Source organism: Pelophylax lessonae, assembly GCF_965119305.1.
Source record: "Pelophylax lessonae genome assembly, chromosome: 8".
In the NCBI taxonomy this organism is placed as follows: domain Eukaryota; kingdom Metazoa; phylum Chordata; class Amphibia; order Anura; family Ranidae; genus Pelophylax; species Pelophylax lessonae.
Window position 1 is genome coordinate 276,769,588 of NC_138775.1, and position 72,089 is coordinate 276,841,676.

A 72,089-nucleotide genomic window follows, 5' to 3' on the forward strand; every position below is an offset into this window, starting at 1 on the left:
CCTGGAGTCAGGACCGCAAGGTAGGTATGTCCCCCCCGGGGGCGAGCACGGGAGCCAACCAAAAACAAAGCGGTTATTCAAACAGGTCTAGGTCTAAGAGAATATATAAAGAAAGTAAGTATAGACACATAAATAGTATTGTTCCCAATGGGGATTATTTAAGCAAGGAATTTAATCAAATGTGAATGGGTATACGGTTGTTAAACCAACCATGTGTATAATATAAACATTAATCAAGAGCCTTACCTAAGTCGCTTGGAATGATCTCTTGAGGGCAGGGATCGGGGTAGTGGAGACCAAGTTCCCAGAGGAGGAACCAAAGCGGTCCGTAACACGGCCAAATAGGGAAGGTGCCAGAATGGCGTCCTCCGTGGCTACAAGATAAATTAAATAGTAAGGGGTAATAGGAGATGGCTAATGATTAGCACATAGGTTACATATAAATGAAAGGAAGGGGGGGGGGCCTTGCCTTTATATGTTTTGCAGAATACATAGGCTGCCATATATCTGGCACCTTCCCTATTTGGCCGTGTTACGGACCGCTTTGGTTCCTCCTCTGGGAACTTGGTCTCCACTACCCCGATCCCTGCCCTCAAGAGATCATTCCAAGCGACTTAGGTAAGGCTCTTGATTAATGTTTATATTATACACATGGTTGGTTTAACAACCGTATACCCATTCACATTTGATTAAATTCCTTGCTTAAATAATCCCCATTGGGAACAATACTATTTATGTGTCTATACTTACTTTCTTTATATATTCTCTTAGACCTAGACCTGTTTGAATAACCGCTTTGTTTTTGGTTGGCTCCCGTGCTCGCCCCCGGGGGGGACATACCTACCTTGCGGTCCTGACTCCAGGCTTGCGGTGCAGATAATTGCCTTCTTCTCAGGTGTGATATATATCCAGACTCTCTCTCCATGACCAACTAGTTTGTAATGCATTTTCTCATTGTAAATGTTATAAAATATATATGCAAGTTATGATATGTATATGATTCTATGTACTGTGATTTACATGTCACTTACACTGTTCTTTCTTTCTAGTTATTGTATTGATGTTTGTGCAATCCCTCAACTGCCCCTGAGGAAGCGGCTTTTGCCGCGAAACATGTCGGGCTACAGTTCTGGGCATCACTCATCTCTACACAGACGCTAACCAGGACATTCTTCTGGCTGGTAATAGGGTCTACAAACTGCTATGAAAAGACCCCTGTGTAGAATACAATGTACTGTATTTATGCAATTGTAATGTCAACACGCATATGATTTTATAAACCAATTTCTGCTGTAATACTGATTTCTCTGTCGAAATACAGTTTACATCTTTTAATTATTTGTTTTCTCAATAAAAATTACATATTTTTTATATTACATGCTTCTAATACATTGTTTCATGTTGGCACCCTGTTAAAAAGTCCCCTACATACGCCCCTCCCAATTCCTTTTCCTTCTACGCATTATTTGGGACGTGGTGCCTTTTCTTCCTTTCTTTATGCAATCTTTAAATTTGGGTCTGTTCCTTTATTTGTAGGGACCTTAAATAGAGAGGATCAAAGTAATTAGTACAGGTTTCTTTACTTAACAAGCACTGCAGCAGCTGCAGGGAATGAATTACACAGGCATGAGAGGAAAATGAAGGAGAGGGGAGGAGATCGGCTCTCACATAAACTAAGGCCCTATTCACACATACGGTTCAGTTCATCAGTTCAGTCACGTCAAAATGTATCAGTTTTTCATCCGTTTTTTTTTTTTTTACATACACTACCAATGCAAAAACGGATAAAAAACGGACCTTTTCTCCGTTTACATCCGTTTTTCGTCCGATCCGTTTTTTTAACGGAAGAAAAATAGGGCATTCATCCATTCAAAAAAACAGATATTGATGGAAGCGGATGAAAATGGATGTAAATGGATGATCATCCGTTGTCATCCATTTTTCCATAGGAATGCATTGATGTCGGTTTTTCATCCGTCAAAGGATGGATTTAAAATGGACAAACGGTCCGTATGTGTGAAAGGGGCCTAATGAAGAGACGGGCAGAGAGGGAGGGGAGAGGCAGAGACGCTGAGGAGATAGGTGAATGATAGAAGCACGTAAACTGACCACGCTATCAGAGATCAGCAGCCATGGTAGACGTGGTCAGTTTACAGAGACAGGAGCAGTTTGGATCAGCCAGGTATTGTAAAACATAGAAAGGGCCAATGGACATGGTAAAAGCACTGTGATACATCTCATGCCTAAGGCTGGCCATACATGGGTCAAATTTCGAAAGAATTTTCTTTTTAGAATCTTATCTAAGAATTTTTGTTTGAATTTTGCACCATTAGTGGGTCTCAGCAACGGCCGATTTTCATGCGGTCATCTAATTTGAGTGATCGGGCATGTTGAAAATTTTTGAAAAACAAACGATTTTCTAATTATTGATGGGCGAATCGTGCGAAAAATATTATCGAAAAAGAAATGCACGATTGCAAGAAAAGAAAATTCCTGGAAAGAAAATTATTTTCTGTTGCAATATGAGATTAAATTGAAGGCTCATTTTGGTCGAATTTCAAAATCAATGGTGAAACCATCGAATCACAAAATTTCTGATTTTCGAAAGAATATTCTTTCGAAATTCAACTCATGTATGGCCAGCCTTAAGGAGACACAAGCATTTTTTTTTTTTTTTTCTTTAATGCAAGGAATGGCTTTAGAACCACTATAACTTTTTAGCGAATTGCTAAGTATTATCTGTTACTAATTGACACTTTGGTGTCTTCTTTATGGGAAAGTTTACATAGTGCTAGTACTAATGTGCATAGTGCACATTTTTGTTAGTTCTTGAGCACCATGCACATTAGCATCTTCAAACTAACATGCTAAAAAAAAATAAATACAATGCTCCAGCGGTAAAGATCCGAAGGGTATCCAATATATGAACAGTAATTTTACAACGGCGGCCCTCCTCAGACAGGGGAATCTTGACAGAAACTGTAAACACAAGCAGGAGGGCGCAAAAGCCTAGTGCATTACCTAACAAGCTCTATTAAAATTCACACTCCAAGAATCTCTTACAAAAATATTGTGAACCAAGCATTTTGTATCACATAAATCCAAGCCAGCTCAGGGGTGACGTCACACTGACAAATCGTCACGCAGATGGATAAGCTTACAAGTTTTGGGGAATGTACCCCCTTCCTCAGAGCTATAACCATCCTAGACCCACATTGTCCTTTTTATCCCAAAATGGGAATAGCTCTGAGGAAGGGGGTACATCCCCTGAAACGTGTAAGCTTATCCATCTGCGTGAAGGTTTGGACAACTGTGACGTCGCCCCTGTGCTGGATCAGATTTATATGATACAATTCACTTGATTCGCAACCCTTTTGTATGCTTTTTGGAGTGTGAATTTTAATAAGGCGTGTTAGGTAATGCACTAGACATTTGCGCCCTCCTGTTTATGTTTACATTAGCACCTTCCCCTAAAGAAGACAAGTGTTGAAACATAGGAACGGTCACATGTGTAGCTCAGTGGGAATGAGACTTGGCAACTGAGATAGACTTGGCGGTTGAAGCTGGGCCTGGTCTTCTGTGGCCAAATGCTCATTTAATACAGCCACCTTGGAGGCGGCTAATAAGGTGCTTCTCCGTTGGTATTGATTCCCTGCCTGCATTGTACATGCCAAGCCATCCTACAGTGACCGCTATTTCCGGGGCTGTGGCCATCGGGTGACATTGTTCACACATGGTGGACGTGCCCTAGAATAATTAGTTTCTGGTCCTGTGTTTTTGGCCTCCTCTTCACTTTATTCTACCTCCCCATACAAAGAGAAGCCAAGTTTGCCCTACTAGATTGCCCAATTCCAGGCCTGTTCGCCTACCAGCAGAAGCTCAATTCCTATCTATTTTTATCAGCCAAAAGAACGATTGCCCAAGCTTGGAAGAAACCATCTGTCCCCTTCAATGGGATAAAAGATCACATGACTGCATTTGATGCTTAATGAACAGATGTCTAGAATCTGAAACTATACTCATGCAGGGCCATCTTACTGAATGGGCAGGGGCCCCACTTGCTGGGAGGGCCCCACCTGCCCAGCGACCTAGCCCCAGCCAAGCATTAGTTCTGATTCCCGTGTGCATACCGCTGCCGAACTTAGCAGGTAGCAATGCCTGTCGGCCCTGTGCTGCTGTCAGGCGACTTGGGCCATGGAGGGGGAGCCCATAACTGCAGGAATGCCTGTCTGCCTCCATGGGAACAGGCACACACAGGACAGTCGAGTCTGACTCCCGTCCGTGTGTGTTCACCGGTCCCAGCCGCCGAACTTGGAAGCTGTCATTAGCCTGGCACTGCTGTACCAATAAATATCGCCTAATCAATAACTTGCATTTTTATTCTTGTGGGTGATTGTTTAGGCAGGGCCCCAGTGCACTGCATTGCCCGGGGGCCTATAATGCTCTTAAGATGGCACTGTACTCATGCTAAGTTCTTGAAAGAACTATATGTCCCATGAGGCTGACATTCATAAACATGACTAGGCATGATGGGAATTGTAGTTCCTGAACAACTGGAGGGCCATAGTTTGGAGACCCCTGGCCTAGTGGATACCCTGTTGTAGGGAACCTCCCTAGGACTCCTTGGCCCTCATGGCGTTTTGAAAAGGTCTATCTTCTGTTGTTAAATCAGTTCTCAGTTACATACTGCTGCATTTTGTCTATCTTTGTAAGCTAACCTTTGTTATCACTGTGAACGCTAGCCCCTGCATGGGCGGAACAATAGCAAGTTAGCTACTTGTTCAACTGAGTAAAAATTATTGAAAGAGAAACATAGGAATGGGTATTGGAAGCACCAACTTGACTTTTTTTTTTTTTGCTGTACCATTACTAGATAATAAATAAAGAACAGTGCAAACGATAATATAGAGAGATTATGAAAATGGATTTTTTTGATTTACCATAACAAATCCATTTCTCTGATGCTCATTGAAGGACACAGCTCCTGATATTCATAACCATTGGATTATACTTCCCCCTACAGGAGTAGGACACTAGGCAGAAAAAAATTCTGGCTACACCCATGGGCAGTCCCAGGGGGTATATCCTCTCTCTGCTATAGCCACCTGGTTTTGTAACAAGCAGTGTCAGGCAAATATTAACTCTGTGTCCGTCAATGAATATATGAGAAATGGATTTTACTGTCAAAAATCCCATTTTCTCTTTCGTTCATTGACGGACACAGCTCCTGGTATTCAAAACCATTGAAACGTCCCAAAGAAGTGGTAAACATGAGGGGTGGGAACAACCAAAAAAATTCCCCAAGGCTAAACAATAGCCAACCAGGCAACAGGGGCTCAACCAAACAACTGGAGCCCACCTGAAAAAAACAATACACCCTCAAAGAGGATCAGGTCCCCTTAAACAGCAGCCTGCAAAACCTTGCAGCCAAAGGAAGCATCCCCAGATGCCAACACATCCACTTTATAAAGCTTTGTAAAAGTGTGCACCGATGACCAGGTGGCCACCTGGCAAACCTGCGTCACTGACACCTGATGACAGAAAGCCCAGGAGGCACTAAGCACCCTAGTAGAGTGCGACTTGACAGGGAAAGAAGGAACCTGATCCCTGATGCAATAGGCCTGAACCACTTTCTTTCTGATCCATATGGAAATGGTCGCAGAGGAAGCGGACAACCCTTTTCGAGGTCCATCCGTGAGCACAAATAGAGAGTCTGACTTCCCGAAAGACTCTGTAGCTGCTAGGTACACCCTAATTGCTCAGACCACATCCAAGGCATGTTTAGGCCTGGGACACAGGGAAGGCAACACAATGTCTTCATGCAAAGGAAAGTCAGAGACCACCTTTGGAAGGAACGACCGACAGGGGTGAAGAACTACCTTATCCCTGTGAATCACTAGGCAAGGTGAAAGACAGAATAACACCGCCAGTTCCGACAACCTGCGCGTAGAAGTAATAGCCGCTAAAAAGGCCCCATTCTGGGACAATGTAAGCAGGGGAATCTCTCGAATATTTTCAAAAGGAGGCTTCTGCAGAGCTAAAAGCACCAAATTAAGATCCCAAGGCGGCAATGGAGTCCGCACTGGAGGAACCAAATGTCAGACACCCTGAAGAAAGGTACGCACCAGGGCATGTGTGACCAAATTTCGTTGGAAGTAGACAGCCAATGCCGACACGTGGCCCTTGATGGTACTCAGGGCCAATTTCTTTTCAACCCCCCGTTGAAGGAAGGTTAAGATCTGAGCCACCGAGAAGGAGCGAGGAGGAAGCTTCCAAGGAACATCGGCGGAAAGGTGGAGGAGCGCAAGGTCTTTAACATCCACCAGCTCTGTGATGTCATCATGGAGGAGTGGAAGAGGACTCCAGTGGCAACCTGTGAAGCTTTGGTGAACTCCATGCCCAAAAGGGTTAGGGCAGCGCTGGAAAATAATGGTGGCCGCACAAAATATTGCCAATTTTGGCCCAATTTGGACAATTCCACTTGGGGTGTACTCACTTTTGTTGCCAGTGGTTTAGACATTAATGGCTGTGTGTTGAGTTATTTTGAGGGGACAGAAAATTTACACTGTTATACAAGCTGTACACTCACTACTTTACATTGTAGCAAAGTGTCATTTCTTCAGTGTTGTCACATGAAAAGGTATATTAAAATATTTCCAAAAATGTGAGGGGTGTACTCACTTTTGTGAGATACTGTATATAGAGAGATTTGCTTCGTACAGAAGCAGACACAAATGGGATGTGAATAAATTTGGGATGGAATATAATTGGGTTATATGGAATAAAGAGTTTATGGTCATGTGGGTTAGCTGCAATAGTGGGATAACTAGATAGGATCGTGAGGAGCGTCACATTCATAATAGTGAAATAATATTACTCCCGTACTAAGACATTTTTATATTGGGCCAATTATGTGTAGAAAATTGATCAATTTCACAGCACCATCAAGTACTGTAATGAAATTACCGAAAGAGAGGAGTCTATTGCGCTCTGGAGAGTATTTCTGATCTCTCTTTACACTCTGTAGGGACGCGGTGAAGCTAAACACTTTCTAATAACAGAGTATAAGCTTCACACTGCTGAGACATATAATTTACTGTCTACAGATACGGAAATATTTCACTTACAGGAAAATAAATTAATCCAACCAAATTAGCACTGAGTTTAACAAATTTGCTCAGGGAAGGTAAAAACAAAAAAAAAGGCAATAATTGTTGGTAACAAATCCTACAGAGAAGGAAGGTTTTTTTACATAGAGATTAAATTATTTACTTCCAGGGACAATTATTGGGAGCGAAACTCACCTGTTTCTTGGCTCTGGTGTACATTCTTCACATATTCTTATTGTATACTTTAGTGAGAACTGTTACAATGAATATATGTAGAATGCATGCCAAAGATGGGAAACCAAAAGCTTGGCTCGTATCAATGTCCTGGTGGTCACCAAAACACAAAGTGAGGGGTTATCTCCCCCATAGGGACATAAACAAACACCTGCCCTTATTCTAGCCAAAAATAGCAACAATTTTTGGCTGGAGTTCCATTTTTAAGTACACTGGCCAGGTAGAATGTTGGACATTCCCAACTATTACCCTTAACCACTTGCTGACCGCTCACAGTGACACTACTGCGGCAGGTCGGCTCCCCTGGGTCCAGCGACGTAGACATACGTTGCTGGACTCCTAGTGATCTCAGAGGCTTGCACGGGCCGCCGGAGGCTTGCTCCCGCTGTGTTTAGACACAGCGGGAGTCGGGCCGGAGGAGGAGAGGCGGCGATCGCCTCCTCTCTTCCCCGATCGTCGGGGAAAGGGTGAGAAGATCCACCTGCTTGTGTAAACAAAGCAGGCGGATCTTCTCTGTGACAGACAGGAGGAGATCACAGGATTCAACATAGCTGAACCTACAATCTCTGTCTCTGTCACAGAACCCCCCTCCCCCCACACACGTCAGTAAGCATGAGGCATACATTTAACCCTTTTAATCACCAACAGTACTAAAGTGGAGTTCCGGCCTATTTTGCAACTTTAGTAGTTCCTGGAATGCTCGCTATGCTGATCAACAATTGGGCATTTTCAACTTTTTTCGGGGGTCCCTTATTTTCAGGGCATTTTTGATTGTACTTCCTCCTTCTCCCCCCTCTGTGGCCACGGCCACCGACATCACTTCCGCCTTTGCATTGCATCCTGGGAGCTGTTTGTCATCACTCCCAGGAGGCTGAAATCAGGAAGAACTCCCAGAACACTCCCTGGAATCAGGAAGAAGGACACAGCAGATTACACTGCGGCTTCAGATGCCCACATCTAAGATGGCCGCACCCAGACAGCGTTTTTAAAAGTAAGATTTTGACTAGAATCCAATACCATACACCTTGTAAATATGAGAATAGCGGTTCTGTAAAGGGCGATGGATTAGTATTAAAGGGGTATTTTTAGTGAAAAAAGGTATTTGAGGCCTGAACTCCGCTTTAACCCCTTTCCTGCCAGTGTCATTCTTACAGTAACAGTGCATATTTTTAGCACTGATTACTGTAGTAATGTCACTGGTCCCCCCATAAGTGTCAAAAATGTCAGTTAGGGGTCCGATCTGTCCGCCGCAATGTCGCAGTCTGGCAAAAAAAAAAAAAAAAAAAAAATCGCAGATCGCCGCAATTACTAGTAAAAAAAAAACAATAAAAACAACATACATTTTTACCGTAGCTAGTAAAACGCAATATCTTTTGCGCAAACCTATCATAAATGCACCTATTGCGATTTTTTTTTTTTACCAAAAATATGTAGCAGAAAACAAATTGGCCTAAAATGTTAAAAATAAAATAATTTATACATTTTTTTGGGAATGTTATATAGCAGAATGTGAAAAATATATATTTGTTTCAAAATTGTCACTATTTTTTTGTTTATAGCGCAAAAATTAAAAATCGCACAGGTGATCAAATACCACCAAAAGAAAGCTCTATTTATGGGGAAAGAAGGACGTAAATTTAGTTTGGGTACAGCGTCGCACAACCGCGCAATTGTCCGTTAAAGTAACACAGTGCCAAATCGGAAAATATGGCCTGGTCAGGAATGTTGTAAAAGATTCCGGTCTTAAAGTGGATAAAAATACGCTCATTGAGAATTTTTTTGTCAAAGACATGTAGCTAAATACATTTTAGCCTAAATATATGACAAAAATTGAATATATTGGATATTTTTTAACAGTCAAATTAGAAAATGTCAATTGTTCGAAGTGAGTATGGCCCCTTTTTACTAAAACAGCCCTGACCCATTAAGGCATGGACACCAAAGTAACATCCATATGAATGGCAGGACCCGAGGTTTCCGAGGAGAACATTGCCCAAGGTATTGCGACTTGCCTTCTTATACTGCATCCTAGTGCATCCTAGTGCCATCTGTTCCCCAGGTAAGTGATGCACTTGCACCTGGCCATCCACTTGATGTAAAAGTGATTTATCAGACCAGGCCACCTTCTTCCATTGCTCCGTAGTCCAGTTCTGATGTTCATGTGACCATTGTAGAAGCTTTTGGCTGTGGACACGGGTCACCATGGGCTTCACAGCCCCATACACAACAAACTGCGATGCCCATTTTTTTCTGCTTTCACCACATCAACTTCAGGGACAACATGTTCACTTGCTGCCTAATATATACCACCAATTTTCAGATGCCGTTGTAACAAGATATTCCCTTTGCCTGTCTAACCCTATTTAACCACTTAAGTCCCGGAGGATTTGGCTGCTCAAAGACCAGGCCCTATTTTGCGATCCCGGCACTGCGTGACTTTAATGGACAATTGCGCGGTCGTGCGACGCTGTACCCAAATAAAATTGATGTCCTTTTTTCCCCACAAATAGAGCTTTCTTTTGGTGGTATTTGATCACCTGTGCGATTTTTATTTTTTGTGCTATAAACAAAAAAAGAGCGACAATTTAAAAAAAAAAATAACAATATTTTTCAAATTTTTTTATACGAGATAAAAAAAAAAATAAAAAAAAATGTAAAAATCAACATTTTTTAACATTTTAAGCCAATTTCTTTTCTGCTACATATTTTTGGTAAAAAAAAAAAATCGCAATAAGCGTATTTTGATTGGTTTGCGCAAAAGTTATTGCGTTTACTAACTACGGGAAAGATTTATGTCATTTTTGTTTTAACTAGTAATTGCGGCGATCTGCGATTTTTTTTTTTGCGGGACTGCGACATTGCGGCGGACAGATCGAACCCCTGACTGACATTTTTGACACTTGGGAGTACCAGTGACATTACTACAGTAATCAGTGCTATAAATATGCACTGTTACTGTAAAAATGACACTGGCAGGGTTAACTTTATTGGTGATCAAGGGGTTAAGTGTGTCCCTAGGGGCGTGATTCCAACTGTTAGGGGGCGTGGCTTGTGAAGTAATCACAGAGACATGTGATCCTACATAGCAGGATCATATAACCTCTGTCATTACTTCAGGGAGAACGATAGACAGCTGTGTTTACATCAAGCCGCCTGCCTTCTCCCTCTCCTGTGGGAGATCGCGAGTGGCCGGCAGACATCAGAGCCGCCTGTCACACGCGCTAGCTAGGCAGGGAGCGAGCGGGGGCGAGAGCGCGCCGCCGCCGGCGCGCGTTTGCCCCCTACTGGCTTGTGGGCGAGCAACGTACCCATATGTCACTTTGCCCAGGAGAGGCTGACTGCCGCAGTATATGGTCGTGCGGCAGTCGGCAAGTGGTTAACTGGCAGCCAAACTTTCCAATTTTCACTGACTTTGCAAGATGGTGAGCCATTCTAAGGCTCCTTTCACATGGGCTTTCCAATGTCAGTTTTTCAGGCGGACCTGATCGGAGGCTCCATGCACCTATATGGGGCAGCAGATGTCAGCGGAGATATGTTTGCTGACACCCGCTGTTATCCGATCCTGTCCGTGAAATCCAAACGGATGGAAACCCTATTTTCCATCCGTCTGGAGGATCGGCTCGGATGAGAACGGACAGGCGGTCTGCTTTCATCCGATCTCCCATAGAGGAGAGCGGGGATCTGACAGGTCCGTCTCTGCAAAGTAAGCGGAGATGGAGCTGTCATCCGCCTGCTCAGTGGGGGAATCGATCCCCGCTGAGCAAAACGGACACTAATATAACTGAAACCCTCCGACAGCAGGTTGTCCAGATGAAGGCCAAAGAAATGACCCTTTCAGCCACAGCAAATAAAGTTTGTCATTCCAAATCTGTGATTTCTAGTATAGTGCATCTTTACAACGTCACAAACTAATTCAAGTCCCTCAAGAAGGCTGGTCATACACAAAAGACAAATGCAGGAGAGGACAGGATAATGCAGAGAATCTCAATGGGCAATCGGTTCAACACTGCAGCTGCGATTGCTCGCCAGTTCAGCAGAAGCACATTTGTAAAGTCAGGCACTGATGTGGACGAGAAGGCCTGGCTCACAATCTCTGTTCTAAAGCCCCGTACACACGATAAGAAAATCGGAAGTAAAATTTAGTCCGACGAACGATCTGCCGATTTTCGGATCGTTAGTATGGTGCTTTCGACAGCCGATTACAAATTTTCAGACGACAAAAACTGGATGTGCAGGCTATACAATTTTTATCGTATGTCAACACAACGTCCCGATTTTCGTTTAATTAGTACAGTTTTCGTCTGAAAAACATTGTAAGAGCAAGACTGCACATGCTCAGAAATGAAAGAATACATACAACACAATTCAACACATGACGCTTCTGAAGTTGAATTCTGTCGTATGAGAATTTTCATAAGAAAGTAACCTCTTCACTCTCCATATGAGACCAGCATGTAACAAAAAACGGATGAGAATTAGTCCGATAATCTGATCGTGTGTACGAGGCTTAATTCATACCACAGGTGTTCTATCGGGTTGAGGTGCAGGCCAGTTCAAGTTCCTCCACCCCAAACTCGCTCATCCATGTCTTTATGGACCTTGCTTTGTGCACTGGTCCAAATCATTTGGTGGAGGGGGGATTATGGTGTGGGGGGGGGTTTCAGGGGTTGGGCTTGGCCCCTTAGCTCCAGTGAAGGGAACTCTTAAGAGCCCATTCAGACTAGCGGGACACGACTTTGGGGGGCGACCTGTGAAGTTGCGTGCACCGTGACTTGCAGACACTTCACATAATGGAAGTCTATGCAAGTCGCCCCAAAGTAGTACAGGACCCTTTTTCTAAGTCGGAGCGACTTGTGTAGCTCCTATTAGAACGGGTACTGTGCTAATCAATGGACCGCGACCGAGCGCGACTTGTCAGGCTGACAAGTCGCGCTAATGTGAATGGGCTCTAAAGCAGCTGTACACTGAAAAAAAAAAAAAAAAAAAAAAAAAAAAAAAAAACAAACCCTGCAAGACAAAGGCATAATGAGCTAGTATGCATCGCATACTAGCTCATTATGAAATACCTTAAAACAAAGCCCCGACACGGACCCCCGGACACCGCTGTGGGAGCTGAAATGCTCTCTCAGCGTCTCTTCTGGGTTCGGCGGCTCCAGCGCTGCGAGTGGCCGGAGCCGCAATGACATCACTTTTATGGCAAGAGCCTGGCATGGAACTCTGAAGGTCTGCCGGACCTTCAGAGCCCATGCCCCACTAGTGTCAGCGGCTGCATGCAGGGCAAATATCTCCTAAACCATGCATGTTTAGGAGATATTAATTGTACCTATAGGTAAGCCTTATTATAGGCCTTATTACAGGGGTCTTCAAACTATGGCCCTCCAGTTGTTCAGGAACTACAATTCCCATCATGCCTAGTCATGTCTGTGAATGTCAGAGTTTTATAATGCCTCATGGGATCTGTAGTTCTACAACAGCTGGAGGGCCGTAGTTTGAGGATCCCTGCCTTATTATAACCTTACCTGTAGGTAAAAGTCACAAAAATGAGTATACTACCGCTCTAATGCATCAGCATGGAGTTTGTATTTTAAAAAAGTGTGGAGAGCCACTTTAACATTATCAATACGTCAGGTAAATTTCAGTTTTTTTTTTTTTTTTTTTAATACATTCCATCAGTCAAGGCATAAAGTTCAGAAAAGTTCACATCACACATTAACAAGAATTAAAAATTAAAAATAAGAAAACCTTTATTTATCTTTTTTTCAATGAGAAGAGGCACAAACTTCAACATCTTGACATGTCATCGAATAAACATAGGAGTTCCGGGGGTCCCTGATGTTCTTCGTCAAAACATATCACACTTTATAAAATGGATTTAAAGTGCTGGTATGTGATACTAGAAAACATGATTACAAAACCAGATCCACACAAGGCATACAATACGGCTATCCGCTGAGAGAACAATGAGTGTCAGAGATGATATCTATCACCAGGGCAGGAAAACTCTTATATGTGGATCAACAATTCATTTACATGAAACAAAAACAGGCGATTTGGGCAGCGATGTTTAAGGAGGTTTTCTTTTTTATATAAAAATTAAACTTTTTCTTTCAGGTACAATCAAACCTTTGCAAGGCCTCTACAATGTGCACCAGATTCTCGTCTTTGGGCCTTGTTCACAGGGGATTCATCTTATATAAGAGATATACAGCAACTTTGTGAAGTTTGGTTTTTAGAAAGCTTCGGCTCCAGTTTGTTTGATGTCAAACCAAGATTTTAATGGGATTTCTAGCTACTTTAAAACTGCTTCAGCAACTCTTGGAAACGGATTAAAGCGAACCTTGTTGTGCAATGCGAGGTCCGCTGATACTGTCCGGACCCCTCCCCATCTATAAATCAGTGGTAGAAAGTAGGTCACAAAGGTATCTGTAAAGAATAAGAAGTTACATTTATACTTGCCTAAGTGCCGGTTCACACTGTTCCGACTTGTCAGGCGACTTGGTCGCCTGACAAGTCGTGATCCATTCTGTGCAATGGAACCGTTCTAATAGGAGCGACTCAAGTCGCTCCGACTTAGAAAAAGGTTCCTGCACTACTTTTGGCCAAAGTCGGAGCGACTTGCATTGACTTCCATTATGTGAAGTCAGTGCAAGCCGCGCCGATGTCGCGGTGCACGGCGACTTCATTAAGTCACCCCGAAGTCGTGTCGCCATAGTGTGAACCGACTTTAAGGCCCCTTTCACACGGAGCGGACCGGATTGCAATCCGCTCCGGCACTTTTTTTTTTTCACGGACACGGATGACATTTGTGTCATCTGGTCCGTATATCCGCATATCATCCCATCCGTTTGCAGATGATATACGGACATAATGTTAGTCTATGGGATTGCGGATGTCAGCAGATGACATTCGATTTTACAAGGCAGGGGCAGCAGTGCCTTAGATCGCACACTGCAGATATATAGCTACAAGTCAGGGGCAGCAGTGCCTTAGATCTCACACTGCAGATATATAGCTACAAGTCAGGGGCAGCAGTGCCTTAGATCTCACACTGCAGATATATAGCTACAAGTCAGGGGCAGCAATGCCTTAGATCTCACACTGCAGATATACAGTTACAAGTCAGGGGCAGCAGTGCCTTAGATCTCACACTGTAGATATAGAGCTACAAGTCAGGGGTAGCAGTGCCTTAGATCTCACACTGTAGATATAGAGCTACAAGTCAGGGGTAGCAGTGCCTTAGATCTCACACTGCAGATATACAGGCTGTAGGCACAGGAGTGCCTCAGTACACTCACATATTAGGAGGAACTCTTATTTTTCAGGAGAAATTCCAGACAGTAGCATTTTTTAAAGGTATTGCTTAAACACAGTTAACATTTCCTATAAAACATTGCTAATCTTGACTCTCTGAGGTTACTTCCGCTTTCTAACGTGTTCCCCTGAACATAAAACTATACAAGGCTTCCCTATTAAAACCATTAATATGTAGAATTGGAGGTTCTCATTAATATAACAACCAGTGAATGACACAATGGACCTCATTTAGTCAAATAAACAAAGAGGACCCAGATTCTCCTGGTTCAGTTGGGCAGAATGAAAGAGGAATCAGCTTGGTTGCCATGGGTAGCACAGACCGTCTGAGACGGTTATAAACCCAGACACTTTCAGAAGGTCAGTGTTTAATCAAATACCAAGAAAAAAAAAAAATAATAATATTTTCCCTAAAAACTGTAATTGAAGAATGCAGTTATTGACGTAGCGCCAAATCATAGCTCAGGGTAGCTTCCTGCATTCATTCATGAGTGGATCCTGATTGGATAAAGAGACATTATTTTACAAGCCCACTTCCTGACCCGCTTATGGGCTATACACACTATACAATTTTCTGAAGACTTTTTCCTTTAGATTTACCAAAACCATATAATATGAGGACAAACCTAAACACTTTCGATTTGTATGCAATCTGGCAGGCCCTTGCACTACATAGAAAAGGTAAATCTGAAGGAAATCGAACCACAAAAGTTGGATAGTGTGTATCCAGCTTTACATACACCTTCCATGCTCCCCCTGTGCTCTTTCCTATGGGAGTTGCACCCTGTGTAAAGTCTGTGTCAGAGCTTAGAGAGTTGGTGTCGATGCAGTACTTCAGCCTAAGCAGCCTGGCAACTGGCTGCTCAGCCTGGAGCACTGCATCCTGGAAGGAGGTCACATAGGGGTTCATTCACTAAAACTAGAGAGGGCAAAATTAGTCCCAGTTCTGCAGAGAAACCAATTAGTTTCTAACCTCAGCTTGTTTTAATTAAGCTTTAGGCCCCATGCACACAGGGCATTAAAAAAAAAAACGAGCTGCAGAGCCACCAACACCAGGAAAAAGCAGCTGTAAAAACGTGCTTTTATCATCCGGATACGACTTCCATTCAAATCAATGGGCTCCCATTGGGAACCATTGATTTTCGCATTAAAAAAGAAAAAAAAAAAAAAAGTATAATGTGGCTGAACGCTCTATAAGCAACGTTAAGCAGCCTTTAGCAGCGTCAGACGTTTTTACAGCTCTGATGCTGGTCCTCAGAACACTCTGGTCCTGGGTTTTTTTGCAGCTTAAAAACACCTATGCCACTTACAGCTGCAAAACATCTGTGTGCGCATGAGGCCATAAGATAGCATGGAGAGGCGTTTTAAAGCTGCAAAAAAAAAAAATGTCTGATGCTCCTAAAAGCGGCTTCAAAAACGCCCTGTGTGCATGAGGCCTTAGAAATAAAACCTGGAAGCTGATTGATTTCTCTGCAGAATTGTGACTAATTTTGCCCTCTCTAGCTTTAGTAAATAAACCCCCAGAATGTGTTTAGAAGCATCGGTTATTTACTAGAGGTGCAGTGAATGGAAATTTTGGTGCAGAAACAGAAACTTCAAAATGCACTTGGTATAAACTGAAAATGACAGTTTTTTTTTTTTTAAAGATAAATATATATTTTTACATATAATTGTACTATTTTCAACTTTATAATTAAATATAATGAATTTAAATTAATTTGAATTTATTGTCGGCCATTATCGGCACCTTTAGTGCAAGAAAAATACATCACTTAAAAATGTCTCCACACTGGTCCATTGCGGTGTTAAAAATCCTGCTTGCTGCATTTATGGTCAATTAAAAAAAACAAACACCTCCTACATGAAATGCATTGAAAATGCAGCAAGAACGCATCAATAATGCACCAGTTACGTTTGTAATGTAGTTTTTGAGTCACATGACCTATGAAAAATACACTATAAGCATAGCAAAATTGGGGTAAAATCGTGGGCATTTTTGGCGCCAATATTGGTGCCTTTTCTCTATCGGCAAAATGCCAAACAACACTTTTTTCGTCCGATATGTTTTGGCCACCCAAATTTCAGCATAGAAAAATTTTGGTAATATCGTGTGCATTTTTGGCGCCATTATTGGCACTTTTTCTTTATCGGCAAAATGCCAAAAAAAAAAACACTATTTTCGGCCGATTTGTTTTGGCCACCCAAATTTCAGTGCATTAGTATTTACGAACCAAAACCATACATGGTTCGAATTTTCGAAATAATATTCTTTCGAAAATCTTATCTAACAATCTTCGTTTTGAATTTCGCACCATTAGTGGGCCGCAGCAACGGCCGATTTTCGTGCGGTCATTGAGTTCGAGTAATCAAGCATGTTGGAAATGTTTTGAAAAACAAACGATTTTTTAATCAATGATGGGAGAATCGTGCAAGAAATATAAATCAAAAAAGAAATGGGCGAGATTGCAAGAAAAGAAAATTCCTGGAAAGAAAAGAAGATTTCTGGGCCACGAAAATTATTTTCTGTAGCAATAAAAGGTGAAATTGAAGGCTTGGTCGGTCGAATTTCAAAATCAATGGTGGCACCATCGAATCATAAAACGCACAAAATTTCGAAATTGCGAAAGAATGTTCTTTCTAAATTCGACACATGTATGATCAGTCTTAAGCCTCGTACACACGCAACGATTGTTGGCTGACCGATCGGCCGTCTTTTGTCCAGTGTTGTTTGGAATGTGCCTAGACTGCACACAAATTTTCTCGGCCAACAACAACCAACTTCAGAAGTGATGTCATGTGATGGTTTACTTTCCGTGTGTTTTTTCTTCTCTGAGCATGCCCAGTCTTGCTCATCAGATTTTTGTCTGCCAAAATCTGTACTGACTGACGAACAATCGGCCGTTCTGTTGACGGCCAACAAAAATTTTATAGCATGCACACCAGATTTTGTTCGGCCGAAAAGTCGCAGTCGGTTGTCGGAAGCATCATACTAACAAGCCGACAATTGTCCGATCGGACGTTGGCCGAAAATTCACGGCCAACAATCGTTGCGTGTGTACGGGCCTTTAGGGAGTGAAGCAAAGGGTATAGGTGGGAGAGGAGGTGGACTAATGAGAGAGAATGTCACGTTGCTTTGAAGTGGCAAAATGACCGGGTCTCTTCAAGGTGCATCTATCATGAGATCATTAAGGGCACCCCTCACTGCTAACCTCGGAAAATGCCAACATGCTATAAATTAGTGTTAGAAAATGTCAGTGACTCTTAAATGGCCCCCCTATTTCTCTGATGGGGGGAATTAATATGGAATAATGGATGAGGGGCATACCTTTACTAGAAGCAAAGACAATATATGCATACCCCACACTCCCAGGGCACCAATGTGGAGAGTCAGAACAAGGCACTACCATGTACACCCACACCACACGCCGCCTCCTGGCACATGGCAGCTTTAGTGTTTTTTGTATATCCTAAAGGGCCCCTTTAATTTAGGGGTAGACAATTTAAAGTGAAATTCCTTCCAAACATTTTTTATTTTTTTTTTTAATTTTTGGGTAGCCTAGGAAACCTGACAGAGGTGTGTGTCTTGGAAAGATTTCCCTTCCATTCCTGTAAAAATCACAGGGTGAGAAGTGAAGGAATATCTCCTGAATGGGTATACAAACTACAATAAAAACCTGATAGAAGTACTAAGTCTTCATCCCCCTATCCAAAGCTAAGGAACGGTTTTGGCTGTAGTTCTATTTTTATGCTAAAGTCCAGAAAGATATAAAAAAAATACAAATTATTGGCGTTCTGTATTCAAGAATATATAATTACATGCAATTATGGCTCTCCTGGCTCCTCCCTCTTGCCCCCACAGCAAGCAGCTTGCTATAGGGGCACCCAATCAGAGCCGCTGTGTGTGTGTGTGTCCATTCAGACATGGAGCCACAGCCCTGCCTCCTTTGTCTCCTCATTGGCTCACTGAGTTTGAGCCAATGGCGCCCACTGCTGTCCCAGCCAATGAGGAGGGAGTCCCGGAACAGTCGAGTCTCTTGTGCAACACTGCTGGATCGGGATGGGGCTCAGGAAAGCATTAGGAGGGCTGAGGGGAGCTGTACACAGGTTTGTTATCTCAATGCATAGAATGCATTAAGATAAAAACCTTTCTGCCTTTAGAACCACTTTAAAAACAAACAAAATTCTTCGACCGACAATTGATTATTTTTGAGAATGTTCTGAGAATTTTCAGTTGAAATTCTATCCATCCGTGGCCAGCTTCAGACTGCAGATATGCAGCTATAAGTATGTAGGAACAGGAGTGCCTGGGTACTGTCACATACCAGGAAGTGCTCTGTTATTTTTCAGAAGGAATTCCAGGTAAAATGCAGATTTCCAGGGTACTGTTTAGATACAATTAGTTACAATTTAGGTACAATTAGTTATTCCCTATGGCTCCATTCACATATAGGCGTTTTGGATCGCTGCCGCGATTCTGCCTGTGATCCCAAACCATTGCAAGTCACGGGACGCCCATGCAATTCCCTTAACTTGCAATGGCACCCCAAATGCGGTGCGATTTTGCCACGATTGTCGCCCGACGAATCGTGGTAAAATTGCGCAAACAGAATCGCGGGACACCTGTTGCCCAAAAGTACAAGAACTTATTTTGGGCGACAGGGATCCCGCCATTCTTTTTGCGTGATTTTATTGCGACTCATCGGGTGACAATAATGCGTCGCGTTTGGGGTGCCATTGCAAGTCATGGGAATCGCATGGGCATCCCGCGACTTGCAATGCTTCAGGATAGCGGGCAGAATTGCGGCAATTCTGCCTGTGACCTGAAGCGCCTATATGTGAATGAAGCCAATAACAAAGCAAATCCTCACTTTTTGAGTTCAGTTGCACTTTAACTGTAGCAGAGAAAACTCAGGTCTCCTATCCTACCAGACAGGGCTGTGCTGTGCAAATCTCCGAGCCAACAGGCCAGAAATACAAAGCCTGTAACAGGTAAGAGCGCTCCCTTATAATCACACAAAAAAACGTGAACTGATGGTCATCATCCATAAATGAATACTGAGCAAAAACATGCATAGAAAAGTAGGATTTTAAGGGCCAAAAGGAGGGATGATCACAATTGTAAAAAATAATTCATTTTATTACAACCATATAGCTTAAAAAACATTTTCACAAGACATAAATTTATCATAATAAAAAATTCCAAATGGGACTATTCTAAATACAAAATACAGAAAATGTCCCTGATAACAGAATGTGTAGGTCCTCAGAGCCGACACGTTTCGCCACAAGCTTCTTCAGGGCTAAACAGACCTTACAGACATTATCTGACCACTAGATGCGCCAGGCATATTCCCCTCCAGGGCAGGCGCCAGGACTATACAAGCAGGAACGACCATTAAGGTCAGTAGGGAAGTGCTTCTGAGCCCACCTTCTAGAGGAGACAGCAAACCCAGCATGTGCGGTGGATATGTTTCACCATCTATTCTCAAATGATATAGTGACCATGCCTGGAACAACCAGGGGCGACAGAGCACATGCGATCAGGGTGGAGAAGGGGTCTCGAGATTCGAGGCTGTACCAGGAGCCAGGATAACCGAGTAGGATTAATTGCCTGTCTGGGGGTCCACATTAGCGAATGATGGGATGGTCACTATATAATTTGAGAATAGATGGTGAAACTTATCCACCGCACATGCTGGGTTTGCTGTCTCCTCCTCAATTGTGATCAGCCCTCCTTTTGGCCTTAAAATCCTACTTTCCCATGTATGTTTATGCTCAGCTCCCTTATTAGTTTGTTTTTTTTCAGTCTATATAGCCGTTTGAATGGAGTTCAGCTTCAAAGTAGAATTCGTGAGTCAGTCAGTCAGCCTGATCTAGGAGCCAGAAGGCCATTCTGAGAGAACAAAATAAAAAGCTTTAGGACCCATTTACTTCTTTGTGGTATATTTTATGTTGTGTGATAGCATGCATTCCGTTAAAGTGGTTGTAAACCCACTTTAAAGACTTTAACCTATAGGTAAGCCTATATTAACCACTTGCCGACCGCTCACTCGAGCTCTATTGCGGCAAAGTGGTTCGATTCCGTCCAGCGACGTAGACCTACGTCACTGGACTCCTCCCCTTCTGGGCGGCGCACGCGCGCCCCCAGAGGCTCGCTCCCGCTGTATTCAGTCACATTGGGAGTCGGGCCAGGGGAGGAGCAGCGGCGATCGCCGCTGCTCTTCCCCGATCGTCGGGAAATCGAGTTTGGAGATCCGCCCGCTTGTGTAAACAAAGCGGGCGGATCTCCTAAGTGACAGACTGCAGGGTTCAGCATAGCTGAACATGCGATCTGTCCCTGTGTCACTCAGTCACCTCCCCCCACACACGTCAGTAAGCACCAGGCATACATTAACCCCTCCCTCTCCAATAAAATTAACCCCTTCCCTGCCAGTGTCATTTTTACAGTAACAGTGCATATTTATAGCACGGATTACTGTAGTAATGTCACTGGTCCCCCCAAAAGTGTCAAAAATGTCAGTCAAGGGTCCGATCTGTCCGCCGCAATGCCGCAAAAAAAGTTGCAGATCGCCGCCATTACTCGTTAAAAAAAAAAAAAAAACACCAAAAATTACAGAAATATTTCCCGTAGTAAACGCAATAACTTTTGCGCAAACCAATCAAAATACGCTTATTGTGATTTTTTTTTACCAAACATAGGTAGCAGAAAACAAATTGGCCAAAAATTAAAAAAAAATTGGATTTTTACATTTTTTTTGGGGAGCATTTCATATAAAAAAAATGTGAAAAATATTGTTATTTTTTCAAAATTTACGCTATTTTTTTGTTTATAGCGCAAAAAGTAAAAATCGCACAGGTGATCAAATATCACCAAAAGAAAGCTCTGTTTGTGGGAAAAAAAGGACGTCAAATTCGTTTAGGTACAGCGTCGCACGACCGCACAATTGTCCGTTAAAGTCGCACAGTGCCGTATCACAAAAAGTGGCCTGGACGTAAGACAGCAAAATCCTCCGGTGGTAAAGTGGTTAAGGCTTACCTATAGGTGCTATAAATATCTCCTAAACTTGCACAGTTTAGGAGATATTTACAGTGCATGCAGCTGATGACGTCACCGGCGCATCTAAAGGAACTGCCACCTGTGCCGTTCCTTCAGAGCCCAGTGCCGTGAACGGCGGCACCCGCGCGCACATGCGCGGGAGTAATGTAATCGCACCTCCGGCCAATCAGATGGCCGGAGGACGCGAACCAGGACGGCCGGACATGTCGGCCATCCTGTCGCTTGCTGGGCGGCACTGTGGGGGCTTCGTTTTAAGGCAAGCATTTCAAAATGAGCTAGTATGCGATGCATACTAGCTCATTATGCCTTTGTCTTTTTTTCATTTTTTTGGGGGGAGTTTACTTCCTCTTTAAGGCAGTCCATTGAAAAGAATGAAGCTGCCAACACACCCTAACAAGCAAAAAAATGGACACGATTTTTTGTAATGCACAGCAATGCACACTGCAGGTGTGTTACCTTAGCGGAATGGGGTGGATGTTGCGTGTGTTATTGCACATGTTACCATTAAAAAGTTAATGTAAATGGGCCTCAGAAGAGTTAGGCAACAGCTATAACTTCATAGATCTGCTGGTTTGAGCTTTCCTACTTGTGAAGTGGGAATGTGTTACTTATTTACGAACGTTCCTAAACATCTCTTTTTTATTTGAAGGGTTACAATCCTTTAAAAAGTGCACAAGTATAAAATAAATATTAAGAGAAAAATCAGAGACTGCAACATCTAAGCGTTGGAGATATAAAAGATTCCTTTCAACTAGAAGCAGCTCTGGAAAGCATGTGTGGGACACGTGTGGTTCTCAAAGTGCGTTTATCATGGCAGAAAAAAAAAAAAGTCACAGAGCTAAACAAAAAACGTGGAAATGAAAAGAGCCATTCCTGCGTAGTTTTACAACCTTTCACACGTTTCATAAACTTGATATACAAGAGATTAGGCCCTGATTACTATACACGGGATGTATATACATACACAGGATCAGCCTGAAGCTGTCTGTACAATAAAAGGGAGGGCAGCTGGCATTTTACCACTGCTCCCAACTAAAGTCGTCCCCTCTTCCAAAGACGATGAAAAATCCAAGGATTGTGAAAAAGATCACGGCATTTCCGGCGAGGACCAGGCCACAGGCTCCCCAAAAGATCTGCAAAAACAAAGAAAGATTTTTTTCTTAAAAGGTAAACTCGAGACAGACATAAAAGATACAAATAAATGCAGTTCTGTAATCACTGATCAATCATTAAAGTGGTAATAAATCCTGAAGGTTTATTACCTTACCTTCATGCATTCTATGCATAAAGTTAAAAGACCTTCAGTGTGCAGTGCCCCCCCCCCCCCCCCCGCAGCCCCCAATCCATCCATATGCATGAGAACAGCTGCTCCTCCAGGTCTCTGCCTACTCATTGGCTGAGACAGCAGCAGGAGCCATTGGCTCTCACCGCTGTCAATCACAACCAATAAGGAGGGAGAGAGACGTGTCTTATGGACACACAAGCAGGGCTCGAGAGTGAGCACGCACAAGTGCACCCATAGCAAGTGGCTTGCTATGAGGGCATTCAGCAAGGCGGGAGAAACCCAAAGCACCAGCGGGGAACTCGAGAAGAAGAGGATCGGGGCTGCTCTGTGCAAATCCCTTGTACATGACCAGGTAACTATATTTTTTCTTTAGAAAAAACAAAAACAAACCACAACTGAGCCTGTAATATCACTTTAACCACTTTACCACCGGAGGATTTTGCTGTCTTACTTCCAGGCCACTTTTTGCGATTCGGCGCTGTGCGACTTTAACTGACAATTGCGCGGTCGTGCAACGCCGTACCCAAACTAAATTTACGTCCTTTTTTTTTTCCACAAACAGAGCTTTCTTTTGGTGGTATTTGATCACCTGTGCGATTTTTACTTTTTGCGCTATAAACAAAAAAAAGAGCGTAAATTTTGAAAAAATAATATTTTTCACATTTTTTTTATATGAAATTCCCCCCCCCAAAAAAATGTAAAAATCAAATTTTTTTTTTAATTTTTGGCCAATTTGTTTTCTGCTACCTATGTTTGGTAAAAAAAAAAAAAAAAAAAAAAATCACAATAAGCGTATTTGGTTTGGTTTGCGCAAAAGTTATTGCGTTTACTAACTAAGGGAAAGATTTATGTCATTTTTGGTGTTTTTTTTTTTTTTAACGAATAATGGCAGCGATCTGCAATTTTTTTTGCGGGACTGCGACATTGCGGCGGACAGATTGGACCCTTGACTGACATTTTTGACACTTTTGGGGGGACCAGTGACATTACTGCAGTAATCAGTGCTATAAATATGCACTGTTACTGTAAAAATTACACTGGCAGGGAAGGGGTTAATTTTATTGGAGAGGGAGGGGTTAATGTATGCCTGGTGCTTACTAACGTGTGTGGGGGGAGGTGACTGAGTGACACAGTGACAGATCGCATGTTCAGCTATGCTGAACACTGCAATCTGTCACTGTTTGTCACTTAGGAGATCCGCCCGCTCTGTTTACACAAGCGGGCGGATCTCCAGACCCGATTCCCTGACGATCGGGGAAGAGCGGCGGCGATCACCACCACTCCTCCCCTGGCCCGACTCCCGCTGTGACTGAAAACAGCGGGAGCGAGCCTCCGGGGGCGCGTGAGCGCCGCCCAGAAGGGGAGGAGTCCAGCGACGTAGGTCTACGTCGCTGGACGGAATCGAGCCACTTTGCCGCAGTACAGTCAACGTGACTGGTCGGCAAGTGGTTAAAATGTATTATTTAAAGGGTAACTCCACTTTCAGCCCCCGTTCACACTGGGGCGACCTGGTCGCCTCACAGGTCGCCTCCCATAGGGAAGCTGCGGACCCGTTCTGATAGGAGTGACACAAGTCGCTCCGACTCAGAAAAAGGGTCCGGAGCTTCTTTGGGGCGACCAGGAGGCGACCGCCATAGACTTCAATGTTACGAAGTCCATGGCGGCCGCTCCGAGGTCGCGGCGCGCTGCTCGCACCGCGACCTCCGAGGTCTCGGTGCGAAGTAGCGTCGCCCCAGTGTGAATGGGGGCTCATGGTGAAAAAAAAAGCAAATTAAAAAAAAAAATAACAATGACGACACAAATCATATTAAAAACTACCTTTCCTTTTCAATGTGCAGCCGCTGTAATTTTCTGTAAAATGCAATATGGCCTCCTGGAGGTGTTCTGTATACAGAGCGCCCCCCCCCCAGGAACATCATTCCCTGCTTGTGTTTGGCTCACCAATTTTCCCAGACGTCTGCACTAAGTCAGATTTCTGGCATCCCCTGCAACAAAAATGTCACTCCCAATAGGAAATCACCCACAAAAAGATGCAGACCCCGCTACATTCTTTATTAGAGCCCTGCAGGTGCAGCAGCTGATTGATAATTATAAAAACACTTCCATTAGACTCCCCCAGCACAGAGGCTCAGAGAAACAAACCGTGAATTCTTCAGTATAACAAAAAGGTTGGAATCTGCAACAAAGTTTGTTAAAATCCTTGTAATGTACAGAGATCACCCGGAGGGGAATGGTTATTTTTTCTCTTTAAATGATCATTAGTGTAAACACCTGAATATGACCTTGTATTGGCTTTTTGCAGTCCCTGTAGAGCAGGGCTGGAGTGAAAGAGGAGGAAGCAGTACAAGGAGCCAATCAGTTCATGTGCGGACAAGAATTATGCTCATAGGAAGATAAGGCAGAGGGAGGAGAGCATCGCTGTGCTGCTTCTCCTTTCACTGTCCATTCAATGACTGTTAATGGCCATACACACTATAAGATTTTCTGAAGACTTTTTCCTTCAGATTTACCTTTTCTATGTAGTGCAAGGGCCTGCCTGATTGCATACAAATTGAAAGTGTTTAGGTTTGACCTCATATTATATGGTTTTGGTAAATCTAAAGGAAAAAGTCTTCAGAAAATCTTATAGTGTGTATGGCCCATTAGGCTACGTTCACATGTGGGCGTAGCGGATCACGGGCAGAATCACCGCGATTCTGCCCGCGATCCAGAATCATTGCAAATCGCGGGACGCCTGTGCGATGCCAGTGATTTGCAATGGCACCCCGAATGCTGTGCAATGTTGCAGCGATTTCCGCCTGCAGAATCGCATTAACATCATGCAAACAGAATCACGGGACGCATGACGCACAAAAGAAGCTCCTGTACCTTTTTGGGCATCATGCGTCCGGCGATTCTGTTTGCACGATGTTACCGCAATTCGGCAGGCGGAAATCGCGGGAACGTCGCACAGCATTTGGGCAAATCACGGGCATCGCACAGGCGTCCTGCGATTTGCAATGATTCCAGATCGCGGGCGGAATTGCGTTGATTCTGCTGGTGATCCGCTACGCCCACATGTGAACGTAGCCTTAGGGGTGAGAAAGGATGGGGGGGGGGGGGGTTCAGGACGTCCTGGACTCAGATGAAGTGGGTTGAATTATGCCGGCCATCAGACTAAATCAGAAAAAAAATACAGAGGGGAAAATCTCTGGAATAAACCTGAATATTGTAGCAAAAGCTGGTTTTGTTATCGTCTCTTTTAACGGACTATTCATTGATATCTGGCTGTAGTCTGGCTTTAAAAACCCGAATGAAGACTCTTCAGGTTGTTTTTACTTGTAGCTCCAAGCTCTATGACACAAAACATTTCTGCAAAATAAGAGAATATTTCAACTGATGCCTCAGCTGCTCCACCTGGAGGCTAAACTTTATACTACACCTAATCACATTGTAGCAAAAAAACAAAAAAACCTGGTCACTGTTCGCTTTCACTACATGCAAGGATTACGAAAAGGAGGCTCCGAGATTCACTGAAGCAAATAAAAATGTGACATAGGAAAGGGCCAGAATTTATGGCACGTTTTTTTTCCAGGTAATGAAGTTGGTGTTGTAGTTTTGGATGTCGCAGTTTCAGCAACGCATCCAAAATGTATCACAGCCTAAAAATTATTTCATCACGCATGAAAAATGAACCTTAGTTCTTGATTTAACCCCCTAAACCTTTATTTGTATTTATTCCAAAGAATACATTTCACCATACAGCAGCCTATCAGTTTACAATGTGGTGGCTGCATTCGTTTTCCTTATTCAGGCTATTTTTTCCCCTTTATTTTACTTGGTGATCCTGCCAGGGACACTTCCTGTCCTAGGATTCAGCACTGTTGGTATGATGTGGTCTCCAAATCTTCCCCTACCCACCTTCCAGCATTGATCCTTGTCTCCACCACCTATCCACCTCTGAGCAGTGTTCCTTGGTTCCAACCCCTACCCACCTTCCAGCATTGATCCTTGGTTCCGCCCCCTACCCACCTTCCAGCATTGATCCTTGGTTCCGTCCCCTACCCACCTTCCAGCATTGATCCTTGGTTCCGTCCCCTACCCACCTTCCAGCATTGATCCTTGTCTTCACCCCCTACCCACCTTCCAGCATTGATCATTTGTTCCGTCCCTTACCCACCTTCCAGCATTGATCCTTGTCTCCACCCCCTATCCACCTTCCAGCATCGATCCTTGTCTCCACCCCCTATCCACCTTCCAGCATCGATCCTTGGTTCCTCCCCCTTCCCACCTTCCAGCATTGATCATTGGTTCCGCCCCCCTAACCACCTTCCAGCATTGATCCTTGGTTCTGTCCCCTACCCACCTTCCAGCATTGATCCTTGTCTTCACCCCCTACCCACCTTCCAGCATCGATCATTTGTTCCGTCCCTTACCCACCTTCCAGCATTGATCCTTGTCTTCACCCCCTACCCACCTTCCAGCATTGATCATTTGTTCCGTCCCTTACCCACCTTCCAGCATTGATCCTTGTCTCCACCCCCTAACCACCTTCCAGCATTGATCCTTGTCTCCACCCCCTACCCACCTTCCAGCATCGATCCTTGGTTCTGCCCCTACTCACTTTCCAGCATCGATCCTTGGTTCCGCCCCCCTACCCACCTTCCAGCATTGATCCTTGGTTCCAACCCCTACCCACCTTCCAGCATTCACCCTTGGTTCCAACCCCTACCCCCCTTCCAGCACTGATCCTTGTCTCCACCCCCTACCCACCTCTGAGCACTGTTACTTGGTTCCGCCCTCTACCCACCTTCCAGCATCAATCCTTGGTTCTGCCCCCTACCCACCTTCCAGCATTGATCCTTGTCTCCACCCCCTACCCACCTCTGAGCACTGTTCCTTGGTTCCGCCCCCTACCCACCTTCCAGCATCGATCCTTGGTTCCGCCCCCTACCCACCATCCAGCATTGATGAAAAAAATCCCTGTCAATAACTATCCCTTTGATATTCTTTCATTTTCTTTGATGCCCACTTACAAAAAGGTGGATGCTTTCAGCACTGCTGTAAAACCCTTTGCATTGACCTCAAGCACTAAGAGGTAGACCTAATAGATGGATTCTGCTATGCACAAAAGCAACACAAGTAACCATCTCAAATGTTGGGGCAATACAGTCCATGCTTTTTCTGCATGAACTCTTGTTAACTATCTTAGAACAAACAGACAGTTCACCTCTTCAACTGGATTCTGCCGTGCACAAGTGTGGAGCTATTTATCATCAAAGAAGAACAGTCCCTGGCTGGTTTGTTGGGACTGAATGCAATATTACACTAGACTCCCACTGCAACCAGAGACCGCACTCCAATGATGTCACTACTTGTAAAGTGGAGACGTGCTGAAAATTCCTAGCTGATAACAACCTCCCCCTCCTCCCCCAATAAAGTTTTACAAGTAGTGATGTCATCGGACTACGGCCTCTGGTTTCTTACAGAGGGAGTAAATATAGTGGGACAGTTTCCCTTAGCCAGCACCTGATACAGCCAGGTTGGTAAGAGGGGATGAATGGAGCACTAGGGGCAGCGCTGCCTTTTTGGATCCCCCTAACAGTGAATTACACAAGACTGCACTATAATACTGGGGAGACAACTTTGTGATATAAATCTTTGTGGATTTACACGTATCCTGGAAGGAGATAAATAACTTAAAGAGGTTCTGAAAGCTTTTTTACCTTCACTTCACATTCCATGCATGAAGGTAAAAAAAACTAAAATCAACTTTCTGTGTACACCCCCCCCCCTTTACTTACCTGAGCCCAAAACTGATCCAGCGATATGCCATAGTACAGCAGCTCTCTCCCACCTCATTGGCACAGACTGGGGGGGGCTGAGCCATACACATTGCCAGCTCAGGAGCGAACATGCAAGAGTGCCCCCATAGCAAACGGCTATGGAGTCAGGAGAGCCGGCAGGGGACCCGAGAAGAGAAGGATCAAGACTGCTCTGTGCAAACTACTCCACAGAGCAGGTAAAAATAAAATTTACATTAAAAAAAAAAAAAAACCCTTTACCTTTAGTATCACTTTAACCTAGAAGGAGCTGTACAAACCTACCCCGGAAGGGCGCGTATAACTTGTGGGTACCACAGAGAGTGGCTCCTTACATTTGATATGCATTGTGGATCTACTCACTAAAAGTTTTAGGATGGCCACATACAGATTTCTCTTTGTTCAGCCTACGAGCCGAATCCCTCCTGCTGGCTTTCAGAATACCCAGACAGTGCCTGTATTTGATTGGATGCAGGCACTGTTTGGCTGACAATTTACAGACCTGCTTCTTCAACAAAAGTTAACTGATCAGGCGAATTCCAGCAGTGTATGGCCACTCTGGAAATTCTTAGAGGCTCATATTCCAGTACATTACTGCACATGAAAAAAAAAAAATACCGATAGTTTAAAAAGTTTAAATTTTACCATTCATATTGATGGACATATACCCGTTATTGATGAAGGTAATGAACATAGGTGCAATTTTTAAATGGAGTTATGTATATGCCTTTTATATGTTATTTTTGCAGGGGGCAATAAACTTTTAACTCCTTAACGCCACCCCCTGATGGCCCTTTAAATGGGCTTTAATGTCCAGGAAGCAGTGCAGCTTCTCTGTCATGTGACCATTGTGATTGGCTTTCCTGTCTATCATATGACCCACAGACTCTCCATCAGAAGCCTTGACCCTGAGCCGACAGCCTGGTCAGTGTGCTGGGAGCGAACTCTCAGCACATAACCTTGGGTGCATATGTGCGGCAGCTGGGCAATAAAGCCCACCCTCCTTCCTGCTGCATATATGTCTTATGCTCGTAAAGATGAAGCATATAGTTGATGTATAGTATAAGATTTAAAGCGGAGTTCCACCCTCAAAATGAACTTTTCACAGTCCGCTTGCTTTACTTTACCTGAAAAACAATTGGATATTTTTTGTTTTTATTTACTCACCGTGTTTTTAAAGAAAATATACTCACCTTCCTTCCTCTACCTCCCTCTGTGGCCGTGGCCATCACTTCCTCCTTGCATTGAGCATCATTGATCCCAGGAGTTAATGCGCCTGCACCGGGGCCCTGCTCTTCACTTCCAGAGCAGGCGCGTCATTCCCTGCAAACCAGCTCCTGGGTATGCCCAGAAGTTGTGCAGGGATGACGCGCCTGCACCGGAGGTGACAAGCAGGGCCGGTGCAGGGCATTCTGGGACTCCGACGTCACCGAAGAGGACGCTTCGGCTTCAGCTGCCCACACCTGAGATGGCAGCGCTGGACAAGACATTTTCATGGTAAGTATTTCTTCTAAAAGGTAAGTGAACCCGGGGAAAGTTCAGAGGCTATCGTTGCTTAAAGGCACTAGCCCTGACTGTCCCGGGGGTATTTTTTTCTAAAATTTAATTTTTTTCAGGGTAATTCCGCTTTAATATGCAATAGACAAACACTAGTTTGGTCCTTTGCAGTCTTTAAAAATGGCTGTTTGTTTTTGACAGTTTTTTTTTTTTTGCATTTATCAAACCGCTATAACAAATCACTTTTAGACTCTATTCACACTAGGCTGACAAGTCGCGCTCCCTCGCGGTCCATTGACTGCTACAGGACCCGTTCTAATAGGAGCAACACAAGTCGCTCAGACTAATGGGCCATACACACTATAAGATTTTCTGAAGACTTTTTCCTTTAGATTTACCAAAACCAGATAATATGAGGTCAAACCTAAACACTAAATTTGTATGCAATCTGGCAGGCCCTTGCACTACATAGAAAAGGTAAATCTGAAGGAATAGGTCTTCAGAAAATCTTATAGTGTGTATGGCCCTTTAGAAAAAGGGTCCTGTACTACTTCGGGGCGACCTCGGAGCGACTTGCATAGACTTCCATTATGTGAAGTCCATGCAAGTCGCGCCAAAGTCATGGTGCATGGGAATGCACAAGTCGCCCCCGAAGTAGTACAGAGTCGTGTCGCCCCAGTGTGAACCGAGCCTTAGTGGTATATTTATTTGACTGATGAACAGGGAGCAATTAGGACAGGTTCTATGGAGTTTACATACAATTTTAATCTGCAATATTCACTTAATGGCAATTTAAGAAGAACCGTATTCACAACTAAAAACGTACGATGCCAAGATTAAAAAAAAAAAAAAAAACACACACAAGCCAGATATTCTAAACGGCAGAGCTGTATTGTGCCAGAATGCTCAGTTCAGAAGGAAATATCTGGGGGGGTTTATACTGACAGATGTACTAATAGCCATTCTTCCTCGCAGACACAAGAGATATGACCTATTTAGATTCTTATCAGAATGATTTCAGGGGTTCAGGCTGCCCTCTAGGGGCAGGATAACACACTCTTATAATTTGCTAATTTATCAACATCTGCACAGCGAAGGTCACTTAGGGAATAACAATCCGCACTTGTATGCTTTTCTCATCAAGAACTTTTTCTTATTAGATAGAAAAGGGACAAACCGCAGCTGCAACTGTTGTTAAATTTCAGGGTTATTAATGTGGTCTCTCTGGACGGACAGCCATAACTCCATGACCTGAGGGAACAACAGCTGGACTCGCTTTTCAACATTCTTTATATGTCCAATAACAGCTGGCCAAAGAATAGAATGATATTAAATAATAGTCCATCAGACAGCATGTCTAGAAATCTCCATGAAGGACAATATGGGGTTGATTTACTAAAACTGTAGAATGCAAAATCTAGTGCAGCTGTGCATGGTAGCCAATCAGCTTCCAGGTTTTTTTTTTGTCAAAGCTTAACCACTTCTGACCCGGAAAATTTTCCCCCTTAATGACCGCTGCATATTTTGCTATTCGGCACTGCGTTACTTTAACGGACAATCACGCGGTCGTGCGACGTTGTATTTAAATAAAATTGATGTCCTTATTTCCCCACAAACAGAGCTTTCTTTTACTGGTATTTGATCACCTGAGCGATTTTTTTTTTTTGCGCTATAAACAAAATAAGAGTGACAATTCTGGAAAAAAAAAAACAAAACAAAAACAATATTTTTTCACATTCTGCTATATATAGCATTCCCCCCCACAAAAAAAAATCTAATTTTTTTAACATTTTAGGCCAATTTGTTTTCTGCTACATATTTTTGCTAAAATAAAATAAAATAAAAAATTGCAATAAGCAATGCATTATTACAGGAAATATGCACTGTTCCTGTAATAATGACTCTGGCAGGGAAGGGGTTAACAGTGTGAGTGATCAAGGGGTTAAATGTGTATCTAGGGGTGTGTTTCTAACTGTGGGGGGCGTGACTTGTTGAATGACTATAGAGACATGTGATCCTATATAGAAGGATCACATGAGCTCTGTGATCATTCTAGGGAGAAGAACGGTCAGCTGTGTTTACAACAGCTGCCCGTCCTCCTCTCTCAGCAGGGAACGATCGCGGGTGTCAGACGGCAATCGGAGCCGCCTGACCCATGCATCGGCTTCCCCGCTGATGAGCGGGGGCAGGAGCGAGCTCACCCCCTAGCTGAAGGCGCACGACCTGCCGCAGTATATAGGTGGCGTGTGGTCGGCAACCGGTTAATTGAACAAGCTGAAGTTAGAAGCTGTTTCTATGCAGATCTGCACCAAATTTTGCACTCTCCAGTTTTAGTAAATGAATTGCAATATGTCTAATAAAAAAGGATATTAAAGTCTTGTTTTTTTTCTCTAAATCATACCTGCTTTGTATAATGGTTTTACACAGAGCAGCCCTTATTCTCCTCTTGTCGGGTCCCCCACCGGGTCTCCTGGCTCCACCCTACAGAAAGCAGCTTGCTATGGGGGCACCCAAGCAGACCCACTGCTGTGTGTCTTCATTCAGACAAGAAGCTGCAGCTTGGCCCCGCTCCTTCTCTCTTCTCATTGGCTCACTGATTTTGAATGACAGCAGTGGGAGGCAATAGTGCCCGCTACGGTCTTAGCCAATGAGGCTGAGACTCTTGAGCAACATTGCTGGATCAAGATGGGCTAAGGTAAGTATTAGGGGGGCTGCTGCCCCCAGAAGGTATATAGGATGCATTAAAATATAAAAAAATAAAAACTTCTACCTTTACAACCAGTTTAACCACTTGCAGAGCAGCCGCTAAAGTTTTACAGCGGAAGGTTGGCTCTGTCCCGCAAAACTACCTACTTGTACGTCGTGCTAGCAGGGGGGCGGGGGCGCGCCCATTGGCCACAGGGGGAGCCAATTAGCGGGTATGGCGGCCGCGATTGCCGTCAGGCAACCCGCAATCGCTCCCTGTGGAGACAGAACAGTGGTCTGCCAATGTAAACACGGCAGACCGCCGTTCTATCAGTAATGGAACACAGGGATCCCGTGTTGCTCTTATTTAGTGTTCATGCAGCAAGCCTATCCCCCCCTCAGTTAGAAAGCGTCCCCTAGGGACACATTTGACCCTTTGATCGTCCCTGGTGTTAACCCCTTTCCTGCCAGTGTCATTATTACAGTAACAGTGCATATTTTTAGCACTGGTTACTGTAGTAATTTCACTGGTCTCCCCAAAAGTGTCAAAAATGTCAGTTAGGGGTCCGATCTGTCCGCCGCAATGTCGCAGTCCCGCTAAAAATCGCAGATCGCCGCCATTACAAGTAAAAAATAAATAAGACAAATCTTTCCCCTAGTTTGTAGACGCGATAACGTTTGCGCAAACCAATCAATATACACTTATTGGAATTTTTTTTAACCAAAAATATGTAGCAGAATACAAATTGGCCTAAAATGGAAAAAAAAATTGGATTTTTACATTTTTTTTTTATTGGGAATGTTATATAGCAAAAAGTAAAAAATATTGTATTTTTTTGGCTTATAGTGCCAGAAAAAACAAAAAAAACATACAGGTGATTAAATACCACCAAAAGAAAGCTCTATTTGTGGGGAAAAAAGATATAAATGTTTTAATTGGGTACAGTGTCACATGACCGCAAAATTGTCAGTTAAAGTAACGCAGTGCCGAATCGCAAAAAATGGCCTGGTCATTAAGGGGGGAAATCCTTCCGGTCCAGAAGTGGTTAAGCTTCCCTCAATTTGATATTCATGGGTGTTTATACTATTTTGGTTTAGAACATTCAGCCTATTGATGGTTTCGTTCGGTTGCTGGTATTATGGTATTCTGTGATCCAGCTTTTTTTCTGGCGGATGTATGTGTACCACACCCTCCCACCTCTTCACATTTCCCCGGCCCTCAACCCTCACCGTTTTCCCATCAGAAGATTTGTAAAATGCAATAATAAATTAAATCAAATTAAAAAAAGAAAAAATAAATCACTCAAAGCTTTAAAAGTTGGTATGGGCACTGACCCTAACAGATACACCTATGGGGTTCCTTCAGACAGGAGCTGACTCCCTTTGCTATTGCGCCATTATCCGCCCAAGTCGGTGAGCAGGCAGCCCACAGAGGTGGATGCAAATGCAGCTTCTGCACTGATCCATCCACATTTCAAAATTTGACATGTGGGGATGAGCGGGGTGTACAGATCCAAACACAGACAATGTGGGTTCAGATCCGTGCATGCAGCCTGGGGCGGATTCAGGCATAACTACAAAAAAGGAGCCTGTACACAGGACGGGTGTCATCGGCCCTCTGAATGGTCTAGATCAGTGCTCCCCAACCTTTTTATTGCCGCGGACCGGTAAAAGTTTGATAATTTTTCCATGGCCCGCTTGTTTTGATTTAATAATTTTAATTTAATTGTATTTAAACGTGCCCCCTTTCAATGCAGAGGTGCCAGCGTGCCCCATTTCAATGCAGAGATGCCAGCGTGCCCCCTTTCAATGCAGAGGTGCCAGCGTGCCCCCTTTCAATGCAGAGGTGCCAGCGTGCCCCCTTTCAATGCAGAGGTGCCAGCGTGCCCCCGCTCCCCCCCGCGAGACCAGTGCACTTACCTTCTTCACAGTCCCCCGGGGTCTCCTCGAGTCCTCAGTCCTCCCGCCTCCTTCTCGGCCAATGGCTTGGGATTTGCCTTTCAGCCAATCAGGAAGCGGGAGGACCCGCTTCCTGATTGGCCAGGAGGAGGATCCGTGTGACAATAGCGAATTTTTATTCGCTATTGTCACACAATGGGTGGGCTCAGGGCGCACTGCTCTGCGCCCCGGCACCCCCAAGGCACTGGCCGCCACTGCCAAGACAGTAAAATAATTTAAAGCTCCTCGGGCGGCCCGGTAACGTTTGATCCAAAGACCGGTACCGGTCCGCGGCCTGGGGGTTGGGGAACACTGGTCTAGATTACCTAGAAAGAGACACAAGGTTTTAATTTTACTGAATTTCCATCTTTTCCTTTCCCAAAGACCAAACACAAAGTGCCAAGACAATCTCTTCTTAGATAGTGGTCACCAGAACAGGTCTCTGTTGAAAGATTTCCCCTCATCTCTTGTTAAGACAACTGTAATATTATTTGGGACTTTCCATCATTTTCTGCTCAGTGACAATATTTATCAGGACAGATAGGGAGGGTAAACCTCCCCAGCTGAGATAAAGGCAGCAACTAAAAAGGGATCTGATCCTTCTCTAGCTATACACTTTATACATACCACCACAGCAACATTCCAATAACAATTTTAAATAAATCTTTCCGTTTTCATTACATACCTTGTTTTGGACCAAGCGACTTTATCACTGGATCTCTATGCCTCTTAATGCAACACAGGCCGATAATGACTGATGGAGGGGGATGGAAGGGTGCTGTACAGAGCTTCCTGAAACATCACAGCCCCCTGCCTCACTACTCCTCTTAGGAGCCCCCAGCCCTGATGCAAACAGTAGGTTGGTTCTTGGAAGGAGTTATTCATATATCAAAATGTCTTGTTGGGTGGGTGTCAGTCTGGAGGAGTGGAAGATGGGATTTGTAGTTCATTCATTAACGGATCCGTAAAATAATGATGCAGCTGTGTGGGCGGAGCTCTGCAAAGATTATTAAATGTGACAGTGGGTGTGTGGGGAGAAGAACCCCCACCTACTGTCATGGGGGAGGTGAGGGGGTACTATATAGTGACCCGTTACACCCTAAATAGGGGGGTAACATGTGAGTAAAGGGGAACTTGTGCTTTATTATACACTCACCAGCCACTATTAGGTACACCTTGCTAGTACCGGATTGGACCCCCCCTTTGCCATCAGAACTGACTTCATTCTTCATGGCATAGATTGAACAAGGTGTCGAAATTTGGATTTTGATCCATAGTGACATGATAGCATCACGCAGTTGCTGCAGATTTGTCGGCTGCACATTCATGATGCCAATCTCCTGTTCCACCACATCCCAAAGGTACTCTAATGGATGAGATCTGGTGAGTGTGGAGGCCATTGGAGGACTGTGACCTGATCTGGTGAGTGTGGACGCCATTGGAGTACAGTGACCTCATTGTCATGGTGAAGAAGCCAGTGGTGAGATCATTGGAGCTTTGCGACATGGTGCATTATCCTGCTGGAAGGAGCCATCAGAAGATGGGGACACTGTAGTCATAAAGGGATAGACATGGTCAGCAACAATACTCAGGAAGGCTGTGGTGTTTAAATGATGCTCAATTGGTACTAACGGGGCCCAAAGTGTTCCAAGAAAATATCCCCCCCACCATTACACCACCAGCCTGAACCGTTGATACAAGGCAGGATGGATCCATGCTTTCATATTGTTTACGCCAAATTCTGACCCTACCATCTGAATGTCACAGCTGAAATAGAGACTCTTCAGACCAGGCAACGTTTTTCCAATCTTCTATTGTCCAATATTGGTGAGCCTGTGCGAATTGTAGCCTCAATTTTCTGTTCTTAGCTGATAGGAGTGGCACTTGGTGTGGTCTTCTGCAATTGTAGTTCATCCGCTTCAAGGTTTGATGTGTTGTGCATTTAGAGATGGTATTCTGCATACCTTGGTTGTAACGAGTGGCTATTTGCGTTACTATTGTCTATAATCTTGAATCAGTCTGCCCATTCTCCTCTGACATTAACAAGGCATTTTCCTCTACACAACTGTCGATCACTGGATATTTTCTCTTTTTCGGACCATTCTCTGTAAACCCGAGAGACCAACAACCATTCCACGTTAAGAGTCACTTAAATCCCCTTTCGTCCCCATTCTGATGCTCGGTTTGAACTTCAGCAAGTCGTCTTCACCACGTTTAGATGCATAAATGTATTGAGCTGTCATGTGATTGGCTGATTAGCAACTTGTGTTACCAAGCATTTGAACAGGTGTACCTAATAAAGTGGCCGGCGAGTGTTTATCCGTTATGCTTCTTTCTATAGTTTCACATGGCACCCTTGATGGCGGAGGACCTAAGCCCGGCCATCTCGAGTCCTAGCCTGCCCACTACTATGGACTCCAATTAAAAATCATAAAACAGGCACTTTCTAACATTTAATTTGGTCCTGCCCAGTCGTACAGGGCTACTGGCTTCAGGTGGCTAAATTCTTGCATGACCAAATGGGTTCCCCTCTCACAGTATGCTCTATGCAATGCCTATTGGGCTTGTTTCCTGACCCTGATACTGACAGACTCCTCCATATCTTCCTGCGAGAGTCTCTATTTATGGCCAGAATGTTAACTGCCCAAAAGTGGCTTAGGGCGTTGCTTCCGACAATCCGTGAATGGATGGCTGCCGTTACGCCACCCTACCCTACAAGAAAGTACTGTACGCTCACAGAGGGTGCCTGGCCAAGTATTATAAAATGTGGGACAAATGGCTGGAAAATACTTCTACCTGTGATGCCGAGGATAGTGCCGATGTGTAAACCAACTGCTGCAAGTCTTATTTACTACAGGAAAGACACCGATGGTACTCACATTCACTGGGAGTGAAAGACAGATACTTTATGGTTTGGATAACTTCAAATGGGAGAGTAATATTGATCAACAATATCTCTCAGGAAATAGGTCTATAGGACTATTCCTGTTTGATTCGGAACATGTTCATTGAAAGAGCTAATCACATTGGTTTCTATTCCATGTCCTTCAAAACTGGCTTTCCCGGTTTGTGTATTGAGATAATGTGTATTGTATTTCAAGAGCTCGAGGACGCAACGTCTGCTAGTTAATTGGCTAAAGTTAATTGAATAATTGTCATCTGTTAGTTGCTGAGTGGAAATAGTATACGGTTTGTGTTGGTTGTTCTTTAGACATGTTAATTCTGTTTCTGTATACAATTTCATCTGAATATTATAATGTAATCAGGCAACACCTGACCTGTGTGTGATAATCTGATCAGGAGGGGGAGGTCCATGCTGTATATAAATGCTGTGTGACTGTTCAATAAAAGGAAGATTCCAGTACAAGCTAAGTTGTTGGCTAGCTTTTTATGTAGGGCGGCTGGAAAAATCTGGTATACATCTTCAAGGTAGCCGTATACTGATGGAAGCCCACAAACACAGTGTGGGTTGGAGGTTCCGTTACAGACACGTGTGGTACCCATGGTTCGGTTATAGTTATTACTGTTGTTATGCTCTGGGTGACTGCACTAGTCAGTGAACCCCCAAGGGGTTCTTTTCATTTGTGCCTTTCACCCTTAGGTCTACTGACGTGGTTGCATACCTGTACATCGTGTTATTCGCTCCATATGCTGCTTTGTTCACTCTTAACCACTTGCCGACCGCCGCACGACTATTTACTGCGGAGGTCAGCCCCACACAGGCAGAGTGACGTAGGTCTACGTCGCTAGCCTGTGAGGGTTTAGGGAGCGAGCGCGCGCCCCCGGAGGCACGCTCCAGCTCCAGAGTGGTCATGGACCCCCCCCCCCGCGCGTGTGACCGGCGGACCCGATGTCCGCCGGTCACTCGGCGATCGTCGGGGGAGAGGGAAAAAGTCAGGCGGCTAGTGTAAACAAGCCGCCTGTCATTCTCCCATGTGTATGAATGATGATCATACGGTTCTACTATGTAGAACCGTTGATCACTGTTCATACATCTGAAGCCAAAGCCAATCACAGTTAGAATCACGCCCCTAGGGACACACATAGCCCCTCCCTCTCAAATAAAGTTAACCCCTTCACTGCCAGTGTAATTTTACAGTAACAGAGCATATATATATATAGCACTGATTACTGTAGAAATGTCACTGGTAACCCCAAAAAAGTGTCAAAAATGTCAATCAAGGGTCCGATCTGTCCGCGGGAATGTCGCAGTACCGCAAAAAAAAAAAAAAAAAACGCAGATCGCCGCAATTACGCGTTAAAAAAAAAAAAAAAAAAAAATCTTTCCCTTTGTTAGTAAATGCGATAACTTTTGCACAAACCAATCAAAATAGGCTTTTTGCGATTTTTTTTTACCAAACATATGTAGCATAAAACAAATTGGGCGAAAATGTTAAAAAATTTTGATTTTTACATTTTTTTTGGAGAATTTCATATAAAAAAATGTGAAAAATATTGTTATTTTTGCAAAATTGACGCTCTTTTTTTGTTTATAGCGCATGTTCAAAAAAATCGCACAGTGATCAAATACCACCAAAAGAAAGCTCTGTTTGTGGGAAAAAAAAGACGTCAAATTCGTTTGGGTACAGCGTCGCACGACCGCGTAATTGTCCGTTAAATTCACGCAGTGCCCTGGTCTTTTAGCAGCCAAAGTGGTTAATATTGATTGCTTTTTACTTATTTCCCCCTTTCTGTAACTGCATACGTCATACTTTGCATATGTTAAAAAAAATATCAGCAAACAAAAGAAACTACAAGGTGAGGTGAGAAGGTAGTCCCATTCCACCACATAGGGGACCAATTTAGACTAAATTCTCACCTCGTTTATAGTGGTGGTGGCCATTCCTGAAGTGGTAATAGAGTTTTCCCTTTCTGCAGCCTTCTGCTTATTGCCATCTACAGGCACCCCGCAAAACTGCAGCATGTCATGTGATACGAACACTAAAATATACAATTATATCACAAGGTACTCTTATGCAACTGCATCACTTCCATCACTTACCACATTTATTCTAGCAAGTATGATGGGAAGGCCAAATGCTGATACTACAATTCCAGTGGTGAAAAAGTAAGCCAACTCCCGACAAGCACTGCTGGCTGCGTCACTATCCTCGCTGAGCCTTGTGGCGATAAAGTGTGGAATGGGACTGATGACGTAGAATATCAAAACAAACAGAGGCCAGTAAACTCTGCAATGAGAGAAGAGAACGGCATTAGCCTGGCAGCCTGGGATGCAATCACTAATCACTTAAACCAATCACTAAATCATATGCGCTCAATATTTAAAGGGTAACTCCACTCGTGGGGGAAAAAATAGCAAATAAAGAAAAAATAATAGAACGTATATAATTGCGATTCCAGGAGACAGGCAGTTATTCTAGGAGAGCTGGACAGGGCTGTAGAAGGTCCTTAACCCAGCAGCAGATCCGGTATCTGCTCCTTTGTGCAAGGAGGAACAGGATGAGCACTGCCAGAGCCCTACAAAATTACCTCCAGCAGGCCACTGGTGTGAATGTCTCTGACCAAACAATCAGAAACAGACTTCATGAGGGTGGCCTGAGGGCCCGACATCCTTTAGTGGGCCCTGTGCTTAGTGCCTGGCACCGTGGAGCTCTATTGACATTTGCCATTGAACACCAGAAATGGCAGGTCCACCACTGGCGCCCTGTGCTTTTCACAGAGGAGAGCAGGTTCACCCTGAGTACATGTGATGTGAAAGGGTCTGCAGGGGCCGTGGAGAACATTATGTTGCCTGCAACATTGTTCAGCGCGACTGGTTTGGTGGTGGGTCAGGGATGGTCTGGGGAGGCATATCCATGGAGAGACGTACATAACTCTACAGGCTAGACAATGGCACCCTGACTGCCATTAGGTATTGGGATAAAATTTTGGGACCCATTGTCAGACCCTAAGCTGGTGCAGTGGGCCCTGGGTTCCTCCTGGTGCACCAAAATGCCCGGCTTCATGTGGGGAGAGTATGCAGCCAGTTCCTGGAGGATGAAGGAATTTATACCATTGAATGGCCCCCACATCTGCCTGACCTAAATCCAATAGAAAACCTCTGGGACATTAAGTTTTGGTCCATCTGATGCCACCAGGTTGCACCTCAGTCTGTTTAGGAGCTCAGTGATGCCCTGGTCCAGGTCTGGGAGGAAATACCCCAGGACACCATCCGTCATCTCATTAGGAGTATGGGCCAACATTGTCAGGCATGCATTCAAGCACGTGGGGGCCATACAAACAGCTAAGGGCCATTTTGAGTTGCTGCAATGACATTTCAGCAAAATGGACTCGCCTGCTGCATCATTTTTTCACTTTGATTTCAGCCCTCTGTAGGGTGATCAATGATCATTTTCATTTCCATCAACAATGGGGCATCCTTTCGTTCCCAACACATTACCCATTCCATACCAGTATAGATATCCAGCATGAGATTTCCCCCACTGAGATCTGATGTGTTTTCAAAGTGTTCCTTTTTTTTGAGCAGTGTACAGAGATCACCCAGAGGGGAATGTTTTTTTTCCTCAACAAAAGTGGAGTAAAGCCTCGTACACACGCACTGATTGTTGGCCGACCGATCGGCCGTCTTTTGTCCAGTGTTGTTGTGTTGGTTGAAATGTGCTCTAGACTGCACACGAATTTTATCGGCCAACAACAACCAACTGCAGAAGTGATGTCATGTGATGGTTTACTTTCCGTGTGTTTTTTCTTCTCTGAGCATGCCCAGTCTTGCTCATCAGATTTTTGTCTGCCAAAATCTGTACTGACTGACGGAAAATCGGCCGATCTGCTGACGGCCAACAAAAATTTTATAGCATGCACACCAGATTTTGTTCGGCCGAAAAGTCGCAGTCGGTTGTCGGAAGCATCATACTAACAAGCTGACAATCGGCCGATCGGACGTTGGCCGAAAATTTACGGCCAACAATCGGTACGTGTGTACGGGGCTTTACTCTTTAAACTATACCAACAACTGATCAGTACAGTCTAACATTATGTGGATTATTTTGTATACCTCAACCCAAGCACTAACAGCTAAAACTAATATCATGGTGAGAAGGAAGAGTGGCCACAGCTTCACATTTCTTTTAAAGCCTAACTATGCCTTTTCTTTACTCACTCCCTAATTTTTAATAAAAAAAAAAGAAGATTTTATATACACCTTATATACTGTTCTGTTCAGACTGATTTTGTCACTTGGAGGTTCTCACTTCTCCACCAGTGTAGGTTGGTGGCCTTTATTAGTGGGTCGCACAATGCTCATGTAATGACGTGTAAGCACTGCACTGACTAGGAGTAATATGAGCCCCAGTGGGAGTAATGACCCAAACCCCGGGGGGTATGCCCATGATGTTGTGAGATTACAATTGGTTGGATGACTATGGCCTCCATTCGATTCTGGAAGAGAAGCAGTAGCCAGCACCTCAGATATCACCACCCCCCACCCTGGCATTCTAAGGCAGCTGCCTAGGCAGCCTTATGCTGGCCCTGTCCACAGCAGTGTCCTCTGCCACCCCCTCAGCCACACACAGTAATGACCTCTGCTCTTCTTCACATCAACACCCACCCAGGAGTGTCTTCTTTCTGGCCCTCTGCACCCCCCCCCCCATAGCAGTGTCCTCTGTCCCTCTTCACATCACCCCCCTCCCCAATAGTATCTTCTGGCCCTCTGCCCTCCACAAGAGTGCCCTCTGCCCCCAATCCCCATAGCAATGTCCTCTGCTCCTTTGACATCAACCCCCCCCCCCTCCCCCTACACACACACACACACACACACACTAGTGCCCTCTGTTCTCCCTGCAGTATCCTCTACCCACTTTACATTATCCACTTCCCACATACAGCAATGTCATACAGCTTAACTCTCCAATCTACATTAGGTGTATACAGGATGCAGAGCTCTGGACAGGGGGCGGCAATGCAAGCTGCCGGAGTTAACTTTCCATAATACAAAGCTGGTGACTGGTTGCTAGGACTGCCCCATGTCCTAACAACCAATCTTATACACAGCTGTGTAGCCTCATGCTCTCCTGTAAGGAAGGCTGAGTGGAGGCTGGAGGAATGACTGGTGCCAAAGAAGCGGGGGTGGGCAAAGCAGGGAAAGTGTTCCCAATATACCCGACACCCACCCGCAGGCAACGAGTAGATCGGAAATCGACAGGTTGCCAATCCCCGGGTTAGCAGCTGCCAGGTTCTTATTCTTGTCGGTGTCAATTAAAAGTATTGTCTTGATAGAGAGAGAGAGAGATATTTATATACACATACATAGTATTATATCAGTATCGCTCTCTATATACACCTACCACAAGTGACTGAATTTCTTACCTATAACTTTCCAAGGCACATCCGAGCATGAGAAAGGTCAGACCAACAGCTCCACTAAAAGATAATGCAACGAGTGCTGGAGGGAAAGAAAAAATAATGAGTTAATAGAATAAAAAAAGACAATGATCTGACTGGTCACTATGAACCATAACTCATTTCTTTTGTTTTCATTTTATAAATAGCCCTACTTGTGTCTAATTTGTATTTTATCATTTTCTAACAATGACAGTGGGGGAAACCAAGGATTTTTTTTGACTCCAGGTAAAATCATTTTTTTTTTTTTTTTTTGGAGGACACAAAACTGAGCCCTCTGACTGTGCTGATGCCCATGTGTCTAAATACTTTGTTTCTGCTGCTATGCCATTTAAAGTGGTAGTAAAGTCTTTTTCTTTTTACATGTACCTACAGGTAAGTCTATAATAAGGCTCACCTGTAGGTACAGTGCACTTGCACTGCTTAGGAGATATTCACACTGCATGCAGCGGGTGAGGTCACTGACGCATGCGCTCTGAAGGGAATGGCATATCCGTGCCATCCCTTCAGAGCTCCATGCCGTGCATGCGTGTGGGAGGGACGTCATCGCGGCTTGGCCAATCAGAGGGCCGGAGCACGCAAACCCAGAAGGAAGACCGGGTGAAGATGGAATCCCTGTCAGCAGTGACAGTGCTGCTGGAGGGCCTGGTTCTAAACATTTCATAATGTGCTAGTATGAGAAGCAGGGTTTTTTTTTTTTTTAAACCTGCAGTCTACTACCGCTTTAACCACTTGCCGACCGCCGCACGACTATCTATGTCGGCGGTCAGCCCCTCACAGGCAAACTAACGTAGGGCTACGTTGCTTGCTTGTGAGGGTCTAGGGAGCGAGCGCGCGCCACCGGAGGCACGCTCCCGCGTGGTCACGGACCCCCCCCCGCGCGTGTGACCAGCGGACCCGATGTCCGCCGGCCACTCGGCGATCGGCGGGGGAGAGGGAGAATGTCAGGCAGCTTGTGTAAACAATCGACCTGTCATTCTCCTCGCTGTAAAGACACTGATCACATGGATCTACTATGTAGATCCGTTGATCAGTGTCCTTACAGCTCAAGCCACAGCCAATCACAGTAGAAAACACGCCCCTAGGGACACACACAGCCCCTCCCTCCCAAATAAAGTTAACCCCTTCACTACCAGTGTATTTTTACAGTAACAGTGCATATATATAGCACTGATTACTGTAGAAATGTCACTGGTAACCCCAAAAGTGTCAAAAATGTCAGTCAAGGGTCCGATCTGTCCGCCCCAATGTCGCAGTACCGCAAAAAAAAAAAAAAAAAAAAAAAAAAAAAAAAAAAAAAAAAAAAAAAAAAAATCGCAGATCGCCGCCATTACGCGTTAAAAAAAAAAAAAACAACAAAAATGACAAAAATCTTTCCCTTTGTTAGTAAACGCGATAACTTTTGCGCAAACCAATCAAAATACGCATTTTGCGATTTTTTTTACCAAACATAGGTAGCATAAAACAAATTGGCCGAAAATGTTAAAAAATTTTGATTTTTACATTTTTTGGGGGGAATTTCATATAAAAAAATGTGAAAAATATTGCTATTTTTGCAAAATTGACGCTCTTTTTTTGTTTATAGCGCGTGATCAAAAAAAAAAAAAAAAAAAAAAAAAAAAAAAAAAAAAAAATCGCACAGGTGATCAAATACCACCAAAAGAAAGCTCTGTTTGTGGGAAAAAAAGGACGCCAAATTAGTTTAGGTACAGCGTCGCACGACCGCGCAATTGTCCGTTAAAGTCACGCAGTGCCGAATCGCAAAATACCCCCTGGTCGGAAATCTTCCGGGGCTTAAGTGGTTAACAGAGTAGGGTGTGAAGGTCAGGGGGGGGGGTGTGTGAATGTGGCCAATGAGGTCTGCAAGATACATACCTAGATCAGAGTAATCATTCAAGGATTGAGTTCATACAACTGTATTTATGCAACAGTCGCACACACAATACATGCTGCGCTTATGAAAATGGCCCCTCCGGATGGATGTGCTTATTCTTCATTGCATTTAGAAACGGGGAACCACGGTCTTGCTGCCCTCAAAGACTTAGGGAGGTCCAACACTGCAACCATACAAAACACACAGAGGGCGCACCGACCTAGTGCATTATCCCCAGACAAATAATTTAGTGTATAAAAAAACACGGTAAGTATTTTTACTCACAAAGGCAACAGAAAATTGCGCCTCACAGATCTCAGTAAATTCCATCCAATGTATCAAAAAACATTGGATGGAATTATATCCATACGTGTCGATACATTGGATGGAATTTACTGAGATCTGTGATGCACAATTTTCTGTTGCCTTTGTGAGTAAAAATACTTACCGTGTTTTTTTATACACTAAATTATTTGTCTGGGGATAATGCACTGGGTCGGTGCGCCCTCTGTGTGTTTTGTATAGTAACTGTATTTATGCACCCGCATTGAACTTTGGAATTATATTGTGTTAAAGCAGAAGTAAAATGTGGTGGGGGTGGCACAATATGGGGGAGATTTACTAAAACTGGAGAGTGTAAAATCTGATGCAGCTGTGCATAGAGACCAATCAGCTTCCAGGTTTTATTGTCAAACTAATGCCTGGTACACATGATGAGATTATCGGACAAACAATCATCCGTCTTTTTTTTTGTACTTGTGTTACTCTCACATGAATAATAAAGAGGTTACTAATGCCTCGTACACACGCAACGATTATTGGCCGACCGATCGTCTGACTTTTGTCCAAGTTGTGTTTTGTTGGTTGGAATGTGCCTAGACTGCACACAAATTTTCTCGGCCAACGAAAATCTACTTCAGAAGTGATGTCATGTGTTGGTTGACTTTCCGTGTGTTTTTTCTTCTCTGAGCATGCCCAGTCTTGCTCATCAGATTTTTGTCTGCCGAAATCTGTACTGACTGACGGAAAATTGGCCGTTGTGTTGACGCCCAACAAAAATCTTATAGTCTGCACACCAGATTTTTTTCGGCCGAAAAGTCGGAGTCGGTTGTCGGAAGCATCATACTAACAAGCCAAAAATCGGCAGATCGGACGTTGGCCGAAAATTCCCGGCCAATAATCGATGCGTGTGTACGAGGCTTAAAGTTACGAAAATTCTCGTACAACAGAATAGAAATTCAGAAGTGATGTAATGCGTTGTATTTTCAGACAAAAATTGCGCTGATTAAACGAAAACCGTTCATTCTGGTTTCATACAAGAAAATTTTGTGTGTTTCTTCCATTGGATAAACTATTGTGATCGGCTCTCAAAAGCGGTGTACCAACAATCAGATGATCGGTACGATCGCTTCGAAAGCGGTATTTTTTGTATCATTTTTCTGATCATGTGTATGGGCCACTAAATGAACAAGCTGAAGTTAGAAGCTGATTGGTTACCATGCACAGCTGTACCAGATTCTGAGTGCTCCAGTTTTAGTAAATCAACATCTAGGACACCCTTAGGCCCCTTTCACACAGGCGGACCGTTCAGATCCGCCTGTTCATTTTTTTGGCGGATCTGAACGGTCCCCCCATGCATCCCTATGGGGCATCGGATGGCAGCGGAGAAATGTCCGCTGACATCCGACCCGATCCGTCAAATCTGGACGGATGGAAACCCTATTTTCCATCCGTCCAGCGGAATCGGATGAGAACGGACTGACGGTCTGTTCCCATCCGATTTCCCCCATAGAGATGCATGGGGAACTGACAGCTGTGTCTCCGCACACAGCATGGAGACACAGCTGTCATCCTGCTGCTCAGCGGGGGATCGGCGGCTCGATACCCAGCTGAGAAAAACGGAATCCGTCCGACGGACGCATAGTGTGTGGGGGCCTTAGGGTCCTTTCACACGGGTGGTCCGTATTTTTGTTCCGCTCAGTGACTTTTTTTTTTTTAAACGGACACGGATGCACTTTTGGTGGGTCTGTTCCGTATGTCCGTTTTTCTTCCCATCCATTTGCGGATGATATGCGGACATAATGTATGTCTATGGGATTGCGGATCTCAGCGGATGACACCGCTGACATCCGATTTTGCGTCCTTTCCGTTTTTTAAAATGGAAGAAAAATAGGGTTCTCTTCCATCTCAAAAACGGAACTGATCGGAATGGACGCAAAAACAGATGTCAGCGGATTGTCATCCGCTAATGTCCGCAAACCCATAGACATACATTATGTCCGTTTTCCATCCGCAAACGGATGGGATGGAAAACAGACATACGGACCGCCCGTGTGAAAAGACCCTTACCTCTTGGGTCTTACCTCCTCACATCCACCTCTGCCAGTGCCATGTTCTCCATTCCTTAAAGGGCCTGTAGCGATGAAAGACCGGCCCTTGGGACAGCAGATCCTCCCTGAGAGATATTCTCCAAGGGACGTCGGTGATCAGCTGCAGCAGGTCGGCGTACCAAGACTGGCGAGGCCAGTCCAGAGCCACTAAAATAACTGGAATCCCTTCTGCCTCGATCCTGCACAAGAGTCTTGGGGCCACCAGTCTGTCTGTGGCGTCTGCCAGAGGATCCCGTGATTGTACCACAAACCACCGCACCTTTCTGTTGAGCTAAGGAGCCAACAGATCTACCTTGGGGTACCCCACCGGAGACACAACTGATGAAACACCTCCAGATGAAGGAACTTCATCAAACACTTCCCTTGACCCAAAGCCTGCCGACTGAGATAATCTGCCTGCCCCCGGAATGTGTACGGCAGAGAGGGCCAGAACGTAACGTTCTGCCCACCATAGAATGCCAGCTACCTCCAGAGCCACCAAGAGACTTCTTGTGTCCCACTGATGATTGGCATGAGCCACAGGCGTGGCGCTGTCCGGTTGAATTCGCACTGGACACCCCTGAAGACGATCAGTCCAATGATCCAGACATCTGATTGCTTGGAGTGCCATGACATTTACTGGTAGTCTGCACTCTTCCAATGTCTAGACCCCCCAAGCAGGGTTCCGGCCTAGGATGCCTCCTTACCCGGACAGGCTGGCATCGATGGTGACCACTGTCCAATACAAGGGGACAAAGGATTTACAACGTCGAAACGCCAGAGAACAAAGCCAGATCAGGGACCCTCTTCTTCCCCGGCTCAGCCGGATCCGATTGTCCAGGGACTGCGGACACTTGTTCCATTTGGCCAGAATCTCCCTTTGCAGAGACCTCGTATGAAATTGTGCAAACAGAACCGCCTCAAAGGTAGACACTAGGGATGCACCGATCCGACTTTTTTGGACCCGATACCTGGCGTTGTGAAATCGCCGATACCGGAACCGATCCGGAGCTACACACAAAGCAAGCGGCTGCAGTACAGAGCAAAGCCGCTGCTTCATGTGTGTGGCTCCTCCATTCACAGGCGGAGTGCATCTGATATCACTCCGCCTGTGAGCCGGGACTATACAGGAAGTAGCGGCTCCCATCCCATACTACTACTGCACCTAGTAAGGGATGGCTGAGCCGTTACTAAGCAAAAACCGGATCAGCCAGTGGATCGGTCAATGTTACCGATCCCCCGATCCAGCTATAATGGCCATATCGGTGCCGATATCCGATCCGAATATCGGATCCGTGCATCCCTAGTAGACACCATCATGCCCAGCACCCGCATGCAAGTCCGGAGGGATGACCATCTGTTGGACAGCAGAAGATGAATTGCAGCCTTCAGTTTCTGGAGTTTGTCCAGAGGAAAGAACGCTCTGGCTAAAGCCGGGTCCAGATCCAGACCCAGATAGTCCAATCTTATGGAAGGAACCAGAGCAGACTCCAGCCGAACTCCTTCAGAGTCTGTACAGTGATCTCCACGGCATCCATCAGGGCAGTGGGAGTTTCCGCTCGCAGAGGAAGGTTGTCCGGAGGCGAGACCAAAGGGTAACTGCCAAGTTACCATAGAGCTGGCCCTGGACCATCTCTATGATCCTGGGAGGCTGATAGCAACATCATGATGTCACTTCTGCCTCTGGCAAAAATATGATTTTTATATGTAAGAGAGAAATGCCAGACTTGGCCCGGTATGGAAGTGGTTAAACACATATAATGATGATGGAATTATTATCTCAGTACATAATGGGTTTTTCCTGTGTTCTGGTGACTGGAACGCGAGCTACGCGTCTTTTTTTTTTTTTTTGGAGAACTTTGAACTATCTCAGGTGTTTACCCGGAAACAGGACACCGGGAACACCTGGGAAAAGTGGAATATGCAAATCCATGCGGCTCATTCTCAAGGACATAAAAGAGATTCATTAAAGCTGAAGTTTATGCTACCTATATTTTGCCTTTCTAGGTTCCTCCCTATTTTACTGCGTTGGGGACACTGTTTTGGGGACACTAGCTGGGTGATAAGTGAGTAAAAAGCTGTAAAAGTTCTGTAAACTCACTAATTCCCTGTCTGTCAGCACAGATCTGCTCTCCTTCCCCTCACTGAAAGGCTCTGTGTGAGGAGAAGCAGAGCCGATCAGCGTGACAATGGCTGCGTTTACATTACATGACGGCTGTGATTGGACACAGCCGTCATGTGATCAGGAGGGCCAATCACAGAGCCCTCCTACTGAGCGGTGTAACGTTAGAAAACCATACCCCGTGGAGAAACCATACCCTCGTCACTTCCTGTGAGAAACAGCTGAGCAGCGAAGGAGTGCGCATGCTCAGAGAGCCGGAAACATCATGGAAGGGCAGAGAAGATGGCAAGTGCGCATGCTCAGAAGGTATGAAATAATTACGGTAGTGAAAGTAATGTTAAACTTGCGTTGGTTACATAAAACAGCGCGGCTGCACTATGAGGCACCTCCGCTCCTATCCTTGTAACTTTGCTGATGTGGGCTAATAAATATGAAAGCGGCGGCGGGTGTATGAGATGTAAATGTCGGCTCCGTGATCCGCTTTTATATTTATTACCCCAGATCAGGGAAGTGACAGGGAGAGGAGCGGAGATCACTCATAGTGCAGAGGAGCTGTTTTAATGTAACGGCGGCAAGTATAACGTTAAACACACTGCTGTGAGAAATCCATACCCTCCGGAAGTGACGAGGGTATGGTTTTCTCACGGGTATGGTTTTTTCACGGAACAAGCGGTGTTGCGCTGTGTCTGGGGGACACAGCTGTCATGTGATCAGGAGGGCCAATCACAGAGCCCTCCTACTGAGAGGTGTTGCACTGTGTCTGGGGGACACAGCCGTCACATGATCAGGAGGGCCAATCACAGAGCCCTCCTGCTGAGCGGTGTTGCACTGTGTCTGGGGGACACAGCCGTCACAGTTGTCATGTGATCAGGAGGGCCAATCACAGAGCCCTCTTACTGAGAGGTGTTGCACTGTGTCTGGGGGACACAGCCGTCACATGATCAGGAGGGCCAATCACAGAGCCCTCCTGCTGAGCGGTGTTGCACTGTGTCTGGGGGACACAGCCGTCACAGTTGTCATGTGATCAGGAGGGCCAATCACAGAGCCCTCTTACTGAGAGGTGTTGCACTGTGTCTGGGGGACACAGCCGTCACATGATCAGGAGGGCCAATCACAGAGCCCTCCTGCTGAGCGGTGTTGCACTGTGTCTGGGGGACACAGGACACAGCCGTCATGTGATCAGGAGGGCCAATCACAGAGCCCTGCTACTGAGAAGTGTTGGGCTGCGTCTGGGGGACACAGGGATCGCGCAGCTGCGCGGGCAAAAGGCCCTGCAATCTCCCTACTTCTGAAGGATGTTTGGAAACGTCCAGTCAGAAGGAGGGAAGCTCCCCCCTGGGCGTATATGTGCGCTAGGCCAGATGGGAGGTGGTTAAGTGTTGGATAGAGAGGAGAGGGATTAGAACCCCTGTTAGGGAGATTCACCTTATTTATTTGTCCTGTTTACCATTATCATCAAAAATCCCAAATTTTGGGTTGTCACCAGAACAGGAACAGAGGGGAAATAATCCCATGGAGACAACCAGGAACTCCACCACTTTTGGGGGATTTTCTCTCACTTCCTGTTTTGGCTATGGGACAGGAAGTGAAGGGAAATCTCCCCATTGGAACACAGATGGCAAACAAAAACCGATGGGGGTTATAACCCTCCCTTACTCTATCCAAAATGAAAAAACAAAACAAAAAAAGAAAAGAGGGGAAGCATTCCAAAAAAGAGACACTACTTCTGGGGATTTCATCTCTTAGGAGGGATTTCCTCTCACTTCCTGTAGCCGATATGAGACAAGAAGTGAAGGGAAATCTCCCTAATAAAATACAGATGGCAAAAAAAAAAAAAAAAAACAGTAATAGAAGGGAAGTCATTAAATGAAGACATTGGTTCTGATAACAACCAGGAACTCCATCACTTTCAATGGATTTCCTCTCATTTCCTGTTTCAAATATGGGATAGGAAGTGAAGGGAAATCTCCTTAATGAAACACAGCATAAAAAAAAATAAAAAAAAAACACTAATAGAGGGGAAATCATCCGATAAGGACACTGGATCTGGTGACAACCAGGAACTCCTTCACCTTTAAGTGATTTCCTCCCACTTCCTGTTGCCAATATGGGACAGGAAGTGAAAGGAAATTTCCCTAATAGGACACAGATTGCAAAAATTAAAAAAACTATAATGGGGGGAAATCATCCAAAGGGGACATTGGTTTTGGTGACAACAAGGAACTCCATCACTTTCCGGGGATTTCCTCTCACTTCCTGTTTGGTTAGAGGGCAGAACAAAATTTGACAGGGGTTATAACCCTCCCTTACTATATACAAAATGGAAAAAAAAAAACAGTAATAGAGGGGACATTTTCCAATAGGGACACTACATCTGGGGATTCCATCACTTAGGAGGGATTTCCTCTCACTTCCATTAGTGGATATGGGACAGGAAGTGAAGGGAAATCTCCCTAATAAAACACAGATGGCAAAAAACAGGAAAAAAGAAGGGAAATATTCCAAAAGAGACACTACATCTGGGGATTTCATCACTTAGGAGGGATTTCCTCTCACTTCCTGTAGTAGATATGGGACAGGAAGTAAAGGGAAATCTCCCTAAAAAAACACAGATAGCAAAACAAAAACAACAAAAAAAAAAAAAAAAACACACACTAATAGAGGGGAAATCATCCAATGGGGACATTGGTTCTGGTGATAACCAGGAACTCCATCACTTTCAATGGATTTCCTCTCACTTCCTGTTGCGAATATGGGACAGGAGGTCAGGGGAAATCTCCTAATGGGACACAGATTGCAAAAATTAAAAAAAAACTGTAATAGAGGGGGAAAACATCCAAAGGGGACATTGGTTCTGGTGACAACCAGGAACTCCATCACTTTGAAGGGATTTCCTCTCACTTCCTGTTTGGATAGAGGGCAAAACAAAATCTGACGAGGGGGGGGGGGGTAACCCTTCCTTACTATATACAAAATGAAAAAAAAAGAAAAAAAACAGTAATGGAGGGGACATTTTCCAATAGGGACACTACATCTGGGGATTCCATCACTTTTGATGGATTTCCTCACTTCCTGTTTGGTTATGGGACAGGAAGTGAAGAGAAATCTTCACAATGGGACACAGAAGGCCAAAAAAAAAAAATCTCACAGGGGTTTAACCCTCCCTTACTCTATCCAAAATAAAATTAGAAATAAATAAAGGAAGGAATAGAGGGGACATTTTCCAATAGGGACACTACATCTATCACTTTGGAGGGACTTCCTCTCACTTCCTGTTGCAGATATAGGACAGGACGTAAAGGGAAATCTACCTAATGGGACTAGGATGCCAAAAAAAGTAATGGATGGGAAAAAATCCATTGGGGACATCGTTTCTGGTGACAACCAGGAATTCCCTCACTTTCAAGGTATTTCCTCACACTTCCTGTTTTGGCTATAAACAGGAAGTCAAGGGAAATCTCCCCAATGGAACACTGTTTTTTCTTTAGTTCTACTTGAAATTCGTACAATGTGTTTATGGTGGTCTGTACCATGATGCCCCCATTTCAAGTGTGTCACAGGGACAGGAAGTGGGGGAAATCTCCCCCAATGGGGTCACCAACAAAAACTTGGATATGTTAACTCTCTCCACTCCTTATAAAAACTTAAGGGGAAAAAAGTTCTTTAAAGTCCTCAGTTAGGAGTTTAGAGCAGATCCTTGCCTGCTCCTGTCCTGCAGGTACTGATGTAAGACATGCAATGTGTTTTTCTGCAGCTCAGTGGGCCTGTCATCACCTGGACAGTGTCAGTGTGTGATATCAGGGTGCTGTATGAAGGGGTGGGATCATAGAGGAGCTGGGTGGTGGACAGTGGACTCTTCCTGGGACACATTACCTTTTATCCCCGCCATGTTCCAGCCGCCTCTCTCTGTTTACACTTCCAGTTTCCTGACACCCAGCCAGGCGCCGGAAACCGGAAGCGCCGCCGCCGCAAACCCACAACGCAGACACCCGATTGGACCGCCAAGCCACTTCCCGTCACCAGGATTGGTCACTTTACCCCGTCACTTAAGTGATACCAGCAGCTGATTGGCGAAGACACCCTCTCCGCCCGCCCCTATGTAGTTGCTGCGACTGCCAGGCAGATTATCAGGGGCTAGAAGGCTACTGGCCAAGTGGCTGGAGCTATGGGCGTTCTGATTGGACAGGGCGACCCGTGCTCAGTCGCCATTGGTCGCTTCGCTGTCTGTCATGCAGACAAAGAGCTGTGGTGTTCTGTGATATGGATTCACCACATGACTTGTGTATCACCTGAGGAATGTGATATGTGAGAGGAGTGTACCAGTGTGAGGGCCATAAACTAAAGTAATAATAAAAGAAAATGCTCACAGTGTTATGTGGCTGTAGTGTGGCAGCAAATTAACCACTTGACCCCCCCCAGGCCAATTTTGACAATTCTCACATACATATAAAAAAATCAGCATTTTATATATTTTTTTGCTAGAAATTTGTTAGAACCCCAATACATTATATACACGGCTCCAAAAAAAATAAAGGAACACTTTTTAACCACTTCTGGACTGAAACAATTTGCCCCCTTAGTGCCGGTTCACATTTCTGCGATCACAGAGATTGCACGTAATTCGCAGCGCACTGCTCCTTAAATTACATGCGATCTCGGTGCGGTTCAAATTCAGTCACACAGTTTGTATGGCTGAATTCGCACCGCAAATCGCACCTAACACACACACAGGACCCTTTTTTTGGTCCGCAGCAGAATCGGATCGCATGGTGGTTCACACTTGTGCGATCCGATTCTGTGTGAACTTTCAGAGATCGCACTGCAAGATGCAATCTGATCTGGGGGTGTTGTTAACTCTTAATTGACACCCCCAGCCTATCGCATATGGCGATGCGGGAACACGCTGCATATTCGCAGAGTTCCCGCATCGCACAAATGTGAACCGGCACTTAAAGCGGAGTTCCGGCCTCAAAAACAACTTTGGGCCACCTGCTTTCTTTAAATCCCTTAAGTGCCGGTTCACACTTGTACGATGCGGGAACGCTGCGAATATACAGCGTGTTCCCGCATCACATCCACACATCTGGCAGTTCATACTGCCATATGCGATACGCAGGGGGTGTCAATTAAAAGTTAACGACACCCCCAGTTGCGATCGCCAGTTTGCACAGAATCGGATCGCACAAGTGTGAACCACCATGCGATCCGATCCTGAGGCGGCTCAAAAAATGCCTCATGTGCGTCTTTGCTGCGGATACAGTGCGAATTCAGCCATACAAAGTGAATGGCTGAAATTTGCACCGCACATGAGATCGCATGTAATGAAGGAGCAGTGCGCTCCGAATTACATGCGATCTCCGCATCCACACAACTATGAACCGGCACTTAAAAACAAATGGATACTCCCAATTCTTTTTTTTTTTGTTTACTTACCTTGTTTTTGATGAAAATATACTCTCCTTTCTTCTACTTCCTCCCTCTGCGGCTGCGGCCCGTGCCGTCACTTCCTGCTTGCGTTGACTCCTGGGAGCCGAACGTCATCACTCCCAGGAGTCGATGCGCCTGCACCGGCCCCACTTTTCACTTCCGGTGCGGGCACGTCATTCCCTGCTAAATAGCTTCTGGTCATGCCCAGAAGCTGTGGAGGGATGACGCGCCTGCACCGGAAGTGACGAGCGGGGCCGGTGCAGGGCATTCTGGGACTCCGACGTCACCGAAGAGGACGCTCCGGCTTCAGCTGCCCACACCTGAGATGGCAGCGCTGGACAAGACATTTTCAAGGTAAGTATTTCTTCTAAAAGGTAAGTGCGACCCGGGACAGTTCAGAGGCTATCCATTGTGAAATGTACTAGCCCTGACTGCAGGGCCAGATTAACGAAGGGGCTAGGGTAGTAGCTGCAGCTCCAGGCCCCTACCTTTTATATAGGCCCCGGGTTATTCACTGTTACCGCTCTTCTGTCACTTGTAAACACAGAAGTCTGGCTTCTATGCTCGCTTCCCCAGGCAGCTCCCTCAGAACCTCCCCACACAGCACGAAGGCCGGACAAGGAGGGACAGTTGCCGATGCATGGATGTGTTTATGGGCTTCAGAGACAGCATCCCATGTTGAATTAGGCATGCATGGCTGCACCCTTCCTCCTCTGGGTGCATGCCAAGGCACGGCCCTTAAGGCCCTTCAAAATCCTCAGCACCAAGCCCATGATGCTCTTAATCCGGCCCTGCCTGACTGTCCCGGGGGTATTATTATTGAAAAAACGTTTCTGAGGCCAGAACTCCGCTTTAATGACCAGGCCACAGGACAGCCGAGTCTGACTCCCGTCCGTGTGTGTGTTCACCATACCCAGCCGCCCAACTTGGAAGCTGTCATTAGCCTGGCACTGCTGTACCAATAAATATCGCCTTATCGATAAGTAGCATTTTTATTCTCGTGGGTGATTGTGTAGGCGGGGCCCCAGTGCACTGCATTGCCTGGGGCCCTTTAAAGCTCTTAAGATGGCACTGTCTAAGGGAGTCTCCCCACTGTATCCAATAAGGGAGCTTGTTGGACAGTGGAGGAAACCTGACCAGTAGCACACCAGGGTTTATGGCTGTCCCAGTGGGCGGGCATTGCCACAATGCATCCTGGGATGGGCAATAAATCTTGAGGGAACATGTGACAGGGCGTCTTTTGATTTTTTCACTTAGATTTTCAGGGTGTCTTCGAATTCATTTTCTATCATAAATGAAAAAAAAAAACCCACAGGAAAAAGAGGGGAAATATTCCAAAAGAGACACTACATCTGAGGATTTCATCACTTAGGAGGGATTTCCTCTCACTTCCTGTTGCGGATATGTGACAAGAAGTGAAGGGAAATCTCCCTAATGAAACACAGATAGCAAAAAAAAAAAAAACACACTAAGGCCCCTTTCACACATATACGGTCCGTTTGTCCATTTTTCATCCATCCGTTGACGGATGAAAAACGGACATCAATGCATCTCTATGTAAAAACGGATGACAACAGATGATCATCCGTTAACATCCGTTTTCATCCGCTTCCGTCAATGTCCGTTTTTTGGAACGGATGAATGCCCTATTTTTTATCTGTCAAAAAAATGGATCGGACGAAAAAACGGATGTAAACGGACAAACGGTCAATTTTTTTTATGCAAAAACGGATGAAAAAGGATGACAAACGGATGAAAAACTGATACATTTTGATGTGACTGAACTGATGAACTGAACGGGCCAGATGTGTGAAAGGGGCCTAATAGACGGGAAATCATCCAATGGGGACATTGGTTCTGGTGACAACCAGCAACTCCATCACTTTTACAGCCCATTCAGACTGGCGCGATCCGACTTCGAGGGGCGACCTGTGAAGTCGCGGTGCACAGCGTGCACCGCAACTTCGGCGCGACTTGCAGGGACTTCACATAATGGAAGTCTATGCAAGTCGCTCCCAGGTCGCCCCGAAGTAGTACAGGACCCTTTTTCTAAGTCGGAGTGACTTGTGTCGCTCCTATTAGAATGGGTCCTGAGCTAATCAATGGCGAGCGACCGAGCAAGTCGCCTGACAAGTCGCGCTAGTCTGAATGGGGTCTCAAGGGATTTCCTCTCACTTCCTCTTTGGTTAGAGGGCAAAACATAATCTGACAGGGGATAACCCTCCCTCACTATATACAAAATGTAAAAAAAAAAACAGTAATAGAGGGGACATTTTCCAATGGGGACACTACATCCATCACTTTGGAGGGACTTTCTATTGCAGATATAGGACAGGACGTAAAGGGAAATCTACCTAATGGGACTAGGAATGCAAAAAAAAACACAGTAATAGAGGGGAAATCATCCAATGGGGACGCTATTTCCCAAAGACAACCTCTGGATATGACGCTGAGCACGTGCACTCAACTTCTTTGGCCCAACAATGGTGAGGCCTGTTCTGAGTGGAACCTGTCCTGTTATACTGCTGTATGGTCTTGGCCACCGCGCTGCAGCTCAGTTTCAGGGTCTTGGCAATCTTCTTATAGCCTAGGCCATCTTTATGTGGAGCAACAATTCATTTTTTCAGATCCTCAGAGAGTTCTTTGCTATGAGGTGCCATGTTGAACTTCCAGTGACCAGTATGAGAGAGTGAGAGCGATAACAGCAAATTTAACACACCTGCTCCCCATTCACACCTGAGACCTTGTAACACTAACGAGTCACATGACACCGGGGGAGGGAAAATGGCTAATTGGGCCCAATCTGGACATTGTCACTTAGGGGTGTACTTACTTTTGTTGCCAGCGGTTTAGACATTAATGGCTGTGTGTTGAGTTATTTTTAGGGGGCAACAAATTTACACTGTTATACAAGCTGTACACTCACTACTTTACATTGTAACAAAGTGTCATTTCTTCAGTGTTGTCACATGAACGGGTATAATAACATATTTACATAAATGTGAGGGGTGTACTCACTTTTGTGAAATACTGTATATAGTTACAACAATGGTCACAGTTGGATCAATGTAACTATGTAAAATATCCATACCTGGAATTCTTTAAATTTAAAGCTTTTGTTACCCCAACATTTCATATTCCTGATATGTGGCTGCTGTACCAGGTACTTGTCTCCTGTTCTCTTTGTATTGCTTCCTTTGTGTGAAATCCCTGGTTTCCCTACCAGTCCTTCTGCTTTCCTATTACAAGCTGACCACACTAAGCAGGAGAGCACAGCGTTGTCAGTTCTCTAGCTCTGCTGGGAACTCAGCCTGCTCTCCTCCAATGATCAGACTTTTCCTGACACGCCCCCCACTGCACAGCCATTCATTGGGAAGCTCAGTGTGCTGCTGCTTCTCCTCCCTCCAGCTCTTATGTAGCTTAGAACAGAGGGAATGTGATCACTTATAAAAAAAAAAAGGGGAAAAAAGTATTTATGTTTTTTTTGTTTTTTTTAAATTTCTATACAAAAATGTTTTACCTTTCATTTCTATTTTAACCACTTTAGCCCCAGATGATTTGGCTGCTTAAAGACCAGGCCCTATTTTGCGATCCAGCACTGTGTGACTTTACCGGACAATTGCACGGTCGTGCGACGCTGTACTCAAATGAAATTGACGTCCTTTTTCCCCACAAACAGAGCTTTATTTTGGTGGTATTTGATCACCTGTGCGATTTTTATTTTTTTATGCTATAAACAAAAAAAGAGCGACAATTTTGAAAAAATTGTATTTTTCACATTTTTTATATGAAATTCTCAAAAAAAAAGAATTTAGGCCAATTTGTTTTCTGCTATGTATTTTTGGTAAAAAAAAAATCACAATAAGCGTATTTTGATTGGTTTGCCCAAAAGGTATCGCGTTTACTAACTACGGCAGGACTTCCCAAACTGTGGGTCGCGAGCCTCATCTGAGTGGGTCGCCGGCAGTCTCTGGCGTTAGAGCTGTCAGATCAGCAGTGGGAAAAAAAAAATTACCATTTACAAGCCCACTAGGGGCGCCGGACGTGTTGCTGGCTATGGGGGAGGGGGGTTTGGCATCCCACGTGCATGCGCCCCGACACTCCCCACTAGTCCTGTCCTGGCTGTGATTAGTCCAGCCTGGACCAATCATTCAGGACATCCCGGCTGACATCGTTGGGGGCGGTGCCGATGCGTGTGTCAGTCAGTCACTCACCATCCGACTCTGTCACCTTCCCGCCGGTTCCCGCCGACGTCAGAGCGAAGAGAGAAGAGCAGCGCGCCGTGGACATCTCACAGTCTGGAGTCACAGGACAGGAGTCGAGTCAGCGAGCCAGCCCACTGCCCAGGAGAGCAGGTAAGTGAACAGTGATTGAAGCCACTGCAGTGGGTAACAATCCGGGCACAGTAAGTAGCAGGCCACAATCCAGTACAGCAAAGTCCAGTGGCACAGGGCAGCAATTCAGGCACTCCCCAGCCAACAGTGGTCAGCAGAGTGGCAGGGAAAAGGAGGCCCAGAGGGCAGAAGTCCTTCACAAAGCCATTGTGCGTCCATACTGTGCCATGCCTATACCTACTGTGCCATGCCTGTACATACTGTGCCATGCCTGTACCTACTGTGCCATGCCTATACCATCACCTGTGCCATGCCTATACCATCTCCTGTAAAATGACCTGTGACATGCCTGTACCATGACCTGTGACATGTCTGTGCCATGCCTGTACCATGACCTGTGCCATGTCCTTACCATGACCTGTGCCATGCCTATACCATCTCCTGTACCATGACCTGTGACATGCCTGTACCATTACCTGTGCCATGCCCTTACCATGACCTGTGCCATGCCCTTACCATGACCTGTGCCATGCCTATACCATCTCCTGTACCATGACCTGTGACATGCCTGTACCATGACCTGTGACATGCCTATACCATCATCTGTGCCATGCCTGTACCATCACCTGTGACATGCCTGTGACATGCCCTTACCATGACCTGTGCCATGCCTATACCATCATCTGTGCAATGCCTGTGCCATGCCCTTACCATGACCTAAGCCTATACCATCTCCTGTGCCATGCCTGTACCATCATCTGTGCAATCACCTGTGCCATGCCCTTACCATGACCTGTGCCATGCTTATATCATCTCCTGTACCATGTCCTGTGACATGCCTGTGACCTGTGCCATGCCTATACCATAATCTGTGCCATGCCTTTACCATCACCTGTGCCATGCCCTTACCATGACCTGTGCCATGCCTATACAATCTCCTGTACCATGACCTGTGCCATGCCTGTACCATGACCTGTGCCATGCCTGTACTATCACCCGTGCCATGCCTGTACCATCACCTGTGCCATGCCCTTACCATGACCTGTGCCATACTTATACCATCTCCTGTACCATGACCTGTGCCATGCTTGTACCATGACCTGTGCCATGCCTATACCATCATCTGTGCCATGCCTGTACCATCACATGTGCCATGCCTATAACATCTCCTGTACCATCACCTGTGCCATGCCTATACCATCTCCTGTACCATGACCTGTGACATGCCTGTACCATTTTTCTGATTAACCATAAGTATTCCTGCTGAGTCAAGTCGCCTGCAAAGACATAAACAGGTAAGCTACTGTTGTTTCTTAACAACACATATTTAGTTATATATTAATTAAGTGTATTCAATAATTAATTGAAAAGTAGTATATAATTGATATTTTTAATTCAACATCCCCCTCCCTTTAAAATATGCATTATTATTATTATTTGCATTTATATAGCGCCAATAAATTGTGTAGCGCTTTACAATATTCAATTACAAGCAAGTGGGTCCCGAAAAAAAATCTGTATTCATAAGTGGGTCTCGGCCCAAAAAAGTTTGGGAAGCCCTGAACTACGGGAAAGATTTATGTAATTTTTATTGTTTTTACTAGTAATGGCGGTGATCTGCGATTTGTGTGCGGGACTGCGACATTGCGGCGGACAGACCGGACCCCTAACTGACATTTTTGGGGGGACCAGTGACATTACTACAATAATCAGTGCTAAAAATATGCACTGTTACTGTAATAATGACACTGGCAGGGAAGGGGTTAACACCATTGGTGATCAAGGGGTTAAATATATGCCTCGTGCTTAATGACGTGTGTGGGGGGAGGGGGTTGTGTGACACAGACACAGATCGCAGGTTCAGCTATGTTGAATCTTGTGATCTGTCCCTGCCTGTCACAGAGGAGATCCGCCGACATTGTTTACACAAGCGGGCGGATTTCCTCACTCGATCCCCGACGATCGGGGAAGAGCGGCGGTGATCGCCGCCTCTCCTCCCCTGGCCCCGACTCCCGCTGTGTCTAAACACAGCGGGAGCGAGCCTCTGGCGGCGCGCGCGCGCCGCCGTGAGAGGGAGGTATTTGGCGACATAGGTCTACGTGGTTAAACTGAATGGGTTGTTTTACAAGGTGATCATTTACATTTTAAAGTTTACACATTCAGTTCAGAACCTAACTTGGATAACCTGATAGGGAGGTAAGTCAGCTGAGCACTCCATTCCCTGCTAGTCCTCCTTTTGATAACGTCTTCTTGGACAAAACGCCGTCAGGTCGCGGCGTGCTGACGTCATCTTGGAAGTTATCCTAGGAGCGGATGTGCTTTGCCGTCCGGCCGGCGGCTTCCATCCATCGCGATTTTATCTACATTGTTTGTGAGTGTTCTTCCTTTTAATTAATAAATCAGTCATTATTTTATTACACTATTTTCGCTCTCTCTTTTACTCGGGCTGGTGTATATACTCTGGTACTGAGTTTCACAGCTAACACCATTGATGCTGTTGGTCCTGGAGCTTCACATATGATGGGAAAGCGCTAATAGAGTTTTACTGCTTGGAATATTTATCGTCTGGTAAGAGGCCTGTAGTGCTTTTGAGTGACGTTTCTGATATCTTGGCTATCTGGATTGACCTGTCTGCTCATTTGACCTATCTTTCGGTAAGAGGCTTCGCAATTGGTGGTGGTTCTTTTCCACATTCATTCCCTTTGACACTGGGCTATTCACTGTTTGCAATCATATTCATTTGGTGAGCTGCTGCACAATTGATAGGGATTCCTCATTGGTGGTGGAATTTATTATAATTTACGGTATCACACTATGTAAGTTTTTTTCTTTTGCATATTATCACATTATTCGCTGAGGACTCTGACAACTCCAATCTCCCAGATCTGTGACTACATCTCAGCACATGAATCTTGCAGATATTTAGTGGCTATTTGGTAAGCACATTTCCTATAGAGACCGTGGAGTGTGATCTATGTTTTCAGCGTCAATCAAGTTGATATTTGGGACATTGATTTCTGTTTGGACATTTATTTTTGTTTACCCATATCACGCAGCGCGGCTTATTTTTCTATACTATAGTCCTCCATGTAGTCAGAATCCAGAGAGGACCAGGAAATGCAAACGCTAAGAACGCCATACTTACCGAACGTGTGGCATAAAAATGCATAAAGAGGCTTTGTAAGAAAAAGAAACGAATGTTTAATTTGCTTCAAACCACAAACAAGCATGAAAATAATTTTCTCCTTAAAAATATTAAACAGTTACATTGTTACTTTTTTTTTTTTTTGCGGGATGATGAAACGATCATTTTATTCAGAGTTCAAATTTGGAAACTTTATTACACAATGCTAAAGCCATGGAACCACGGCGAAGAGCCTAAGTGGAGAAAAGGATACAACACATCGATCGTTCTTGTTTTATTATATAGGTCCAGAAACACACAAGAAATATTTTCAAACAGAAAATGAGAAACTTAACAAATCACAGAATAATTATTCACATTCCAAGTAAATATGACAAGCAATGGTTTTGTTCAATGCTCACTGGTTGAGCTCTTTATTTGCTTTTATTGAGATGCTTGTAAAGTTTTGTGTCTCCTATGTTCTATTGTCTAGGGGGGAGGGGTTTGCATATTAAAAGTAAAAAATACCTGCCATCTCTTTGAAGGTTTTACAGTTACCTAAATATTAAATAGAATATAAACCTAACTCAACAATAGACATTTAGGGGTCTATTTATAAAAAATAGAGACATTCACACAGCTGTCACACATAATCCCCATATTTTGCCCTATTATGTTAATTTACTATGATCGTCGGCTCCATCTAGTGGCCATATTGCAGTATTTTTCTGAAATTATTATTATTTATTTTATTTTACAGGATTTATATAGTGCCAACAGTTTGCGCAGCGCTTTACAACGTTAAGGCAAACAGTACAGTTACCATACAATTCGATACAGGAGGAACCCGAGGGCCCTGCTCCTTAGAGCTTACAATCTAGAAGTAGCTCAGTCAGGAAAATACCGCATTAGGCCACTAGATGGAGCTGACTGACATTAATAGGAAATGATCGTTTGGGAATTTTTCTTTAAAGGCTGGGTGAATTATTTTATACATAGACCCCTAAAAGAGGTACTGTACATACAGTATAAATAAAAATTTAAAAAAACACAAGGGAAACCCAAAAACATTTAAAAAAAACGTAAACAAAATGATTGTCTTTGGGACGCAAATTTGTGGAAATGTCCCGAAAAAAAAAAAAAACTGTCTTGTTTTGCTTTCCTGATTAAGAGCTCATTTAAATCTTGTGCAATAACAAAATATTGGTGTTAGGAATAAGAGTTCTAAATTGATTTATTGGACATTTTAAACAATTTTATAGATAAATAAAGAGTAATAGAAAAGCTAAAATACCTTCGCCGGAGAAAACGCTTCTCTGGTCAACCTTTTGTTCCTGTAAGGTGAGCCACAGACTAGGCCAGTGATGGGGAACCTTGGCACCCCAGATGTGTTGGAACTACATTTCCCATGATGCTCATGAGCGCATGAGCATCATGGGAAATGTAGTTCCAATACATCTGGGGTGCCAAGGTTTGCCATCACTGGTAGGCATTTGGTCATGTGATCTCTACTCCCTTTCAATGGAAGTCATGTGACTACATGCCTAGGCTTTTGCTTACATGAGAAGTGGAATGGCGTGATGCTTTGTTTGTAAACAAAGTACCTTGGAAATGGAAGCATGCACATGCTTAGAGGCAAAGTTATGGCCGGGAGTATTCCAGAAGGTTAAAGTCTATCAGAGCCATGGGTCTGAACTCCATAATGTTCATTGAGCTTACACAAAGGAAATGCCCCGCTCTCCTTCCCCTACGTGTTACGGCCCAGGGATTGGACAATCAAGCCTGAGCACTGCATCCTAGAAGGAAGGGAAGATGGTCAAATGATCTCCATATCCAGAAGTATTGGTCGTTTCCAGTGGCTCAGACAGACAAATGAAGCATTGGGGGAGGTGGGTGGAATGTGGACTTTTTGGAAACCTGTCTCTTTGCCGTAAAACTCAGGAAGGAGATCTGGGATAACGGACTAACGCCTCGTTTCCACGTTCGGTATGCAATTTTTGCCATTTCCATTGTCAGAAGTTGTGAATGGTACCCTAATTTCGAACCGTACCGTACCACTTTTTTACATGTGTGAGTTGTGTCCGAATGAGATTCGAATTTAGCCATGCAATCTGTATGGCTGAATTTGCATCGCATAGACATCGCATGTGATTTTCAGAGCAGTGCACTCCGAATCACATGCGATGTCTGTCATCGCACTGATGTGAACCGGGGCTAAAATGCTTAAAAACGCTCAAATCAAGTTTCCATGCATTTCTTTGGAACAAAAAACGCTTCAAAAAAACGCACCAACCTACCCGATTCGAGCTACAAAAATCAGGTGAATAAGGCCTGAGAGTGACAATGGTGGGCCATGCCTGAGCAGTGCATGTCGGCACAGTCATCTATAGTAGGATGTGCGACAAGGTGACAACACAGGTGCACACTTGGGTGACAGTTGTCACTAACTGTCTAACCACTAACTGTCTTAACAAACAGTACTTGAACAAGGCCTGGCATGGTCATGGGATTCTTTTTTCATATAAGCTGCTGATTTTATTTTATTTTAGATCAAGGCCCCTTTCATACAGGCGGACCGTTCAGATCCGCCTGTCAGTTTTTTTGGCGGATCTGAACGGTCCCCCCATGCATCTCTATGGGGCATTGGATGTCAGCGGAGACATGTCCGCTGATATCCGATCCGATCCGTCAAATCTGGACGGGTAGGAAACCCAGCGGATCGGATCGGATGAGAACGGACAGACGGTCCCCGTTCCCATCCAATTCCCCCATAGAGATGCATGGGGAACTGACAGCTGTGTCTCCACACACAGCGCGGGGACACAGCTGTCATCCTCCTGCTCAGCGGGAAATCAGTGGATCGATCCCCCGCTGAGAAAAATGTTCACCTGATGGAAGTGTGAAAGGGCCCTAAAGACAAAATTTAAAAAGGACGTTAACATGTCAAAGTATACAGCACCTAAAGCCAAAACTTTTCCTTGTCCTTTAAGTCTGAGAGCTTTCCCTGAACTTCCTGTGCTGCAGGCAAAAGAGGAAGTGGAAGAAAATCTCTTTAAAATCAGGTAAATCCCCTCTTACAGCATAACCAAATGCAAAACTTTTTTTCTTAGTATTGGATAGGGTGGAGAGGGATTTGTATTGCAGTCTGTGTCCCCATGAAGGAGAATCCCCCTCTCTATTTGTGCTGTTTACCATTATCATTGAAAGTGAAAGTAAAAGAAAATCCCAAATTTTAGGTTGTTCCCAGAACAGTATTACAGTGCCTTGAAAAAGTATTCACACCCTGGTTCTAACCCCTGTCAGATTTTTTTTTCGCCATCTGTCTCCCATTGCAGAGACTTCCCATATACAGTGCCTTGAAAAAGTATTCACACCCCTTGAAATTTTCCACATTTTGTCATGATACATCCAAAAAACTTAAATGTATTTTTTTGGGATTTATGTGATAGACCGACACAAAGTGGCACATAATTGTGAGGTGGAAGGAAAATGATAAAATGGTCTTCAAATTTTTTTTACAAATAAATATGTGAAAAGTGTGGCGTGCATTTGTGTTCACCCCCCTTTACTCTGATACCCCTAACTAAAATCTAGTGGAACCAATTGCCTTCAGAAGTCACCTAATTAGTAAATAGAGTCCACCTGTGTGTAATTTCATCTCAGTATTAATACAGCTGTTCTGTGAAGCCCTCAGAGGTTTGTTAGAGCAGCGGTTCTCAACTCCGGTCCTCAGGACCCACTAACAGGCCAGATTTTAGGTATTACCTTGGGGAGATGCAGACTAGAATACTGCAATCACTGAGCAGCAAATGGGATCACCTGTGATGTATTTTGGTTATCTTGCAAACCTGGCCTGTTAGTGGGTCCTGAGGACCGGAGTTGAGAACCACTGTGTTAGAGAACCTAAGTAAACAAACAGCATCATGAAAGCCAAGGAACACACCAGACAGGTCAGAGATAAAGTTGTGGAGAAGTTTAAAGCAGGGTTAGGTTATAAAAAAAAATATCCCAAGCTTTGAACATCTCACAGAGCTCTGTTCAATTCATCATCACAAAATGGAGAGTATGGCACAACTGCAACCCTACCAAGACATGGCCGTCCACCTAAACTGACCGGCCGGGCAAGGAGAGCATTCATCAGAGAAGCAGCCAAGAGACCCATGGGAACTCTGGAGGAGCTACAAAGATCCACAGCTCAGGTGGGAGAATCTGTCCACAGGACAACTATTAGTCGTGCGCTCCACAAATCTGCCCTTTATGGAAGAGTGACAAGAAGAAAGCCATTGGTGAAAGAAAGTCATAAGAAATCCCATTTGCAGTTTGCGAGAAGCCATGTGGGGGACACGGCAAACATGTGGAAGAAGGTGATCTGTTCAGATGAGACCAAATATGAACTTTTTGGCTTAAAAGCAAACGTTATGTGTGGCGGAAAACTAACACTGCACATCACCCTGAACACACCATCCCCACTGTGAAACATGGTGGTGGCAGCATCATGTTGTGGGGATGCTTTTCTGCAGCAGGGACAGGGAAGCTGGTCAGAGTTGATGGGAAGATGGATGGAGCCAAATACAGGACAATGGTAGAAGAAGACCTGTTAGAGTCTGCAAAAGACTTGAGAATGGGGCGGAGGTTCACCTTCCAGCAGGACAACGACCCTAAATATACAGCCAGAGCTACAATGGAATGGATTACAATAAAGCATATTCATGTGTTAGAATGGCCCAGTCAAAGTCCAGACCCAAATCCAATTGAAAATCTGTGGCAAGACTTGAAAATTGCTGCTCACAGACTTTTCAGATGTTTATTTGTAAAGATTGTTAAAAAACATTTATCATTTTCCTTTCACTTCACAACTTTGTGTCGGTCTATCACATAAAAACCCAATAAAATACATTTACGTTTTTAGTTGTAACATGACAAAATGTGGAAAATTCCAAGGGGTATGAATACTTTTTAAAGGCCCTGTATATGTGAAATCTCCCCAATGGGACACAGATGTCAGAAAAAAAAAAAAAATCTGACAGCAGTTATAACCAGGGCCATCTTTAATATTGATTGAGCCCTCCTGAATCTACTTAACTATTTGCGGGCAAAGCATGCTCAAGGGGCAGCTGCTTTGGGCCTCACAATAATCACTGGGCCCGGGGCAGCTGCCTCTTTTGCCCTGCGTTAAAGATGGCCCTGGTTATAACCCTCCCTTACTCTATACAAAATGGAAAAAAAAAAAAGTTTTGCCTATAGTTCTACTTTAACTAGTTCCTACCCGCGGTGCTTCTATTGTTCTGGGACGCCACCAGAACTGCCTCTCTCGCACGCCCGCAGGGGCGCGCAGAGCAGCGATCGTGGCCGTGCCGTGTTGCTAGGACACGGCGCGACCCTGATCTCGGTAAAGAGTCAATGACCTGATTCTTTGCCCATGTGATCGGCTGTGTCCAATCACAGCCGTTCACATGTAAATGAGGAAGTGCCGTTATTCGGCTCTCCTCACCTTATACTGTCAGTGTGTGTGGCGAGGAGAGCCGATCAGCGGCTCCTCCTCATAGGGGAGATCAGGACAGGTAATCAGTGCCCTGATTACACAAAAGTGAAATAAAGTGCCAATTAGTGCCCACCATCAGTGCCCATAGTGCTGCCAGTCAGTGCTTGCTCATCGAGGCACTGGCTGGCAGCACTATGGGCACTGATTGTGGGTACTGATGGTGCTGCCCATCAGTGTTGCCCGTCAGTGCCCATCAGTGCTGCCCGTCAGTGCTGCTTGTCAATGCCCATCAGTGCAGCCCGTCAGTGCCCATCAGTGCAGTCCGTCAGTGCCCATCAGTGCAGCCCGTCAGTGCCCATCAGTGTCACCCATCAGTGCCGTCTCTCAGTGCCACCTTTCAGTGCCCATCAGTGCCACCTATCAGTGCTCATCAGTGCCCATAGTGCTGCCAGTCAGTGCTTGCTCATCGAGGCACTGATGGGCACTGGCTGGCAGCACTATGGGCACTGATTGTGGGTACTGATGGTGCTGCCCATCAGTGCTGCCCGTCAGTGCCCATCAGTGCCGCTCGTCAGTGCCAATCAGTGCAGCCCGTCAGTGCCCATCAGTGCAGTCCGTCAGTGCCCATCAGTGCAGCCCGTCAATGCCCATCATTGTCACCCATCAGTGCCGTCTCTCAGTGCCCATCAGTGCCACCTCTCAGTGCCCATCAGTGCCACCTTTCAGTGCCCATCAGTGCCGCCCATCGGTGCTCATCAGTGCCGCCTATCAGTGCCCATGAGTGCAGCATATTAGTACCTCCTCATCAGTGCCGCCTATCAGTGCCCATGAGTGCAGCATATTAGTACCTCCTCATCAGCGCACATCAGTGAAGGAGAAAAATTATTTATTTTCAAAATTTACTCACAGAAAATAAGAAAAACTTATTTTTTTCAAAATTTTCTGTCTTTTTTCTTTTTTTTGTAAGAAATAAAAAACCCAGAGGTCATTAAATACCACCAAAAGAAAGCTCTATTTGTGTGAAAAAAGTGATAACAATTTAATATGGGTACAGTGTAGCACGACCGCGCAATTGTCATTCAAAGTGTGACAGCACTGAAAGCTGAAAATTGGCCTGGGCAGGGAGGGGGTGAAAGTGCCGGGTATTGAAGTTTTTAAGACAGTTGTCATCAAAACAAACTCCAAATTTTGGAATTTCCCTCACATTAGGTTCCAGGGACAATGGCCCCCAAAAGGAGAGGGTGAGTCTTCTTAGTGGGGACACAGCAATAAAAATCTACGCACCATACAATCCAGTGGTAGTGCCAAACAAATGCTCCAAGAGGCCAAGAATTTTCTATTTCAATCGTTTTTATTCAGCTTTCCACAAAAAGAAGGAAACAGTACAACAATATTGTCTGATATTGAATGTAGAGTCCAGGGATTTTAATACAATTGATTCATATAGAAACCAACGCGTTTTGGGGCCCGAACACATTCCACCTTCTTCAGGGCTCAGGAATTCTGATTGTGCTTAAAGTGTTGCTAAACCCAGGAGTCGGCAGTCACTATATCTGATCTCCACAGGAGCCTGCAGTCACTATATCTGCTCTCCCCAGGATCCTGCATTCACTATATCTGCTCTCCCCAGGAGCCTGCAGTCACTATATCTGCTCTCCCCAGGATCCTGCATTCACTATATCTGATCTCCCCAGGAGCCTGCATTCACTATATCTGATCTCCCCAGGAGCCTGCATTCACTATATCTGATCTCCCCAGGAGCCTGCAGTCACTATATCTGATCTCCCCAGGAGCCTGCAGTCACAATATCTGATCTCCCCAGGAGCCTGCAGTCACAATATCAGATCTCCCCAGGAGCCTGCATTCACTATATCAGATCTCCCCAGGAGCCTGCAGTCACTATATCTGATCTCCCCAGGAGCCTGCAGTCACTATATCTGCTCCCCCCAGGAGCCTGCAGTCACTATATCTGCTCTCCCCAGGATCCTGCAGTCACTATATCTGCTCTCCCCAGCAGCCTGCAGTCACTGTATCTGGTCTCCCCAGCAGCCTGCAGTCACTATATCTGATCTCCCCAGGTGCCTGCAGTCACTATATCTGGTCTCCCCAGGAGCCTGCAGTCACTATATCTGCTCTCCCCAGGATCCTGCAGTCACTATATCTGATGTCCCCAGGATCCTGCATTCGCTATATCTGATCTCCCCAGGATCCTGCAGTCACTATATCTGCTCTCCCCAGGATCCTGCAGTCACTATGTGGATGCATTGCTTCAAGCCCAGTCAAAATTGCAGCAAAATCGCACGACTTTTAGGTCGCACAAGTGCGAAAGGGGCCTAAAGGCAAAACTTTTTAGTTAGTTTTGGATGAAGTGGAGAGGGATTAGAACCCCTGTCAGTGTTTATTGCTGTCTGTGCCCCCATTAGGGGGATTCCCCCTCTCTATTTGTCCTGTGTACCATTATCATTAAAAGTAAGAGAAAATCCGAAATGTTGGGTTGTGCCCAGAAAAGTAATAGAGGGGAAATCTTCCAATTGGGACATTCGTTTTGGAGACCTTGGGAATCCCCAAGGAATTCCCTTAATTTACAGAGATTTCCTCTGACTTCCTGTTTGGTTATTAGACAGGAAGTGAAGGGAAATCCCTGCAATGGGACACAGATGGCAAAACAAAAGCTGGCAGTGGTTATAACCCTCCCTTACTCTATCCAAAATGACAAAAAAAAAAAAAGGTTTTGCCAATAGTTCCATTTTAAGTAAATCTCTTCTTTAACCACTTAAGCCCCGGAAGATTTAACCCCCTTCCTGACCAGGCCCTATTTTGCGATTCGGCACTGTGCGACTTTAACGGACAATTGCGCGGTCGTGCGACGCTGTACCTAAATGAAATTGATGTCCTTTTTTTCCCACAAACAGAGCTTTCTTTTGGTGGTATTTGATCACCTGTGCGATTTTTATTTTTTGCGCTATAAACCAAAAAATAGCGTAAATTTTGAAAAAATAACAATATTTTTCAAATTTTTTTATATGAAATTCCCCCCCAAAAAAATGTTTTAACATTTTAGGCCAATTTGTTTTATGCTACATATGTTTGGTAATAATTGTATTTTGATTGGTTTGCGCAAAAGTTATTGCGTTTACTAACTAAGGGAAAGATTTTTGTCGTTTTTATTGTTTTTTTTGGTTTTTTTAACGAGTAATGGCGGTGATCTGAGATTTTTTTTTGTGGGACTGCGACATTGTGGCGGACAGAACGGACCCTTGACTGACATTTTGGGGGTACCAGTGACATTACTACAGTAATCAGTGCTATACATATGCACTGTTACTGTAAAAATGACACTTGCAGGGAAGGGGTTAACTTTATTGGAGAAGGAGGGGTTAAGTGTGTCCCTAGGGGCGTGCTTCTAACTGTTATGGGATGTGGCTTGTTGTGTAACAGAGATATACGATCCTACATAGCAGGACCGTATGATCTTCATTCTTACACAGGGGAGAATGACAGGCGGCTTTGTTTACATTAGCCGCCTGCCTTTCTTTCTCCCTCTGTAATGGACGATCGCGAGTGGCCGGCGGACATCGGGTCCGCCGGTCACACGCGCGGGGATGTCCGTGAACGAGCGGGGCCCGGAGCGGTGCGCGCTCGTCCCCTATTGGCTTGCAGGCGAGTGACGTACCCATACGTCACTTTGCCTGCACGGGGCTGACCGCCGCAATATATGTACTTGCGGCGGTCGGCAAGTGGTTAAAGCGGAGTTCCACCCAAAAGTGGAACTTCCGCTTTAGGTATTCTAACCCCCTGACATGCCACATTTGGCATGTCATTATTTTGGGGGGGGGAGCGGGTACCTAGTTTTGATAGGTACCCGCTCCCACTTCCGCTCGGAGCGCCGCGGAGCCTTGAACGGAAGTTCTCCTCTCCCCCCTCCCTCCCTGCAATCTTCTGGGATACGTCAGAGGTCCCAGAAGATTGCCGGCCAATCAAGACGTGCAGCGCGACTCGCGCATGCGCAGTGGGTACCCGGCTGTGAAGCCGCAAACTGTCACAGCCGGGTGCCCACAGCAGTGATGCCGGCACCGAGGGAGA

The 72,089-nt window shown here is 44.9% G+C and overlaps 1 protein-coding gene across 1 annotated transcript; it reads right to left on the minus strand.

Annotated features, from left to right (window-relative positions):
• Positions 1-22,227: 22,227 nt before the first annotated feature.
• On the minus strand, positions 22,228-53,612 carry LEPROT (leptin receptor overlapping transcript). Its single transcript, XM_082264758.1, has 4 exons — positions 53,513-53,612; positions 43,243-43,318; positions 39,920-40,106; positions 22,228-22,844 (listed from the first exon to the last, which is right to left on the minus strand). Exons 1-4 carry the CDS (start codon positions 53,526-53,528, stop codon positions 22,728-22,730), a joined length of 396 nt encoding a protein of 131 aa, XP_082120884.1. The 5' UTR covers positions 53,529-53,612; the 3' UTR covers positions 22,228-22,727.
• Between the last annotated feature and the right edge of the window lie 18,477 nt (positions 53,613-72,089).

Coding starts and splice junctions, on each gene's coding strand:
- LEPROT (XM_082264758.1), bottom strand. Junction 40,107..43,242: donor TGTGCCTTGGAAAGTTATAG/GTAAGAAATTCA, acceptor CTCTCATTGCAG/AGTTTACTGGCCTCTGTTTG. Junction 22,845..39,919: donor TACTTGCTAGAATAAATGTG/GTAAGTGATGGA, acceptor TTGTTTTTGCAG/ATCTTTTGGGGAGCCTGTGG.